Source organism: Centruroides vittatus, unplaced genomic scaffold, assembly GCF_030686945.1.
Source record: "Centruroides vittatus isolate TY-2023 unplaced genomic scaffold, ASM3068694v2 contig_854, whole genome shotgun sequence".
In the NCBI taxonomy this organism is placed as follows: Eukaryota; Metazoa; Arthropoda; class Arachnida; order Scorpiones; family Buthidae; genus Centruroides; species Centruroides vittatus.
This window is the reverse complement of record NW_027122558.1, coordinates 2,615,860-2,687,948: the sequence shown is the minus strand read 5'-3', so window position 1 is coordinate 2,687,948 and position 72,089 is coordinate 2,615,860. Positions and strand designations below refer to the sequence as shown.

The 72,089-nt window shown below is 32.0% G+C and overlaps 2 protein-coding genes and 1 long non-coding RNA gene across 6 annotated transcripts in view; 1 reads left to right on the top strand and 2 right to left on the bottom strand.

Moving 5' to 3' along the window:
* LOC136982585 (potassium channel subfamily K member 18-like) overlaps positions 1-14,982 on the bottom strand; it is a 21,595-nt gene extending 6,613 nt beyond the window's left edge. Inside the window, exon 1 of the mRNA XM_067279111.1 lies at positions 14,328-14,982. Within this exon, the coding sequence (XP_067135212.1) occupies positions 14,328-14,745 (418 nt within the window). The 5' untranslated portion in view covers positions 14,746-14,982. The remainder of the gene's footprint in view (positions 1-14,327) is intronic.
* A 9,049-nt stretch (positions 14,983-24,031) lies between these two features.
* LOC136982605 (uncharacterized) lies at positions 24,032-37,892 on the bottom strand. Its single transcript, XR_010881906.1, has 3 exons — positions 37,798-37,892; positions 35,026-35,140; positions 24,032-24,104 (listed from the first exon to the last, which is right to left on the bottom strand). It is a non-coding gene; the product is annotated as an uncharacterized lncRNA (long non-coding RNA).
* Positions 30,643-71,006, top strand: LOC136982593 (leupaxin-like). 4 transcript variants are annotated; one of them, XM_067279129.1, is made up of 9 exons: positions 30,643-30,937; positions 41,746-41,963; positions 55,347-55,536; positions 58,943-59,111; positions 61,082-61,241; positions 64,347-64,559; positions 68,732-68,905; positions 69,706-69,936; positions 70,088-71,006. In XM_067279129.1, the coding sequence occupies exons 1-9, from the start codon at positions 30,925-30,927 to the stop codon at positions 70,352-70,354; spliced, it is 1,635 nt and encodes a 544-aa protein (XP_067135230.1). In that variant the 5' UTR covers positions 30,643-30,924; the 3' UTR covers positions 70,355-71,006. The 4 variants fall into 4 exon arrangements, with proteins under 4 accessions (XP_067135230.1, XP_067135232.1, XP_067135229.1 ...); XM_067279131.1 differs by lacking the exon at positions 30,643-30,937 and adding an exon at positions 36,212-36,234; XM_067279128.1 differs by lacking the exon at positions 30,643-30,937 and adding an exon at positions 38,308-38,448.
* The last annotated feature ends 1,083 nt before the right edge of the window (positions 71,007-72,089 follow it).

Here is a 72,089-nt window from a genome sequence, read left to right as displayed (position 1 = left end):
AACTATGTTTACACAATAACGGTTAATGTGTCTGTTCTGCTAATTGTTACAGAATAGCAGTTATAAATTCTGACACTGGACGACGATACCATCGAACGTATCAGCATAATTTTCGAACAAACGACGTAAGCGGTCGGGTAATTAGCAACTTTTTATGGGATTCCGCCCGGTGTAAAACTGCAACACGAGCCGGCAAGGTGGAAAAAAACACCAGGCAACACGCAACATAATTTATGGAATTGTCGACTAATCCAATAACGACGTTGACCGTTCCATTAGTTTGCTATCCAGCCAGATGCATTAAATAATTATAGTTAACTTCTTATCTGTCGCCCCATCGAGATGCTTTAACTTACTTATAACACGTTAACATATTTTACGTAAAAAATATATAAATTTTCCCAATTTAATTCGATTTGTTTACCGAGTACATAAACTTCTCTTAAATATTTTAACGTACAAAAAAGTGGTATTTTAATTAAATCGAGTTTCTCTTCCAACAAAAGAAAATTTGATATATTTTATAAATCACTTACTAGATTAAAAAATGATAATAAAATTAAATTACCGAGTAAAACATTAAAATTATTTACGTATTTTTAACGCATTGCGAGTAAATCCGCGAGAATTTCGAAGAGATTCATATTAATAACGATAGAAAGAAAATAAAGATACGGTTTAATTTTGTAAAAATCTAGGAAAATGGAACAGCCGGAGAAATAATTTAAATGCATTGTTTGCCAGTTCTTCTCCAATAATTTATCTTTGCTTATTAACGGGGAGGGGGGAAAAATGAAAGAGAGTGGATGAAAGGAACGAGTCCAAATATATTATCGCAAGAATGAAGTGTTACTTTTCGCTGATGGAGTAATAATACCATTGTTGATAGTCACTTTGTGTAATTTTAATCTTGTACAAGAGAAAGGTATCGCTGTCATAATGATGTTAATCACGTCTGACATTCGATCGATTTGTAGATACAAAGCAGACTTTTCAAGTAAGCATTCTTCATTCCGACTCGCTGCAAAACGTTCTTCTTTCTTTACTCTCTTTCTCTCTCCTTTTTTATTCGTTCCTCCACACGCTCTGGCTTTCTCTTTACCTTGCTCGCTCCCCAACATAATTATAATATACACGAGACAATTATCCACATTAAATTATTAAATATAAGCGGAAAAATAAATATATTTTTAAGGTGGAAAAAGAAAAACTTAAAAAAAAAAAAAAAACAAACTTGTCTTCTCGAAAAGTGACTTTTAATATATTATTAGTCGCGATACAGTACATTAATTTAGGAAAACAATCGTTGTTTTGAAAGGCAGAAACCTTTACTTTTATAGAATTAATGGTTTTCTGTCAAATATAACTAAAGAAGTTAAGAATCTGTGGTGAAGTAGAGTAGAGAGAACGGTTAGTTTCGACTCTATTTTCGATGAAATGGCTGCCGAAAAATTAATGGTCTCGATGGGTTTCGGATTTTTCTAGTAAATAAATGGCGAAAAAACAGCGTATTCGAGTATTATCCGCACGAAATGTGTCGAGTTCGAAGTATAACATTACATTTAAGTGCGGAAAATAATTGATCTTCGCGTGGATAATTACGGGATCCTTATCATTCATCATCTTAGCGCTCGTTCGTCCGTTACGTAATCGAACGAGTATCATCGTGTCGCCGCAGGTGTATCTACGACCAAATCTGTTTTACTGGCGGCACCCGTAAAGACCAACACCCGTTTTACCGGGCGGAATTTGCCTCTTTTGTACTCGGGTTGGTTTTCGATCCGGGTGCCAACTTGTAAAATCTCTTGTTTTCTCGATTTACCGCCGGTGTGTTCGGTGTCGACGTACGAAAACACAGAAAAAAACAATTGCTGCAATAAAAGAGAAAAATGATTTTCTTCTCTATTGAAGTCCGAGCGCCACAACCGGTCGTACAATCAGATTTATTTAAAAAGCACGCGAAGAAAAGGTTCTTAAACAACTCGGAGTCGGTCGGTCTATTTATTATCCCCAACGTATTTATGTTTTATTTTCAATTTTATATTTTCCGTGATAAATAAATCATACATTAAAGATCGGAAGAGGATTTCTCCCGTTCCTTTTTAGCTTCTTTCTGCGGAGAACGGCTCCTTTCTAATTTATTCGTAAAAGTCGAAAGGATATAAATTGCCGGAGAAAAAATGTCTCGTGAGATATATTTAACTTTTCGATGATTAATTACGAAATGTTCTTCGTTTCTACCGATGGAAATTTCTATTTAGCATCTCTTCTTTGATTCGCCGCTTTATCGGAAGAATTTCTTTACTTATCACGTTCGTAATTACTACTTTTTCTTCGGTTTCTTTACATTTTCTCCTCTTCTTTTTTTTATTATCGTCATTATTTTTATAAGAACCTTTTCCAAAAGTTTACATAAAGTTCTCGTCCTTTCTACCCTATCTCTTTGTCCTACTTATTATACACATCCAGAAAAATCAACTTTACAAACGTTTCTTCCAGTTGCAACAAACATTTATATTTGTTTAATATAAATGAAAGTACTTCAAATACTTTAAACTGTTTCTAGTGGGCGAAAGCCTCGTTAGTAAATTATTTTAAGAGATAATTTATTGACTATTTCTCCTATTAAAAGTCTTTCTTATCGATTTTTGTTATTATTATTATTATTCTTTTTTATATTTTTCCATCAAGTTTCGTTTGAGCAGAAGACAATGCGAGTGTATAAATCCATCCTCGATATATATTATTTACGAAATCCATCGGATATGTCTATATTTTCAATACTTTTATAAATAGTCTTGCTTAAAGTTGACTGGAATTAATGGGTTTTCTTCTATCTAAGAAGGCAAAGAAATGATATTTCTTCCTTTTCTTCTTTATTAAATGATTACTGTATTAGATATTGAAGAAAACAACAGAGAAGAATGGATGCGAACCGAATTAACCCATATACTTTATCTCTTATCGAATGGAGTAACAAGTAAAGGAAAAAAAAAAGGGAGGGGAGAAACGAGCGATGCTATCATCAAAGTTGATAAAATAAATCAAAAATAGAAAAAATGGCAGAAGATAAAATTAAATTTGAACAAGATAAATGAACGTTAAATATACTAAAAATTCGTCACACCGCATCGGATTATATAAAATAATTACGAATTTCTACAACACCACCTTTATCATTCGATCCGTTAGAAATCTTCTTTAATGTGTCCGTAATTAAAATAGATCCACAAGAAATTTTTATAATAATAATAAAAAATATAACGTTGTAAACATTTTCAATTTAACTTTATGGCTGGTTGAAATAAAAAGAAAAACAGGATAATAAAAAAATGCTTCTCCTTGGATAACTAGCAATGTTTTTTTTTTTCCTTTTTTAATATGAAATTTGAACTTTTCGATCAAAGAAATATTATATGAAATTTATTTATTTTATATTTTACAATTATGATAATTTCATCTTTAGCCAAAATGGAAAAAAAAACAATTTTTTTAGATGGAAAAATGTATCATTATCACATAACGAAACATGAATTTGTATGAACGAAATGGAATTTTTTTTAGAGAAATCCACCAAAAATGTAAAGAATGAAAAGAAAGAAAAAAAATTTAAATATAAAAATGAAATTTTAACAGCTTTAACATCCTCTAAAACACGCAAATTATCATTAAACACGCTCCGCTACTCTCATAATTTATTTTATTTAAAAAACAAAACATTTAAAAATCTACAGGAATATTTACATTTAAATCTAATTAATAAAATAAATACTTATTTAAATATTTTTCATATTTTCCACCAGATAATTCTATTGTTTGATATGCCAAATTAAATATTTTTAAATCCCATCCGCATCTGTTTACCCGAAGATAAAAGGTAAATAATTTCGGCAATATTCAAGAAGGGAATTAAAAATATGTGGGTCGTTTTTTTCTTTCCTTTATATCTCGGTATGTATATTGAAGAAAAGTATAAAGAGATAAGTAGCTCGATAAGTCCAAATCCGTTTATATATATTTCAGGTTTCTTATTTCACTCCGGGGATTTATATATGGGTTATATATATTGGATATGCAAATTTAGACTGGCGTGGAGCAGGGACTAGAAAATGAATGCAAACCAATAAATTTCGAGGTTACGTGCGAAAGGGAAACTCGTGTCACCAAACAAATAACATACGAAAATATTCCAGAAAGAAAAATAAATATGACTGGTGCAATTCCTCACTTGAGAATAAATAAAATTTATCATTTAGAAATTCCCAAATGGAGAGAAACTCGTATACTAAATGATTTATTAACGTTAATATGCATATATTTATCCAGTCGATATTACTTTCGTGACTTCTTTAATACACAATTTTATCCAAATTACGTAATAAAAAACCACCACCCGCTACTTATTATATACATATATACTTATATCGAGAGTTATTATATATAATGGAAGAGTGAAATATGGTAAGGTCGGAGCGAGAGGAATTTACTAAAGTGAAAACGTATCCACAAATGATTTATGTGTTGGAAGCATTATTGGTTGAGGAGGAGAGATGTTGCATTACGGAGATTACTCATTCCGATTCCATTTAACAATCAAAAACTATAGAAAAATCACATACGTGACTCGATTGGTAAAGGGATTGCCGGCTTTTTCCCTATAAATCTTCCTTCCTACAACGATTAATTATTAATAATTGCCACTTTAATGGCTTGTTACGTATACAGTACACCGCGTGCGGGAGTGAAATTCTTTCGTGAATATGACATTAAATTAAAATTTCGTAGAATTTATAAAATAAGAAACAGGTTTGTGTACGATAAATATGTTCATTTTTTTTACATTTAAAGTTTCTCGTATGATAAATCCGATTGTTAAGAGGGGAGAAATACAGGAACATTTTAAAATTACTATTCTAAGTCGTTTTAAAGACGAAAAAAAGCGGTAAAATTTGAAAATAATTACTAACTTTTAATGGAAAAAATATCGTAACAAATTGAAGGAGTTCGAATTTTCTTCTGTGTTGTTGCCGGCGATTTTATAAGGCGCCATTACGGTAGATAATCTGCCAATTGAAAGAATTTAATTCCACGTCACGAGGAAAAGATGGGAAGAAAAAAGTTTTAGAATCGACTCGGAGATACTCGAACTAGCAAAATGGTAGGTATGTCGCGCTTCATATTGATCCCATTGTTCGATAGGATGACCAACGATGTCCACAATGTGCCGCGAGTGAATTTTCGATTATGGCTCGCAGCAGTCGGTTCGTAGGCACGTCTCGTTAGGATATTTCAACCATCAGACTACATTCTTTGGACCACTTCACAATGAAAAACGAACAAAGACCGGAATGAATCAATGGAAAAGACGTATAAAACATTATAACGAAACACAAATAATTCCCTGTCTGTGTTGGAATTCGTCGCGTAGACGACTGCTTACAGTACATCGATCGATGTTATTCGGAAAACTTTGAATACAATAACAAGCATGGGTTTTCTTTATTAAGAAATGATCACTCGAAAACGATATCTTTGAATAGATTGAAAAGAAGTTTGTTTTCCTCCAAGAGGATTTCGGCAAATACTTCTTAGGAGTAGTCGGGAAATGTGTAGTTTTCATCAAAATGAGTGCGAACAATTGAAGCAGTGTTTCATAAATAATACACGAATACGAATTATCCGATTTACAAATACGCAATGATGTAAATTTAAAAGTGTTTTTTGTTGTACGAATTTAACTCCAAGTCAATCCTTGTTATTAAGAGCACGAGCGAAAAGTGAGAAGTTTTTTTTTTATAGTATTAGTTCCTAGTTGTAAGTTATTTTGTAGAAGCGCGAGTGTAGCGGGATCCATAACAATTCGCCACGGGATATTGAGTTGACGCCACATCATTGGCAGCGCTAGAAAAATACCGATACCGTGCACTGTATCGACTTCGGAAACATCATTCGCTCTTAAAAAATTCCTCCAGGGTTGCAGACGACCTTAGCATATTTGTTTTATCGCATTCCTCGACTTTACATGCTAAGAAACCATCGTTCCACGTTGCGTATGACAAAAGATTTCCTTTTATAACCCTTTGGGAGAGACGTGTGACGTAGAAAAACTACACACCTTTTGTATCTAGATAATAGTTTCATGTATGTACGGAACTTTCATTTCAAAACAACATAATACTTTAACTGCTTGCTAGTTCACGTCTGTTTTATCGCCTTCTCTACGTGTCTACTTTCCCTTGACGAGCTTATCATCGGCACACTAGCACAATAAGGGAAGAAATTCGCTTTGACGTGTCCTTTTTACAATCAATTTTTTAAGTTTCATCGTGGATATGCCTAATTTAACATCGTATAATTGTATCGTTACCCGTTTCCGTCCGCATCTGCTTTAATTATGGCAAACTTACACGGTTTGACGAAGCCGAAAATGCGAAGATAATTTTAGAAAAAGTAAAGCAAAAAAAATAAGTTCTGAGACAAAAAGATGAAGATATTTTTACCTTGTAGCACTTACTTAAATGAAAGAATAAATCAATGTTAATAGAAAATAGGAGTTTCGTACTCCACTACGATACAACCATTAAAAATAAATAATTCTTATTACACCTGTTTACCATAAAAATCTACTCGAAAGAACTCCCTGGAACTCGAACTTAATACGATACAAAGGAACAGAAAAATCGATAGAATGCTTTGTAACTCCAAACGATATAGATTTAACTACGCTAAAATATCAGAGAGAGATAAGAATATAATTTTTTCATTTACATTTTTTATTTACTTGACGTTTCATCGTGTTGATAATATCTATTAACTTAATAACAGTGCCGTGTCGCGCTACAGAAATCACGAATATCGCTAAAATCCGCATGAAAATGCGCATTATGTACGAAACAAAGACTTCGTCGCCTTAGGCAATAGATGAGCATTTTCCTAAAGAAAAAACAGGCATTTAATTCCCTACGCGACAATATGTTCTCGTAACATCAATTAATTTTAACGTCGTTGTTTATCTCCTTTTATTGAATTTTCAGATTTTTTTTTTTACAAGAAAAAATAGAATCGATGGAAAAACGCATACCAAACCGGGATTATAAATGATCTTTTATATTTTATAAGCAACAAATAACGTTTGAGTCGATGGCAATAATGTCTCTTTCGACCAATCATCTGTCGTGTTTCTCTTCACTCTACTCCTTCCACCCTCTCCGAAATTCGTCCAAATGCTATTTTTTTTGTTGATTTTTTTATTATATGATGATGCACGTTGCTAAATTTATTATCTTTGGCGAATAAAATCGGTTTTCTCGATCATTATGGTATCATCGAACGACTTTTTAGGGTGAGATTAATGGGATTTAATCTCGTTTTTCTCTTCTTTAAACTTGTTACATCGTCTCATATTGCATAAATATTAAATTTATTTGATCAAATGATAGAACTCGGTTCGAAATTTTAATCGAAAATGAAACCAAATAAATATTTACCAAATTTATGTTTATCGTCGTTGCGATATGCAATGGCTTCTTAGTAAGTAAGTTGATACAAGAAGAAATTTTAAATTAATTCGATAACCTTAGTAAACGAGATAAAATTAATTAAAAGTTTCAATTAATGTAATTGGATAGTACGTCAGCTATGCACGATAAGATAACAAGAGTTTTTAACGATTATTGGTTGAGTTTATGGTTAGCTCAACGACGATTGGTTGAAAAACGGATATAGATCTATTTTCGTCTAATTTTAAATTTCTTCATACTTCATACAATCTTTGAAATATGTATTTGAAAAAAAGGAACTTTTTATCCACGTGAAGTTTTACTTATTTAATCTTATTTCTCTTGCCAATATTTTTGTATTTATGTACGATTCGTATTATATATAATGCCATTTTTCTAGAAGATAGTTTATTCTTTTAAATTTTAAATTTTGTCATTTTGGCCACTAACTTTCTTACCAGACGTATTGACCTATATTTACATGGTAGAAGAATCCAAAATATAAATTTCAGTTGATTAAATTTAGCTGCACGAGATCGTAAACACGTATTACTTTACGGAAAAGAAAATCCCAGAAGCAGCTATATTGTTTCTATTCTTAGTAACGATCCCTATATAATTTTTAAAGCTGCGACATAGAATCAGAAGTCGATATTAATTTTCTAACATTGTATTTCGGTTAGAAACGGCAATTAATGCGCTCCAGAATCAAGATATGATATTTATATTATATTATTTAATAAAGTTTATCGTTTAATTTCCTTGAAGATAACTTAATTGTAAAGGAAAACTTAATTCGATAATAAATGTTCATTCGAAGATTAAACAGAAAAATGCTCGTACAATTGGAACAATTAATGACAAATTAAAGAACTAATTGGCAATTTAACAATTCTTGCTGGACCATGTCAACAGCGTTATCGAGAATTCTCTTATTTTTATCGGGAGCAATCAACCCATTCACTCTACTTACAGTTGTAATCGTGGGTTGTCTCTTGACAGTTGTCTGTAAAAATCAATAACTATTCCAATCTCTCACTGTCAACTACATCCTCACGAATTCTATCCGGGAATAGATGTCAGATGCCTTCTATCCCGTCTAAGCCCTCTTAGAAGAATGCCTCCAGATATTTTCCAATGAGACAGTTTGTTACCGAAGGAGTGTATCGATTCATATTACCACCAAATTCATCACAATTCTGGATTTAAATATCAAATACATCTACCGAAATCCAGAATCCAGATGGAGAAAACGATTTTGCTCTCGAGGCACTCGGGAGGAAACCACATTAATTACGTGTTTGATCTAAAATACAATCGATAAAAGAGGAAAAATATGTCTTAAATTCATTCCTTCGTGTATAAAATTCTAGCATTGTCAGCTCGAAGTGCCTCTATCACGCTTCCATTCTGCAGATTATTGGTTTATGGCCACCAATAAAAATTTCATCCGAAGATAATATTCCGTAGTTATCTTCATATATCTTGTCCGTTGTGATGATAAATAAAATAAAGAAGCGATGGAACATCGAAACACGATATATTCTAACATTAGAATTCTCCAGTCGCTCGGGTATTATATCAACAAAGTGAAAGTTGTGACCGGATTTGAGTGGAATGAAGAATTGAGAGTAAACATGGCGTACACATCTATTTACTTGTGAACGTAAACAACGAAGTTTGTTTGTACAGTTAACTTTCTATCAATAACTCGACTTCCTATTCTTGTATGTTTTAATGTTTATTTTAGAACCAGATTCGAATCACTCCGTGAGAACTGATGTTTTTGCTTCCTTCTTTCATTTCGATGATGATTCTCGCAATGATCCGTACGCAATTAGCCCGAAAATTTCATAGAAATCGTTACTAAATCTAATAATAACCATTCTTTCTTGTTGTAAAAGCTAATATAAACTCTAATAAAGTGGTTTCCTGCTCGTCGTCGCCAAATAAAATTCTTCTCATTTCATACGGAAAAAGTCGGGAAAACGAAAGATTTCAAATATTAAAAATAGAATAAAATAATAAATAATTTAAATAATGAAATTTCATAAGTATTTTAAAATTAGATAAAAATTCCGACGTCTTAAAATTTAAAAACAAAAACCTCTTCTCGACGAATAAATTTTTTGTATAAATGCGTTGCGGTAAACGTCCCAGAGGAGGCGCTATATTTTTTAGCGCAAAGCATGTCGGGAGCGTTACAGACAGAAATATTTAATGAGAAAATGGCGGAATGTTCGTATTAAATATTTCAATCGCACTCGATGCAGTTTCCGTGGGGGGAAAAAAGAAATCGATAATAAAAATTCGAATAAATCTAAAAACCTGGCAAAAACGAAATTTACAGCGCATTAAAGAATGTAATAAATTTTTAGAGGAAGTTAAACTTCTATAAAATTTTTATTCCATTCTACTCTTTATTATCAAATATTCAAATTAATAACCTAAGGCCTTCAAATCCTATTAATTAATTTAAATTGTAGAGTCAAATGCGTATCTGCGCAGTTACATAAAATATAACTGCGCATCCTTCTTTTTATTTATAAAAATGAAAAAAAAAATACAGAAAAGATTTTTAAATTGTAAAATAAGAGAAATGTCGAAGAAGAATTTCGCTTGTCGACAAATCCCGGTATTGGTGTATAGAAGTAGAAGAAATTGGCGGAGTGTCGATAGGTATGACACATTTACTTTTACTGTTTAATAGGATATTTTTGTCAAAATAACAAACAAAACAATTTCAAATAAAAGATATTTTTGTTCTTGTTTATTTATTTAAAGCGCAGCATTCCTCCTTTACCAAGGGGGGAATCGATAACATTCCGAATATTCCCTCTCGACCCAACTCCGTTTCCTAAGAAATAATTATTTATTAAATCGATTTTTTTTATTGCCGGATTTAAAACAAATCTTTTATGTTCTTTGATTCATTAAACATGAAATTTTATTGGAAATTCTCCTTTATTACTTCTTTTCTTATTGTTTTCTCTACTCGTAGACCGGGTCGAAAAGTAAACGTTGGTTCGGATCATTATGGATTTTTCAACCTTTCGATTTTATTATTATTATTATTATTTTAATATAAAAAAATAACAAAACTGAAGGAATTGTTTAAAATTAAAATCATTTTAAACTAGTAAAAATAAGAATTTGTAGAAATTTAAGAAGGTTGAAGACCGAAAGAAACGTATTGTTTCGAGATACCTGTACGGAAACGATGTTAATCTCCACTAGGAAAAGAAAAAAAACAAAGAAGAATAACGTATTTTGTTATTTTTAAAAGCTTTACAAATTGGTTAAAAATAAAAATAAAAAAAACCACACAAAACTCTTGATGGAAATAAGAAACGAACTGTTTTAAAAAAAACACTTTAACTTACACATTTTCTGATTCTACAAACGAAGAATAAGTCGAGAAAACAATAAAAACGTCATGAATTCGGTTGTATTTTCTTCCTTTTTTTTTGGAAAACGAATCCATCGTTTGGACTACTGCATTAGTAATAAACAGATGTTTAAAATGGTCGACGTCGAAAAGTTATATGTTTGCATTTTATAGAATAGCATTCTTAGTTATCTCAGAAATCGAAGTTTGCTGTCTGTCAGTTTAGAAAGAACCTTGTCAGTTTTTGATGGGATGGGGGAAGAAGCGAAAGTATGGAAAATATTCGAATTTCCGACTTTATTTTATTTTTTTTAAACACAAAAAAAATTGAATTCTAGAGGGACTGTTTCGCGATATTGTTATTAAAAGATTGACGTTTATCTTTATCGACACGCAAAATATGAAATGGAATACGTAAAAGGAAACCGATTCGATCCTTTCTTATCAAAAAAATTTCCAGAAATACTGCATAAAGAGAACTTTTAAAGACTTAAAGCGAAGCGCGTAATGTCAAAAATTCGATAACATCTTTGGTTTTTTTTTTTTTTTTTCTACTTCAAGCTTCCCGATTCTTTTCTAAACTTTTAATACTTTTAATGAACCAAATTCAAACAAAAATATAGAACATAAACTTAAATAAAAGCCGGAGTAAAAAAAAAAAATTTGAAAAAATTCTACCAATTTAAGAGTCCATAAAAGATTTTTTTACATGCAGCAGTTCAAAAAGTGCATACGTAACAAATATAAGCTTACGTCTAGTTTTAAATTATTGATTTTCGTAGGGATTTTCGAACCGATGCCGAGAAAAAATAGTGTAGTCACGTGAGAGTATCCGAAAATCGAGCTCGAAATCCGATTTTTCGTGTTTCTTTCCTATAAATTCGATGCTATAAAACATACGGAAAAGCCCATTATAAAATATACACGCGAAAATTTGAAAAACTTAAAACACCGAAATGCTTTCCGATGTTGATATTTTATACATCGTAGAGAAAATTCGAAGGTAAACGTTAGCCGCTGTTGATTTTTAACACCGGCTAAATCATTTTTTCTGACACTTTCGGGATTTACGAGGCTTTTGGACGATCCTAAGCGCGCTGGAGAGCGAAGAAGACCTCTTAAAATATTAACAAAGTTCCACTTTGGCTAATAAATCAATGGTGTCAAATGCTCGACACTTCACACATCATTTTCCAATATTTTCGGTATTAAAGTAATTTCGTTATCGCTAACGGAATTGATATCCTTGTAAAACTTAAAACAAACTTGGCATCAGATAAAACAGCAGAGGGAGAAAAAAGAAATGATCGGGAATCGAGACCGGGTAACGATCAAATTCGAAAGATCATGAAGGAAATCGATTTATCACAACTTTCATCATGGCTCTACCTCGTGATGTACGACCATTAAATTGTTCCCCCTTTTTTTGGCCTTAGCTAATTAAGGGTTCGTTCGTCCAAACGATGCCAATATGTTTGGCAGAAATGTCAAAATGATCAATCCTGCCGGTTTATTACCGACCGTCACGTCTTAATGACGTTTTTCCATCTGGAGTAAGGTTATCGGAACCGCAGAAAACCTTCCTACGACGAATACGTAAGGCAAACGACGTCATAACCATTCAATCAAATCTGACTTAATGAACTTCTAAAGGATCGCATACATCACGCTAAACGTTCATTAGAATCTCTCTCTCTCTCATTTTTTAATTATCGGAAATTACGTGGAAATCTATTTCTCGAATTTTCTCTTCCGCTTTAATTACTACTTGCTTTAATTAAAATTTTCTCGGGGAACTTTTCGTTCCGAATGTGTTTCGTCGGCCGATACCAGAAAAAATCAAAGGACTTCTCTCTGCGTTAATTAATTGGGATTTAGTGCGACGACGGTGTTTCCTTACCGGCTTCCGGTCGGATTAAGTTATCGAAAACCGTTATTCGGCGAATAAAGGAGAATAAACCTTGGAATATTTATCATTTGCATCTCCATTAAAGCTACAATTGTCCTTATTGAGAGGAATCTTGGTATTTTCTACACGATGCCATTCCTTTGGGGAAGTCTTAAAAGGTGAAAGAGCCGGATAAGAGTGGAAAGTTTCTATGCCGTCGCTCCTCTTCCATCCTCTTACAGAACTTTCTATAACACCAACAATAAATATCGTTAAGGTTCTCGCCGAGGCCGAAACTCCCGCTCTAATTCAGAGGGATTGTCGAGTACTGCGAATGTTAAGCCGCTGCGAGTTACACCCCGGAGCCAAATTGACCGGGCAACAAACACCGGATAAAGATTTTATCCGCCGGCGGCGAGTAAAGAAAGAAAGGGAAATTCTTTGGCTTGGTGACTCGAACTTTGCACCGCGACGTAAGGAGAGTACCTTATCAACTCGACCGCCATCTCTCTCTCGAGAGCATTCGATCCTTTCAGAGGAACGGCTAAAGAATTCCACCATTTTTACACTTCCTTGGTGTGAAAAGGAATCTCTTCCTTTATTCGCTCCAACATATTTCCAACGTAATATAACAAAATCTTTATGCCAAAGTCTGAAAATATGCCGTCGACGATTCTCCTCGGGCATTAAAATCGATTTACAAAATAGACTTTTGCAAAATTCGTAAATTTTTTAAAGCCGCTTTTAAAACGCGTAAAAATGGCCGAATCTTTCGACTTTCGCAACGTTCTAAAACCAAAATTTCGGACAATTCCAATAATTTTAAGGCAAGGAAACGTTTCTTATCGACTGAAAAAATTCTTCGCTCCTCTTTTTTTAAACGTCGACGTGGAATAGTCTATGAGAAATGATTCCAATAAACTTTCCTGTCGAGTTTCAGATAAATCTTTTTATATCTTGTATAGGGAAAAACATTAAAAAATCATTTCTGTTCGCGCTGCACGTTTCCGGAAGTGATTTCGAACATATCTCGTGTACGATTATAATTTTTCGTCATTAAATTTTATCTTTATTAAACTACGATTAACGGTCGTTTATTTTATTACGCTTTATCACACGTGTTTGTGTCGGAAACTGATTATGAGTCCGAGTTCGTAGCCGATGCTCTTGGTTTCATCTTTGTTCGGGCAAAACGTTAAAAAGGGAACATTAAATTCTTCGAGAGAAATCAAAGAATAGCCGGAAGCACCTCTGGCATCGATTTTTTTCCCGGTTGATAATTACATAAACTGGGGTAGAACGTGTTACGGAGATGTGGATTGGCAACAGAAGCATCTTTAATCCGGAAACCGGTGGCCCGCCTATCGGTTTCCGTATGTACTGGCGCACTAATTCCGCACCCCTCTAAGCCGAAACGGTGGCCTAACTTTAAATTCGAACGGCAACGGCCTGTGTCGAATGAGATCCGAAGGAACCGCGTTCGAGTGGAAGCCATCGATTATAAAGAATATCAACGCGTAGGACCGGTAGTGTTTGCCGTATAGGCACTTACCTATTGTAGATATGACGGTAACCGAATATAACAGCGAACTGGAAAACGTCCATAAGTAATTGGGATCCTCTGTTTCCTTACCGTCGAAGCCAGACTTCTTGACCGCTCTGACCAGATCTTTTTCGAATTCTTTCAATCTGTCCACCACCATTCTGGTCCAGTTTCTCTCGTACAGAACGTCCGAGCTGTCGGTGATATCCCACAAGTCACGTAGGCACGAGTCGCGAAACTGTCGCACCTTCCCCCTCTGATCTTTCTCGTGGCTACTCTCCAGAGCGGCAAACACTAACGCGCCCAAAATGCAGTAGCATAACACCAGACAACACAAGCCGAAATGAGAAAAGAGCTGTCCCGCCAACAATTGGATGGTGTGCCTACACTTGGAACATATCGTGTCCGCCGTCCACGTTGTCGACATAGCGACGTCACGTGCTGGTACAGAGCACGCGTTGTCACCCAAACCACACGTGCACCTCTTCAACTTCGCCACTTCTTACGTTTTAAAATGCCTACGGGGAGAGAAAATAACCGACTTAGGTCTCGTCCGACCACGGGGTCAGCCGGTCATAACTGCAACGTACGGTTGCGACTGCACAAACCCACACCTGACGTTACCAATGGTGACGGAATCACAACACTACCTCGGTTTCTTAAACTCGATACCAGATGGCGACACCGAAACTTTGAAGGATGCCTCCCTGTAACGTTTCTTTTTTATTATTATTATCGTATTGCCATCTTTCCCTTTTTCTAGTTACTTATAAATCGTTTTCGAAAGGAACATAATCGATCAACCAAGTTTTTTGAAAATTCCTCAAAAACTTGACAGTCGTATTACGTTGTATACGAGTTTTGTACCTGGAAGATTTAAAATATATCTATTTATTTTTCATCACTCTGCCTTTACGGACGATTGAAGGTACATCGGCGATAACCAAAGACCACGAAGAGTGTGTTGGACGGATGCCAGTGGCATTATAGAAGAAGATTGCCGAAAATGACGTTTAAACAAATCTGTTGTTACCGCAGAAATTGTAAAATTTATCAGCTTTCTGCAGATCTCTATTGATATTTCCATTTACGGAATTTATTCACTTATTAATATTCTATAGCAGTTTGCACGAATAGAAATTGTATAATGCAAGATATAACGGCATTAATTCAATTCCTAGTTCCCTCCTTCATATTGTATTCGCAGAAGCATTTAGAGTCGTATCAATAAATGACATTTACTCGCAACTTATTATGCTGATGCATTTCGACTTTTATTGACTAATTAATAATACATTTACACGATCCTTTTGTGTATAAATATAATAAATTTACTCCAAAAGGAAAATTTAATAATTCCACTTTTCTATTTTCGTTTGTTTTCGTTAAAAAAAACAAAAAAAAATTAATATAAAAATAATAATAAACTCGGCTTTTGTCGCGTATACTGTCGCCGTCGTAACGTTCGTATGACAGTTACCGCCATCTGTGGATCGAAAATCATATTAAAATGCTTTAAATTCTAGAATTTTTTTCTAGAATATGACGTAACAAAGGATTTGAAATTGAAATGAATTAATTTAACACAACTTTCTTAAGAAGAGAGCGACAAGTTTTACGTAATCGCTTTCGTCGAAACACAAAACAAGCGTACATTTCAACAATGCCAAACTTCAAATATTTATTCTAGAAAAGCTAATTAAAGTCTGTTTTCTAGAAAAAAAAACGCTATCTACAGTCTTTTCCAAACTAAAAGATTAATTTAGAATTAATTCATTAAGAGGATTTAAAAGCTTAAATCAAACAGTAACAACGTCGATCGGTATCTACAATTAAACAAGAGATAAAACAATAGTTTAAATAATTGAATCGATTTGTTTTGGGTGTGAGAAAATCTCCCCAAATAGCAATAAAATTAACTTTGCGACTTGTCATAACATTGTGTTCGACATCAAACCTATAATCTGACCACACGAAAATTTAATTACTATCTAAATGATAGATTAATATGCTTCACTGTGTCAAATTTAGATAAGAATATTTAATTGAAATTTGAATAACTTTCCATGTTCTTCTCTTTATTTCTTAAACATCGTCTTATATAAAATTATAGAAGAGAAACTTACGGGTGTCCTACGACTTTATCAATTAACAACTGTCAAATTTGCCTACTTTTTCTTTTTAGCGTGTGGAAGAGAGCGATTTTAATCGAACGTTAAATACATTTTTAAATATTTGAATATTTTAACATTAATTAAAATAATAAAGGTTTTTATTTGTTAAAGTTTCTGCCCGTAGTTAATGCAGTTAATTGTAGATAAACAGGGTAATTACCTGTTGGAAACGGATCGCGCTTTAAATACAGTTAATTCTAAAATGATATATTTATCTTTAAAACATATCATTCGAAACAAGTTAATGTTCTTGTCTGATCAGATTTCGAGTAGGACATTTTGCATGTTTCCTTAATTAACGGGTTCATTATTCAATCGATCCGATGCCAACTATTCAAATGGATCCGATTCGTGTCAGGAAGGCGATATTAGTTTTCTCCAAAAGGGGGGAATTATTCCAAATATTTAATACGAAATTTAATATCCTCCATGGCGTAATGAGAATTTTCGTCTTGCCCCGTTAATTTTATAGATTTTAATATTATACTCTTTATTTATATATTTTATAAAGACGACAAAACTGCGATCTCGTTAAAGCGGAATAATAAATGCAAATACAATATCCGCTCTACTAATTGTCTGGTTTAAATTACACGCTGCCATTCATCATCCGAGATGTTTACCATTTTGTTTTACTCCTCGTATAAATATCCTCGGAGATGTGTTGCTCGACCGAATTTATGACGCAAAATCTGTTGTAAAAATATGACATTTTTCAAATTTAAGTCTGTAAATGCGCTCCTCCTCTTTATTTCTTCCGGCACGTTTATGCAAGATTCTTTCCTTTTTATTATTATTATTATTATAATACAACTAGATGAATTATATTCTAGACTATAGAAAACAACAATGACTTGTAGCTAGCGGCAAAAGTAATATTTTATCATCATCATCATCACTTATTAATTTGGCTTCGCTTCCATGTGTAAATTTAATAAAATTAATCAAGAAATAAATCAAAAATTTATACTGATATTTAATATTATATATATAGAAAAACAATGTATTTTTACATCTGTTTTTGTAGATCGTTTCCTATTTTGTTCGACGCGCCAGTGTATTTTGGTGTAAATTGTCTGCGAAAAGGCCCGACTTCCCGTTAAAATTACAGATTCTAGTTTACGTGTTTATAATTTTAAATTCTGTTATTACTTGTAATTAATGGGTAAATGTTAAAAATTGTCGATGTGCCAAAGACAATAGCCAGGAGCGGGATTGTTCGAGAGACAGATGCCACCGAATTAACTAATTGCCCGAAGGAAAGCAAGCAAAGAGAATAGTTAGACAGACATGTTTCCGATTTTATTCTCTGTTTTCTTATTGAAATTAACTCAAATTACATAAACAAATAAGAAAAATTGCATTTTAAACGAGCTCAAATAAATATTTTTCGAATTTTTAAGTCATTATCGCGCTTGGAATATTTACTTTATTTTACCGAACGATAAAAAGCATTTTTAAACAATTTTCGAATTATAAAATAACATTTTAAAATTAATTTTTAAGAATAATGAAGAATTGTGACGTTCTTTTCGGAGTTTAATTACGAGCAAACAGCGCGCATTCTATGTAAATGAATTGCATCGTCCTTGAATAAAACGCATTCTTTATTCTTCATCGAAGATCATTAATTCTATTCGACTTTCCTGTCAGATGATATCGTTATAATTAAAGCAATTTCGGACGTTTTGATTTCTACTTTCGAATACTTTTTGATTGAAACCGATAAAGAGAAATTCTTCTATGAGAATTCGTCCTCGAATAAAAGAAATCCAGAAGAAGAAAAAAAAATTAAAGTCTTTCGGTTCAATAAGTTTTTCCTTTATCAAAAAAAGAAATTACCGGCTTGGATACATTCTATACTCACTAGAGACGACAATGTGTAAATTTTTTCTCAATTTCCAGCTAAATATCAAAGGTGAAAGGTCACGAAAAAGCGTGGTTAAATTTTCCCCCCTATTCACCAACTCCCGCCAGTCGGAGAATATAAAAAACTTACTTATTTTACTGTATTAATCCTATGACAGAAAAGAGTAATTAAGACATTTATTAAATTGCTTTTTTCTTTTGTTAAAGTTTTATTTTCTGTAATCTGGTATTGCAAAAATAAGCCAGAAGTTTACGCTGTAGTTGTTATCCTTTCAGGTTTATTAGGGTCATTTTCTTGCATCGAAGATTCGCAACGAAACAAGAGATTGTGGATCTCGGATTCTTAATCCAATAACAAAACTCTGCTTGGTTATTGGATTAAGAAAACAGACGTTTCCAAGCAGTTTTTGTGTCTTAATATGATTATCTTAAAACGCTCGTTAATCACTTTGTAACGTATCCATCGGAAGAAAAGAATTGGCATTACAGATTTTTCTTCGATAGATATCGAGAATTTATCGATTTTCTGATGATACGCGCCATTAATTAATTTCGTGTATAACTGTTCATAATGGAATTTCTTAATTTAATTGATGCGTAATAATTGCTAAAAGTATTAACTATTTATTTTCCAACGTTTAATGAGCATTAATCTGAAAATTCTTGTGCTACTAAATCAATTTTGTGTAATTTTCTTCTTTTTCTTCTTCTGGGCTTCCGAAGAATTTCAGTAAAGTGTTGCAGTACCGAATCAAAACTCAGAATTAAAAAAAAATCAATACGGTTTATCTACAATTTATCACCCTTCCTATATTTTTATACTATTACTAGTCTGTGTACTATTGGTTTTCGAGATATTTTCATTTATATATATATATATATATATATATATATATATATATATATATATATATACATAACTTAAATCAAAATAATTTTATAAATTGTGTAGATAAGATACTTCCTCTACTATAAAATCATTTGGAAACACGTGAAATGAAGAAACTGATTGATTTTAATACATGTGGCCAGCCACAGTTACGCTCATTTAGGGTGAGCGTGACCCACAATAGGGTCGATCCGAGAGATGGGAGTGTTTTGACCCGCAATATAGCGATTTGGACCGGGTTTCGAACCGAATTCCTCTGGGTATTAGGCATAATTCTATCTCGCAGCCATCCGGTCAAAAAAAACGAAGAAACGGTTCCTCTGTTTTAGTATTCGATCGTTCACGCTGTAATATTTTCATTTCGAATCTCGATTTACCGCGGTGATTGGTTAACTCGCTTCCATTCGAAAATTTTGGAATATTACAGTGAATGGTGACGTCACAATTCATTACACTGTGGTACCCCATTCTAAAACGAAAATAAGGGGAAAATACAATTGTGCCAAACTCTCATTCATAAGAATTAGAAACCACTCGGAAAGGCGGCCGGATGGCCGAGAGGTCAAGGTGGGTAACCTTCCGCTCTGGGTGACCGGGATCGAATCCGAACGGGTCGAAAACTCCCCAGGAATTTTTGGGGGTGTCCGGATATGTCGTTTCCCCGTCCTTCGCCACCCGGCCGCCCCATTGTGGGCCTGGCCGTATCCATAATGAGCTTGCTAAAAGAGATCCTCTTAGTGCCCACAGGGCGAAAAGCGTTTTTAAAAAATACCACTCGGAAATTTGCTACTAGCAATAAATCCGGCGATAAGATCAGTAAGGACAGATAAACCGAAACCGCAAGTAATTTTTTAATCGCATTAAAAAAATATATAATTACGGTTAATTATATATAATTAAGATTTGAAGAAACTAACTTTAAGTTGTTTAAACAAGGTTCCTTTTTATAGAATCTCTATCACAATAGCAGAAAAGAAAAAAAAATCGACTGCAAGATGTAAATGCGATTTACAAAACTATTCTTTATTGCAGCTATTAACGGCGCTTGATAATTACAAAACTCGTTTGTCTACATCCCGTGACAATAGAAACGTCAAAATCAATAAAGGTACAACACTTCCTTCATAAAAATATTTCGAAATTAAGAATGCTTTCCTTTTGCAACGAAATGTCTAAATGAAAAATCCAGCTTTTAAAAATTATTTTATAACCTTTGAAAATGAATTTTAAGAATCCGAGTATTACAGGCTACAAAGACGTACATTTGTTCTTTCACAATTTTCTAATGTATTTTAAACCTAGATTGAATTTTGAAAATTAAGTTCTCGTTAATGCGCTTTCGCCACACAACACGTGTCTAACGCCTACCGTATTTCCGCGTATGTAAGAGCATACGTGCGCTCGTAAATGGGGCAAAATTGGCGCTTTATTGTCCAAAGTATCCCAAAAACAATAAATGTTCATGGTATAGGAAGCATTTCTTTATATTTTTAATAATGGTTACCACAGCGATGCGGCTGAATGTACTTGTACCTAACTTACGGTAACGAAGTACCAAAACAGAGTAGTGGCACAGGTAAGAGCATTCCCTTATAAGCCAAGCTGAACACGTGTTTCAAAAACGCGAAAACAAACGATTTTCTCATATAAGAGCGTGTAAATACGGTAAATAGGAAGACGATCTTCCCGGAAGACATCCTTCTGGACCAACGTATTGTTTACGGTACGATATGAGAACTGTACAAGTTGCTCCACGTTCTTGAACAACTACAGGTGTGTTTTGTTATGTCTACCCCTTTTATGTTTAGCCGAAACAATTTCCGTTATAGAGTTTTCTCGCCCTCGTGTCTTCCGGTTTTGTCGTCTTTACCGTAAACGATTTTTGAAGCCGATTAGCACCTCGGTCAAAGAACTAAAAAGTTGTTAACGACGTCGTTTACCGACGGATACCACAAAGCGTTCTTGCAGAAACAATATAAACCGGAAGTGATGACGTAAGACAATGGTTTGACGGGGTGACCCGAAATATGTAGTGCCGTAACACTTCTCGCGTTTCGCTAAACGTATGCGAGGCGCAGTAAATCTACTTTGATACAGAAGTATGGGTGTCCCTAGAAAAAATTACCGAGTAGGAGTGCCACTATTACAGAAAGATTGAAAAACACCGACGTAAGGTATAGCCGAACCACCATATTAAATATTAATATGTTGGGCATTATTTAGTAAAGTAAACTTTAATTTCCTTTTCCGATTTCAAAATCCGTATTTGGAACATCTGGATTTAACGTCACTGTAATATAACGAAGGGTTAATGTTACCTATGGTTCCAAAATGGCGGCTCGTCTTTGATTCCAGCAAATAGAAAAAATGGAGACACACGTTGTAACATAACCTAACCTATTCTAATAAATTACCATAATTATTACCAACAAAATTACTAGAATAGGTTAGATTAGGTTAGAACGTGCGTCCCCACTGTTTTCTTTCTTCTATTTGCTGGAATCAGAGACGAGCCGCCATTTTGGAACCATAGGTAACATTAACCTAACGAAGATATAATTTCTATTCTTATTTTTAACCGTTAATCTTTATTCTAACATCAATTTTTACTTTTCCGGCTGTTACATATAACATAGGAAAAGTACGGCCATCGGTCAAAAAATGACCCCCGAGATATTTTACATTTTTGGACTCGGGACGTCTTTAAACGTTGAGAAATGCAAAAAATTCGTGGGTAATTTCTGTATGTATGGAGTATGGATGCTTATTTATGTGGCACGATTTTGTTCACCCTGTTTGAAGCTTAATAATTTCCGAGCTTTTTATCGAAAATTTCTGAAATTTTGCAGGGAAGTTTGGGTATTAGGAGAATCGATGCTATTAAATTTTGATGATTAAAGATCGACGGGGAGTGGTGTAAAGGGGGTGGTGTATGATCAGACTTAATGACGATTTTACTCGTTACTAGCATTTACAATATTTTATAACACCCAGCTTTACCCTGAAAATTAAGCTTTTTGTCATTTTACAATACAGTAGTTAAGATACAAAAAGTTGTTAATAAAATATGATAACAGATGGCGCCACCAAATGTCGCCGGGAAAGTTAAGCAACCGTTACTGGAATTTTAGTACTTTAATTTCTTTTTCCTTTTCTTAGTATTGTATTTTTACGGCGGTTTATTATTAAGGTGACCGTTATTGCTTTACAAACATCGCCGGCGTAATACGAATAAATAAATAAAACAAATATTTTAAAAGAAAATAGAATTTTTAAGTGAATTGGAATCGGAAGGCAAAGCTAAAATATAACATTAAATAATCCTGTAAAATAAATTATTTCATATTATATTTCTTTAATTCAATTATTTATTAAATTATTTTCTCGAATTACCTGGATTAAAAAAATATATACGAGGTATAAAATATTTTTTCGTCTCTTTATTTATGTTCAAGTAAACAAAATTAATTTAAAATGTCTCTTAAAATTAATGAAGTAAAACTTTTGAATAATATATCTATTTTTGTGCCAATTAACAAATTATTTTTAATATAATTTGTTTTATTATAAAATGCGATACGTTCTTTTGTTAAAAATAATACGTTTGATACGTTATACAAATCATATAATTGTATATATCTGAGTCATTTTACTATAAAACGTGGAAAATCTCTATCGATTTAAGTTACTTTAGAGAATTTTACAAAATTAAAGACACAATTTTTTTATTTCCGGATTGAAAAATTACACGTAAAACTAATCTATAATTCATTTTCGACAGTTTACAACTTGAATTTTAAGTAAATCGTTTTATTTTTGATGAATTTCTCAATTTATTTTTTATTAATTGAAGCTCGGATACTATACAGTATTAAATCTTAATCGATCTTCCGCTCAAATGGCGCTTTATTATCTTAAACAAATAGGAATTATAATTACAAAATAAGAATCTGCGATAGTGAATTCGTCTTTAGACGTTTGTCGTTTGAGCAACGTTATTGTTTCTTCACGAAAAAGCAATTTTTTTAAAGCAATATTCATAAAAGAATTCATAGTTTTTGGGTTGCAATTTGAAAAAAATTCTACTGTCTATCCTCCCTTAATCTCAATAATGGTGTTAGATAGACAAAAGACAAGACCAGATATGGAAACCTTGGGGGTAAGAGGCCCCGATTAACTATATACGAATTTCCGATACAAACCGGAAATCACGTTATTTCAATTCAAAAATTTTTCCCAGAACCGAGTAAGATACATGACTAACACGACTTCGGTGTTAACACCATCTTAGTGTGTTTTTAGTGTCAATTCCAAGAATGCGATTTTTACTTTAAAGAAATGCCCCTTTTAATTTTTTAAATAAAACAAACTGTTCGAACTGAAGTATTATTCCTGTTATTTTAACTCATTCCTAAAATAGTCAAACCTGTAACGTTACAGACTGCGTACACAAATCTTGCAATATTTGATACACAAACGAGCAATTATTTATTGTGACAACATCAAAACGCCGGGCTGCAATTTTTCGTTCTACTGCAGTTAAGTACAGTAGTGTCTTGCCCTTGTACAGTACGTCGTACTTTTCCTGTTGACTTTTCTTGAGTATGGAAAAGGAATAAGGGAATCTTGATACATGCGGATCATCTGTCAAAGGGATGAGTGTCTCTGGGAAGGATTTCTATGAGAAAGCGAAGAAAGACGTTCCTCGGGAGGATTTCTATGAGAATTTGGCTTCCGTTTAGGCGTTAAACACGCGAGGAAAATCCAGAAAATTCCCTTTGGTTAGACACGAATTCGCCACGGTTCGTGTCTTGATCAGATTTACGTTTTTCTCCGAATAATTCAAATTTCTTTCTAAAAACAAATTAATCCCAAATTAGTTACAATAAAAACTGCTATTTGTTCTCTAAACGAATAAAATATTCAGATTTAAAAATTATTTTTAAATTAATAGCAGATTTTTCTACAAAAAAAAAAACAAAATGCATTTAAAATATCGACTTCGATCGATATGTTAAGTGGAATCGATGGAAATTTCATGAATAAAATTAAAGATTTTTTAATTATTATTTAACTAAAATATTTAAATAATTAATCGATATTTTTTCTTAATATTTTAAAATTGCAGATAGATAAATTTATCAATATTACTAATCCAAATTTTTCTTAATGTAAGACATTAGACGGCCGGCTGGCCGAGCAGTTAAGATTGCAGCCTACCGTTCTGGGGGACCGGGATCGAATCCGAACTGGTCGAAAAGCCCCAGGAATTTTCTGGAGAATGCTCGGTTTCGATGTATCGCCTCATGTCCCTCAATAGCTATTGTGTACTTAGCCGAATCCATAATGGGCATATTAAAAAGGTTTTCTTAAAGGCCGAGATTAAAGTAAAACGTAAATAATTTATTATTATATATATAACACTATATACAATCTGTTTTTTATTAAGAAAAGTTTTTTAGAAAAAACTCTTAGGAATTTAAGATATTTTCGAAACAATCGATCATTTGATTCCTACGCGCGCAGCATTATTTAATTAAATACATATTTAAATTTGTATTGTACTTTGTGTAATATCGATTTAAATTAACATCGTGTATAGTATTATGTGGTAGAGCGATGGAAAGAAAGAGCAGCCGCAGTAGATTCTGAATATACATTAATTTGTATTACAATAAATGTGCATAAATTATTAAAATTATTCTGAAATAAATATAATGTGTGCAATTAACGATAATATACGTTGTTAAATTAGCATCGCATGCAACAAAGCGTGCAGTTCAGCTACCAAATATGTCATTAAATTTGTTTGTTTGATGAATTAACTTTATAAATAATCAATGTTTACACAAAATAAAAATCTTTTGTTTCTCTTCGATCTCTTTCTTACAGGCAGGGACGACCAGAAAGAGAAAAACAAGAGAATTGCCCCGGGGCCCCATAAAATATTTTTTCGTTTACTTTCTTACTGTAATATAGTAATGGAATTTCATTTGCTATAAGAGTCCCAATATGTATTTTGCCCCAGTCTTCTTTACTATCCGGGCGTCTTTGCTTATAGGAAAATTGACATGCATTAATATAATTACAACAAGAGGTCGAAATGATGTCGGAATTTCTTATCGTTGCGTAATCTGTTTCTTATGCATTTATAATTAACCCGTAATCGAATATTCCTAGTTAAGAAATTAACTGAACCTCTTACGTTACAGATAAACCTCGCCATTTTTCGGAGTCGAATATCCTCGTATCCGATTACAGTAACCGTCGGTCGTAAATATTATAACTTTACACTACGTAATACAGATGAACGCTGAGGGAAAATCGTTCGCAATTTACGTACATCTTTACGCGTTAGTATTTCAGAAACAGAAATAAGAATGGTTAAAACCTCTCTCCATTCGCGCAATCGTATCCGAACTCTATTTGAATGGTTTAGAAAATAAGTTGCAGAAGCGAAAGATTACATTGTTTCCGTAAGCTCTCGTAAATTTTTCCTACGATAATTCTTTTATGACGATGCCTACTGTATATTATCAAAACCACCCAGTTATGGCTTTTATTTTCCTCAGTTTCTGCTGGAGAAAGTACGATACATTTTGCTTTATAACCAAACATAGAATAATGTAGTTAATACAACACAACATTTATAATTACGGACAGCTAAACAGAATTCCTATTTTCTTAAATAACAAAAAGTTTGATGTGACAATACCTGTGTAATACGTATTAAATTTCAACGCGGTTGTCAGAATTGCATTTGTCTTTGTTGATTATACTATGATCTGTCATCGTGTTTTTCCTCGTCCAGTCCGATATAGGCGTCTTACCTTTCTGATTCTAGCAACTGCCTCCTTTTTTCCTGCCCTCACCACGTAAACAAACAATAATATCGTTTTTACTGTGGCCGAGGGCATTTTTTAACTTTTTCCGCCCTGTAGGCACTAAGAGAATCTCTTTTTTTAACAAGCCCATTATGAGTTCGGTCAGGCCCGCAATGGGGTGGCCGGGTGCTGAGGGACGGGGCCCGACGTATTTTTTCGACCCGTTCGGATGCGACCCCGGGTCTCCCAGAGCGGCAGCCTGTTACTTGACCGCTCGGCCATCCGGCCGTCAAGGCCGAGGACATTAGACAGTCCACGGTGTAAAAGAAGTCTTTGATTTGATGTTCGGGAATTTTCACCCGGACATCTCGAATCCATTTCACAATTTTTACTAGAGGAGAAACATTCTTCATTTTTTCTTGGCTCTGCCAAAAGAGAGAGGAGGAGAAGAAAGGATCGGTTGAAGGAAATTTGGATAGAGATCTAAACGATTTAAGACGAACTTTCTAATAATTGTCAAAGTAATAACGTAACTGTCGAAACAAGATGGCGACAAAAGTCAGTGTAGTTTGACGGATGCGCCATGTGCATTTATGAGCCTACAGACTAACTACTTTCTTAAACATTAGTTTCATGTCTCACAGTGAATCGTTGATTGACTCTCTAATTCTGTGGTCTAGAATTGTTTGATATAGACTGATACAAAGTGGAGAACTTTCCGCTGAATGTGTGCAAGTATATAGACGAAGTATTTGACAGCCGGATGTCCGAAAGGTCAAGGTGGTAGCCAACCGCTCTGGGGGATTTGGGATCGAATCCGAACGAATCGGAAAAATCTCCAGGAGTTTTTCGGGGGGTGGTCCGACCGGATATGTCGGCACCCGGCAGCCCATTGTGGGCCTGGCCGAACCCATAATGAGTTTACTAAATAAGGCCCTCTTAGTGCCCACAGGGCGGAAAGAGTAAAAAGAAAGTATACAGACAGATCTAAGACTAAGAAGTAAAGTACATCTAGTAGTTTACAGTTTAAAACAATTTCGAAATTATCTTTGTTACATATTCATTGTTGATGCAATTGTTGAAATTTCGCCGTAATATTGTAAAACATTTTCCTGTGAGTAACGAAACATTTGTTTGTTTAGTTATGGCAACGAAACACTCGGGGATCTGCCTAGGGTTCCGGAATGCCTGTTCAAGGAAAACTGGCCCCTAATTAAACGTTGTAGACACGGAGAAAACCCAGAAAATTCCACGTGGCCAGCCCGTCCGAGCGAGGTGCGAACCCACAATAGAACTCCCAGTATTCAGGGAACGAAGACCGGTTGGCCACTGGTGTGATTAACGAAACATTTTCAGGAAAACCTTTGGAAGAATACAAAGAAATATATTTAAATTAAATAACAAGCTTCGAATTATTTTAAATGTGCATAAATTAAGCTTACAATTATCTACGCGTTATCCATTTTGGTATTATTCAATTAATTTTAAAATTTGAAATAATCTTGAAAATTTTTACGTCGTCATTAAAGTTAAGTATGTTTAATTAAGTATGGTTAAGTATGGAATCAACCTGAAAAATGATATTTTTTATCTTTTGTTCCAGATTGCTCATTGGGTACTTGAAGCACATGCCTAAATACTGTACCGCGAGTCTCGGGGACTCAAAATTGAAAAAAGTAAAGCAATTTTACCGTTTAAATTGTATATCATAATTTATAAATAATTTTATAGCTACAATTAGATGTTATTAGTTTATCATGTCGGAAAAAATATATACAGAGGGCAACAGTGGCGTGCCGTGACATTTGATGATAGGGAAGCTGGGTTTCTGTAAGAAGCCGACTTCCAGGGGCAATCAGTTAATTGCGTGTCAGTGATGGTCTAGGGTCCATTCGTACGTGCGTGGTGGCGGAGGAGAAAAAGACGATAAGTATCTGATAAAAACCGTTTATTTTAACATAAAATAAACATACACTATGTACAAAATAGTTTGTTTTAGGACAATCAGCTGGTCCGACGTCCTGGGCGTCGATGTGGTTCTTTGATGGTCGATCGAAGGTGGCCTCGGAACAGTGGCGTTGACAAGTATGTAGGGCACGGGAAAACTTCGTCTTTTGGCGTCGGAGACACGGTCTAAGTCCGAAATGGCACGGGTTACAGGTTAGCACAATAGATGAGAAACTGCTTATTTTTTTTTTTTTTTTGCGCGTTGATACACGGCGTTTTGGTTATTCGGAACGTTAACCGAGTGCGAGGTGTCCTCGATTGTCGGGGATTATATCAATCTCCGTTCTTTCTTTCGTCCATTTTGATTGGTCGTTCTTCCTCAATCATGCTTCCCGAGTGACTGGTCCCTCGATACTAAGCGTAACGAGACCTTGACCTGGAGCGCGAGAAAGGTCAAAATCGAAGACGAATTCGATCTTCCACCGATCAAATCCTTCTGCGATTTATAATTTCTGTCTCGCAGTTCGATATATCTAAACATTGGGTGTCCGACTACAAATGATTTTTTTCTGTTTTTTTTAACTAATAAATTTTTTTCTAAATTAACCGATTTTTCGCATCTTTCGTGACGGTTTGGACCTGTCCGGAACCTCACATTTCCATAAAAAATTTTAACAAATACTGTACTGGAAATGACAAAAATAAACAATTTATGTATTTTAGTTCTAAAATACAAATAATACATACATAATACGAATTAATACGATACAAACAATGATAGAAAAACTTGCTTTTTTAATTTTTTATAAACTAACTGTATTCGGCGATTTTTTCCGCAACGTCGTTAATTACTATATCATAAAATTCGCTGGTCTTCGACTCCGTCAACGTATTTGAAAGCTCTTTTTTCTGTCGAAAGCAACGCTAGCGACGCTTTCGCCCTGGAAGCTGTCCCGTATTCGAAGATACAGCGCTTCCATTGGGAATAGTCATACACGAATTTAGATTCGAATATATAATAGCCATCTTATCGTTGTTTTTCACATATAATTTATTACAGATTTTTATATGAAATCTGTAATAGAATACATAATGCAGTTATACTAAAATATTAATTTTAAGTAATTCAAAGTACGTTCAAATATGAAAATAATCGCGCAATATGTATTTATATTTTAGAAAATACAAGGGAAGCGGCGCTTCCACAGCTTCCAATGACGGCACGCCACTGGAGGGCACGAAGCTTCTGTGTCTAGAAGCCCCAGAAGACTTTAATCTACCTGGACTCCTGTAAATTGTATTTTAGATGGTGTGATCCAAATGTAATAGGACCGACTAGCACGAGTAGAGAGCGGGATCGTAACTTTGATACTTATGAGATTTGTGACGAGTGGTATAACTGCATACTAAAATAAAGTAAAATCTTATAATTAACAAGTACTTTCCTTTTAATACAAGACTTTTTCAAATGAACATTATAGAATATATCTTTGAATATTTCAGTCTATTCCTACAAGTATTCAAGGATGGATCATCCATGAAATATGCCGCTAGAGAAAAAATTATTTAAATGTATTCCATAAATCTTATTTTTTAAATAAAACATAAAAATCCTTTTGAAAATGAAACATTGTATGATAAATTATACACTAAACAAGTTTTTAAATGAATGTATTTATAATTTCTATTTAATTTATAATTATTCAAGATATAATTTACAAACTATCGCTCGTGTGTTGGTATGGCATATTGTAAGACCAGCAGCAGGAGTCGGGTTCGATTCCCGTCGTCATTTTTTTTCTCTTGATCAAGTCGTTACTCTTTGTAAGCGTGAGAAAATTATGGACGGAAAATTCAAGGAATTTTTTTCAAAATTAATAATATTAGTTTTATTACGTGGCATTCGGTGAAGTATGTATTCATTCATTTGATTCATATATAAAGCTAAAATTTATATATATAAGTTACAGATTTTTACATTTATCAGCAGATAGATATGTAAATCAATAAACAACAAATATACAGGTTTGTTAAGTATATTCAAATTAAAGATAATAATAATAAATAAAAACTAGTTAAAATCGTGTAGTATAAAATGTGGCAATCATAATTTTAATTGTATTTTTGATAATAATATTACCATCTGGATTGAATGTAGACGTCGATTTTGTTTTAATTAACAACAATAGTTTCCTAGAAAGAAAAAAAAAATTATTTATGTATAAATTCATGGAATTTTGCCAATGTTAAATATTATACATCCGAGTTTTGATAAGTATATAGGCGGACGGTGGCTTTATTTCTTTATTTTAAGCCTATTTATGCGTTAAATTAAGCCCACACTCCCATGACATCATTGTTTTTAATTTTAAAAAATTAAAAATCGTTTGTCAAAAAATTTGAAGAGGAAAGAAACGTCTGTGGCATCAAATTCATTTTAGGTTCAATTAGGATATTTGAATTTAAGTTAAACAGATTCCGAAACAATTAAATTATAAATTATATTTTAAATTAATTCAAAATTATTATATTAAAATTTATAAAGCAAAAAAATATATTATAAAATATTTAATAAAATTAGAATATTTGAATTAAGATTTTATTCACTAGAGGTCGCTGTGGGACGGCCGATGAGTCAACAACAGGATTTACGAAGATATGAATGCAGTGAGGTAATATCCTCAAAATAAATATGTGAATCGTTCCGTACCGAACCATAAAATCTGCCAAAACGACATTCGGATCGTTTTGGAACTTGTCAAATTTGAAATCCGAAGAGGTTTAGGGCGTTTCTCGTCCGATACGGCGGCGGTGAATCTCCACAAGACGGTACAAGGAACCGGTTCCAATCAATCCGAACTTTCGGACCGATTAATTGACATCTGTCGAAATTATCAAGAAAGATGGAAGATTTAGGTAAAATATAGCTTATTTATCTCTTAAATACCTTAAAATACGATTACTTTCTTAATATTTATTACACGGGAATGTCGATGTGAACATTCCACGTGTAATTCCCGCTTTTCTTGTAATAAATTTGCAGCGAATACTCGAAAATATTAAGAAAATGGATTTCTATCATTTATACACCCACGTGTTTATAAACGAGATCTTAACGTTTGTCTATCACAATTAAAAATTGAAAAATATAATGATTAAATGAATTATTTTTGCTAAAATAAGAGTCGGCGGTGTTTAATTTGTCGAGAGACGAGAGGCCCAAAGTTACTGTAAACTGTTGACGGTACCTCCCTAGAGGTTGCTGCCAACCTATTTATCTTAGCATTTAGTATTTGCAGTAGGTGGAAAGAAAGAATTTGGTCTGGCTCAAAGGAATCTAAAGGTGAATAATTGTGATACTGTATGATATATAGCAGTCTTTCCAAACATAAAAACTTGAATGCAGTCTAATAATAATTTATAATTTATGTTGACTTAGAATAACTTAAGATTATTTTGCAAGTTGTAACCACTTTTAAAAAACACCATGAATTGAATATATTTATATTATTTTTAAATCTAGTTTGCTGGTAAATTTTATCCGTTTATTTTTAATTGTATTTAATAATGTATTTTTATTTTTTAAAAGTTATGCATATTTATTAATGGAAATAATATTAAGTATTGTTTAGATCGACTTATTGGTAAGAGTTTATTTTTGATTTGCTCGAAAGTTACGTCTGCGTACCCACGCCGGAAGAAAAGTTTCGAAATTATATATTAATAACTGCTTTCTTTCGTATTACCGAATAAATGATTAAATGTCTGAATATTTTATGTGAAACAAATATTGTTTCGAACTTTTGTAATTTGGTTCGGTTAGAGGAATAAAACATTTAACCTCGTGTAATTTATTTCCTACAAATATTAAAAAAATGGTAATACAGAAGTAATTTACATTTCTATATTTGTGTATTTGCTTTAAATTATCGACGTGTTTTTAATTTATACTTAGAAGATACCGAGTCGTATTTTTATTGAGATTTACTCGTCATTCTTGTTTTCGGGTTATATTTGCATTTCTAAATTCTTTAAATGTGATTAAATCGCATAAAATATCGATCAAAAGGAAATTGTACAAGTCGACAAATAATTATTAATTTGTTATAACTTCTATCAAAGATTTAAAAAATATTTTAACTTTATAATATATATTTAGCAATTCGAAGTAACTTTATTCTTTTTCCCTTACACATGTATATTAAGATTATTTTTAGAAAGAATTTCAAATCAATAAAAGTTCTATATTTAAGTGTTTATAAGTTGTAATAATGAATAAGTATTATAATTATATGATGCACATAAAATTTTGGATTTATTTTCAAGTGAGTTTAAATAATATATTTATTATTTTATCTAAAATTGAAGTTTAGTTTTGAATTTAAAATTTATCTTGTATACTAGTACTTTTTTATCAATTAACAGGACTTATACTGGAATTACGGATGCAGATATTTAGTCTTACAGATCAGAAAAAAAAAATACTAGTATACAAGATAAATTTTAAATGACGATAGAGGACACAAAGGCATAATAATGTAGTTTTGAATGCTTAAGATATTGAATGATATGTAGAGCTTTTTCCATTTAAATAAACTTTGTGTTATTTGGGCTATTCTATTATATATAGCAAACTCGGATAATAAATTCAAAATGCAACATGTACTCTATTATTAATTGTGTAAAGCGGTTAGTGTAAACTTGCATGAAGAAAAATTCTTTTATTAATTTATATTGTCTTGACTTAAATTGTTAGAATTTTACCATTATATTAATTGTTTAAATAAAATAATACTAATAAATAAATGTGATATAAATGCTGTATTCACCTCTGTCATGTTTAACTTGCTCAGTTATATTTTAGCTATTTGTTTAGGTTATTAAGAACCTAAACAAATAGCTAAAATATACCACTAATTAATTGTCCTAAATGCCAAAAACACTTGTGATTTGTAATAAATTTTGTATTCGATTGAAAAAGTTGTTGGACCGCGCACGCTTTTTTTTTAAATACGAATGTTATCTGTTTGTTATTCGCCAAAGACGACTTGGTGATGAATTATGCAATCTTTGTCTTTATTAATGAATATGTAACAAGATAGATCTGTTCTTGTCGTGATAAAATTCAAACTTTGAATTTTTTTTTGTGCGTATAAAATTAACTTATAATATTTCAGATTTTATCACTTAAAACTTTGAGTGTGAAAGTCTACTAATAATTTTTATGGCCGCGATGTCGATCGGTATCCCGTAACACTTCAAAGTGTATATTTAGCAATAAAAACGAGAGTTTTATATTTAAAAGCAATATATTAATTTGGTTAAGTAATATCGATAGCAATCTGTTTAGTGTCGGATGTTGTAGAAATGAAAGAATGCTTCAAATTAGATTGCAAATTATGTCCAAAAAAAGTAATCAAGGTTGATTATTGATATAAATTAATTAAAAAAAATGTATCAAATTTAGAAAATTATTCTTGTTTGCGTTAAATTTTAGATGATTTATAACTACCATCAAAAATATTTTAAAAGTGTAGTCATTTACAGTCAAGTGCAATTATAGTATCAATTGCTTAGTTATGTAATTTAATTTGATATTAATATCAACTAAAAAATGTCATTTCTTTTGTAAATATTTCTAAATGTACCACATTTATCAGACTTTTAATGTTTCTTTTAATAGTACATACAAAATTACTTTCTTTTTTATCCTTGCTCTATATATGTTATATCGAGTCAACTGTAATTTCGAGCGCACGGCTTATTAAGGAACTTAATAACGATATCGAGAAACTTTATTATCTAGGCCACCGAATGACCAAAGGAACTCTAATTAGAATAGAATAACAATGTAAAAGGGTAACATTTTTACATGGTAATTAAATTTCTGCCTAGTGAGCTGATGTTATCATTATTTTTAAACTATAAAGTGATAAAAATGTGTTGTTATTATGTGTAAAAATACAAGAGAGATAACAAGAATCTGCATAAATTTAAAAAAAATATGTAATAGCATCCATAAATTACATTGAAATTTTACAGTTTACTATATTTACTTAACTTTACACCAATAATGAATTTGATATTACATTATTGTAAAGTATATAACTTCTGTATGCACAAATGAACATTTTAAGGCAGCATAGGAAGTTGCAATATAAAATTAAAATGGAATCAATAAATTGATATATCTAAGTATAGTTATTAGCATCTTTACCATAACTTTACAAGTGTCTTACACTATGAGGCATTGTTAAAAAAGACAAAGATATATTTTAAAGAGTAAATCATAGATAATTTTTCTAAAATTACATAAATTTAATTAGAATTTCGAAAGTAAGAACAGAAATAAGTCATTTAAATTAAAGAATTATTATTCCGAATACCGTTTTGTGTGCCGAGATTTTCATCACAAACTATCGTTATACCATTCCGATTATACGGTATTATATAACTTAAATTTTAAACACACGTTTGATGGATGTCATGTAAATACATAACGACCAGAATTTCATTAGGAACGAATCAAGAAGAGGTAGACAATGTATAAAATTGGGAAAACCCCATATTTAGTAAAATCTCTTTTTTTATCTACTATATGAAATTGTTATCTTCTGATATTTTTATAATACAAGCAAGATAAAAAAAAATGTAATTGCAATAATATTTCATTTAAGAAATAGAAGAAAAAAAATTCATAAAATTATTTTATCTCAAAAAATAAAAAAATAATATTTTTATACATTTCGTATGTGGAAATTACAAGTTTTATAAAATTGGATTTTAATGTAGATGCAGAAGTAGAAAATAAAAATTTCATGTAGTTAGAATTTCCTGTCTGTAATGAAGTGTTAATTACTTTTCCTGCTTATTTAAAAATGGGTTGCATCCCTGTCTAAATTAATGTTTATATAATCAAAATTTAGTTCAGAGCAACAATAGATGCATCAACGTTTTTCTTTTTTTTTTTATATATTATAAAGAATATTTTTAATAATACTTACTTGAGTTTTGTTTTCTAGTTTCTTGTAAAAATAAAATATTCTTTTAGATACGAAAACAAGATGCCTTTTTTTGCATTCATTATTTCGTTAATATTTCATTTTCTCGAGAGCAAATCTGATTAAAATTTTAAAAGATAATAAATTTAACGTCGAAAATCTTATTTTTTTTCTTTTATACTTAAAATGTTAAAAAGTTTTATTTGTTTTAAAGAATAAATTACCGGATAAAACACCTAAGCAGGTTAAATAATGAATAAATGACGAGACTCCAAACATTATAAAATAGGAGAAGCTTATAAATAATTTTTTGCTGCTAAATTTAAAACGTTAAACCAATTTTTATTGGTAGCTTAGTCTGCTTCAGTTATAGGATTTTGTATTTTTTATATGTATGTATCTTATTGTTGGTAGTGGTCCAACATTTTCTCCACTCTCCCCTTCCCAATAAAACAAAAAAAAAGTGTAAAGGAAACAAACATTAAAAAAGTAAGTTATTTCCTTCTAATTTATAAAATTTCTAGAGGGGAAACAATTGTATTATTTTTAAGGAGGAGAAAATTGATAGTGTTCTGACATTTTAGTTAATAAATATCTCTACAAAATGGTTGCTGTGTTTACAGAGGCGCACTATTCCTATATCTGATTTCTTATCAGTAAGACAACTTTTTTTTATAGATTAAACGGCAGAGAATGTAATTCTTAAAATATTATTTTGTTAATTTACGATTTAAACTTTTTAAATCTGTTTTCAAAGAATTTGCAACCAGATGTTCATTTTTTCTAACGCATTGCAAATTCAATTTTTTTGGTTATACATTGGAAATAAAAGAAAAAACGTGATCTTAATTAATTATTCAACGTAGAACTTCAGTTCGAAGCCGTTTTGTTACTCAATTTAATCGTTTAAGCGATTCGAATCTCGCGTGTTTAGTTCCACTCGCGCATAACATAAGCCATGTTTAACCTTTTCAGAGATCAATTTTATCGCCTTGCACTCGCGAATACTTACTTCATTAGTCATAACAGTTTTACGAGTATTTAATATAACAAATTACGCAGATAACGGGCCATAAAGTCGCTTTTTATCACCGTCCGACATTGTCTCTTAAATGAAATCTAATGCTTGAAATGTGGTGACGTATCGGTTTCGCCATCGATACTAAAGTCCGTGCAGATGGGAAGATCCGTATTTGTTATTTTTAAAATTGCGTAAGCTATTTTTAATAATAATTCGTGTCGTACGAGGTTATCTTTGTTTCCGATGTATTTTGGCTCTTGTGCTTTGCCAAAAATCCAATTAACTAAATTGCGTTAATTGCGTAATGTAGTTTTCGTTGGGGATTTTTTTCGTTTTGTGTGTTTGTTTTTGGTGTGTTTTTTAACGCAAATTCCCATAAAATTTTACGAATTTTAAGTATGGAAAGTAGAAGAATTCGGTGTCATATTTGGATTTATTGACTGTGAGAGTGGAGTGTTTGTTTATAACTGTATTTCAGATTGGGAAATGCTTACTCATACCCTAAAAATAACTGCGTTGGTGTAATGCCACCTGGAATTTTATTTAGATTTGTCGTAATTGTTAACTATGTAATTTTTCTATATACCAGTAATTTAAAAAAAAAACCAGCTCTTCCACGTTGCGCAAATTACTCGAACGTCCTATTTAAGCGCGGGTAACTAACGCAACTCATTTAGTAAAATGCCTGCCGTGTTTTCCGGATTCGATTGTAATTCGTTTCATAAGCGATAAAGTTTTAAATTGCATCTTTAAAATATTTGCTACATGTTGCACAAGCGACGACGACTTTGAACTTTTGCTAAATGCTAAATAGGATAATGATATCGGCGACCTTGCGCAGCGTTTAGATTATTTTATGTAAAGAGAAATCGGCGTGTCAACGAGTGTTTATATGCTTTATTTACAACGGTTCTGTGAATTTACGACCGAGCAAATTGATACGGCCTACACGTCGTTCTAGAAAACGGTTTCGAGGAATACCCGCTGCTGGTTTTCTGTATTATGTCGTCTATACGGTCGAGGAGGTTAACGCTTGCATTTCTATGACGTAGTCGCGAACGGGACATCGACGAACGTAATAACTACTTTGGTAGAATTAAAGTAATTCCGATGCGTAGTATTAAGTTTCGTGTTTTTATACTGTTCCGTTAAGGAAAGCGCATAGTCGTTCGTTTCTCTTCTACGCTCCCGTGTAGAAAGGACCGAGCTCGAAACCCAGCGATGTGTTGTATATATTATAAAAAATTTAAAACACTCGAGCTACTTCGTTACCAACTTCAAACACGATTCGAAGAATCTCTTCGAGATGCTCTCGAAACCTTTATGTATTTAAGCTATGGCGCCAACCTTTCCAGTTCTAATTTTACTCGGCGGAAAGTATTAAACGATTCATAATAATACTTTACGAGCAATATAAACATGTCACAAATTGCAATAGGAGTATATTTTGTGAATCGTAAATGTTTTTTTTTTTTTTAAATCTCATTCGGGCTTCCGATCGGGTCTTGTACTTCACGGACGATTCCACTGGAGTAAGATTAGTTTTGAGTTTTGGCACGCCCGCTTGTTAAACTCTGCGGCTACCCACGTGGACGCTTATCCCGGTTTTCCCACGCTCCAACCTGTTACCTTAACATTGAGCACTTAGCCCATACACATTCTCCAACCTACGGTGGAAAAGTTACTAGGCCGTTATTGTTCGGAAATTTTGTTCTGGGCTAAAACTAATTTTAAAATAAAGTCAAATCACTTACGTTGTTTCGGGTGGTGCCGAATTTCGACGAATTAACTTTTAAATCGTACGTATTGATTCGAGTTGGGTTGCGATTATGCGATAACCTGCGCGGAGAGAGAGGTCACTGGGATGAGTACGGGACACGGAAGATAACCATCGCGTCCGATAGGACGATGCCAGAAATCGTAATGTAGGAGGGTAGAGGGAGGCAGAAGAGCCGAATGCACTCCGATAAACACGTTGCTGCGGTAGAAAGTTTCGAACTGTAGCGGTTCGGATCCTGCGGTGGAGCGTATTAAACCGAGGTCTTTAGTGTTTTCGACATCTGGCTTGTGTTTAGAAACATCCGGCGAGCATTTTCGCGTTTTTCACCCACTTGGTCGCGATCTAAGCCGGCGAGTGTGGGCGGCATTAGATTAAATTACCATCCCAGCCATGCCGTCTACACTCCACCCCCTTTCTCACTCCTCGAATCTCGATGACCGTCCCGGACCACCATTATGTAACTACCGGACCCAACTAATCAGGAAATATTGAGCGATGTGGAAAGAAGCCAAGAGCGATTCCACGTCCACATCGTTTGCAGGTGTCTCGTTTGTCGACGGCATGACTTCGTCTCGTCCCTATCAACCCTTTCGTTCTTACGGAAAGAACGTTCCTCCTCCGGCATGTAAGTTAACTTTTCTAGTTATTACGGGTGGGAGCGGGTTTGGCTGTAGCGCGTGCGAAGGTCGTCCGCGAGTTTAGGATGCACCGGGATCGAGTCTTAAATCAATACGCGCCAAAAACGGAACGTTTGTTTACCTTAACGTATTTAAATTCTCGGAGGACTTTTTCCTCTATCGCTCCCACGCGTATCTCGGGGTGAATGATAAGTATGAGCATTTCATCAAATTGCGTAGTTTCGCCATTGTGTATTATGAAACGGTGTTGCGCTTTTAGAAAAATCGGAGGAAAAAAAAAAATGCGTAGTTCCTTTCTGTGCCAACTTTGACGACGTGCAACCACCGAACTTACCTGGCACAATACCCATTCTCTTACGTAGTAAAACGGGAGTTTGCTAACGTACGAATGCAGAAACGTCATTATTTATTTTTTTAATTAGGGTGTAGTTAGGAATTGTAACGTTATGGGACATCCTCGCCCACGACCTCGTTTGGTACTCCAGAAGCGTGTACACGTACACCCAGAGATGTAAATTCGAACGGGAATTGCCGTTCGAACGTCGTTTAAAAAACCCCAAAAACTGGTTCCTTTTTATTTTTTCTTTTATTAACAGTCGTATCGCATTCGGATAAATTCCCGTTTCGCAAAATATTTGCATTAAAATTTATTATTATTTTGCAAACTTAATTATAAATCTGGTTGTCTGTCGTAAACCACCCACTCGTATATATCAATGAATGTTGTTTCAATTAAACGTACTTGGCCTTATTCCAAAAATTCCACTTAATAAAAATTTCGAGAAAAGTAGAAAATGAATTTATGAAAAAATTATTTTTTGTTAGAAAATATCGTCTACGTATTTAAAAAAGTCAGCCAGTTTGCTGTATAGAATTACTTTTGATGTCTATTTATCAAACGGGTTAGCCTCTATTTTAAAAAGTCGGTTTATAAAAAAGCGGATCAAAAACATAAATGGGTGAAGTGTACTATTTCCTTATTTACACGTGTTGACGGTCTGTGGACGTGGCAAAAACCTTCCCCACTCGCCCTTTTTCTCTGTTTAGGAACACTCCCGCTCGTCCGGGATTAATTTTAAATCCCACGATTATCGCAGGAACAAGAAGTGTTCCTCTTCTGCCCACTCCCATTCGATATCCCCGGTTTGTCCGATTAGACCAATGGTGTTCGAGGTCCGGGAACTGACGTACCGAGTGCAGAGGTGTCGAGTTCGGTCAATGCCAAATAAGGAGAAGGTACACCGTCTACTGTCGCTCCCTTCTTCCTGTCGAGATCGCGTCTTGCCTTACTTTCTTCGTGTTTTTAAAGGCAACAGGTGTCTTTTTCTTCTATTGGTAAGTTACACTTAAGTATAGGATGTCGTCCGTGTCGTGTTTTTTCTTGTGTTTTTCTTATTGTCTTTCCGGGAATTCGGCGCGGGATCGGTGGTAGGTGGCGAGGATTCCGCTTTACCAGACACGTGCGTGGACTTTAATCGTTTCTCCGTGTGACGTTGAGGATGACACTCGAATCCGAACGAGCGTCACGTTCTAATTTTTCACCCTTTGTTATATTTTTAACCTATTTTTTGCTTTTTTTCCCGCACGAATCGGTTCGTAAGTCGAGTTGGGTGTGACTTCGTGGGATAACAGGAAGTGGTTTTTTTGAAATAGTGCACTGTTTGTTTTCTGTGACGTTATGGACAGACTGACGAGCGTCTAAGCCGCAGTCTGTTTTTGAAGTTCTTTAAAAAAGGATATCTTTAATTGTTGATGGTTTATAAATATAGTGGATGAAATTGATATTTCAATGAATATCATAATTTGATACTTTAAAATAAACTAACTCCAGAATTTTCTGTCTTCATTTGTAACTTGCAATGTGTTTCTATATTTATTAAGTAAATAATGGGAGCGAATTAAAGAATCTTGAAATATTCCAGATTTTTTCCCCCTCTTCTATTTCCTTGTTTTTTTATCTCCAACCTCTGTCTGCAATTGATAGAAACCATATCTTTCAATATAGATCTGACCATATCTTTCAATATAATTAAGTTCATCTTAATTATGTTTAAACAAGATTCATTTTAGCTATAATTTAGAATCATTAATTAATAATTTGAAAGAATTATCTAAACTTTTTCCAACAGTTCACGTTTTATATAGGTCACTTTGTGTTATTTATAATAATATAAACAATTGGTAACTAGACTTTGCAGATTAAATTTCTTTTCTCTCTCTCTTTTTTTTTTTTTTAATGGACTTAAATTGCATTTTAAATTTATAATGATTGCTTGAGATATTGTGTTTTTAGTATTCTGTCACATGAAGAATAACACTCCTTACAGTAAATATTTTGATTTTTTTCCTGTACCGGGCATCCTTCAAAACTTCGTGTATCAAATTTTCATTCATAGAAGACGGTTTGATTCAAAATATTAGATTTTTTCACGTCAATGTTAGTTAACAGCGTATGTAAGATAATTATCTACTTTGTGTTTTGTTCTGTGTATTTTTATTATGTATTACTCTAATATAATAAATTCCAACAATTCTTATCTTTATTGAATATTTGATGCATATATACTTACATCATTATTGTGTTATAAGTGGAAATTATGTACTGTAAGTCACGTTAATATTTGTGTTTTTTTAAATTAATAAATTTCAAACTATTAAATTAATTTTTGTAATCATTAATAATGTGTATTTTTGAAATTAGCTTATATTCTTTTCTTTTTTTATAAAAAAGGGAAAGAATTTAAGATAGATTTATATAAATCTATTTAAAGCAGATAGTCATTCTATGCAATTTCTGATTACTTAGAAACAGTTTGAGAAGTTGCAGACTACATTTTTATATAATGCCTTTTTCTGTCCTGCTGAAGAGAATTTATTGATCAGAAACAGGTCAGGAAATGATAGAATAATGATTGATTCCTTGTGTCATTAATGGATTCTTTAGCTGATATCATTTTTGTGTAACAGTTGATTTTGTTGGGTTTATTGAAGGGCGGTTGTTATGTTTAAACTTTCCTAGGTGCAGAAATATTTATTAAATTAATTGTTTTAGAGTATATTGTTAAAACTCGGACATTGTAATCTCTGAATTAATCACTTTAAATATCTTTAAATTTATTCCTTGTCAAAACTAAAATTTGTATTAACTGATTTTAACTGAGTTTAAAATTAAATTTTTCTAGATCTTATTTTAAAACTTAAAATGTATTATTTTACAGATAAAAGTTTAGTTTTTGAATTTTAAATTGTACGTTGGGATCTTATAACCGATGTTTATTTTTCAGACGCCCTGCTGGCCGATCTTCAAAAGACCACGTCCCATCTGAACACCAGTCCTACCTACAAATCTCCCTCGAGTCCCGACAACGCCAGCTACGGCTCTCTCGGAAGCCCCCGGAGCCCCCACCACTTCCAGTACAACATGGCGTACAGCCCGGCGGCCCACGCGACCGCCCACTCTGCCACGGACAGACACGAATATTGTCAGGGAGAAAAAAATTCGGTGAGTTTAAATTTGATTTGTTTGGAGTTTATAGAGTTATATACACACCGATGCATTAATCGTTCGAAATTGATATACTCGATTACAGTTTTTAGTTAAAAATATAGTTATAAGATTATAATTTGGCAGTTTTTTTTTATTAATACAGCTAATAATTATTTAATTTTTAATTACAAAATTTAAGTCCTTAGCAAAGCTGAGGGATGATTTTATTTGTATAGTTAATGCTATGTCCAAATTGCTTTTGATTATAAAAACATTATGCTTTTGGGGAAAAATCAATATATTTTTCAAACATCATAATTATTGTTTATAAAAATATATAGGATATATGAAGGTCAAAAATTTTCAGTTTTACATCTTTTATAGTATTTTCTGGTTAAATTTCCTAGTAATCTCTTATTAAAATTTATATGAATTGATATTTTTATTAAAAAATACTACGAAATAAAAAATTCTATACTTCTACAATAACAATATCTACATAATTAGATAAATATTTCTGATAACTTCATCCTCTCAACTTATATTCTGTAAGTTTTTTTATTACGAGCCTTGTCTATAAAATACTTAAGTCATGCTATCTAACAGAATAATGCAATTTCCTTAGAAATAAATTACACAATAATAACTGTTGTGTACATAAAGAAATAAAAGTTGGACAGCATTGTGGTGACAGGATTAAAACAGAATTTTAATTTTCTACATTTAAAAAATTAATAATAATTATACATAATTTTGTTTTTAATGTAAATAGTTTTATGTTCTTGGTTGTTATTTTATAACAGCCAGGAACACAGGAAGCCAGTTATCTTATAATACAGGAAAGTATTGTAATCGTGTCAAATTTCGCCCTTTGAATTTTTTGCAAATCTTGACTTTTTGAGACCCCCTTGAACTCAAAAAAGTAAAAATAAAAATAATAATTCCGAGAGTGTGTGTGTTTTGGCATCTATTTCATTTATTATCTCAGAATCGGGAAAAAATTAAAAAACAAAATTTGACACGATAACTTGTATGTAAAGGGAATTGATGCTACTAAGTTTTGCTGGCTAAAGGTCGAGGAGGTGGAGAGATAATGGGGGGGTTGTGCGTATCTCCGGTAGGGTCGGACTTAATGTCCGACAATTTTACGATTTTACTCATTAGCATTTACAATTTTTTATAAAACCCATCCCTACCCTCAAAGTTAAGCTTTTGCCATTTTATAATGGAAATATAACAGGTTTTTTATAGTAAAATATTATAACAGATGGTGCCACCGAAATTTTAAATGTTGCCAGAAAATTGAACAACTCATTGCTGGTTTATTTATTATTATAATTTTTACCAAATGGTAATTGCATTAGCATCAAAATGCAGTATTAATTTGATTTGTTAGTTTGTTTTCATTGACTTTGATCTAAAAATATAATTTTTACTCTTAAAACATTAAATTTAGTTTAATGTCAAATGTATTGCATCATGAAATGAAATAATAACTACTTTTTTAAATGATTTTTGGTCTCACAAACGTGTCACTTTTCATAATTTTGAATCATTTGCTATTTACCAATCCTTAATATAATAAGAAAAATATAAAATTTATTAAAATTATGTATTTGAGAGATTATTTAAACAAACACTTTTGAAAGTTTTGTATATAGTTATATAATTCTTATAATCAACAGACAATAACTCAGACAATAAGGAACAAAAGTAATTGTCTTCATACATATATATATGTGGGCAATATATGAAAATTCTTTAAAAATCCATTCTATATGTATAGTTTATGTAAAATATATTTTTACAAAAATGATATATGTAAAATGAATTTTTAAGGTTTGACATCCAACAAGGAACAAAGAATTAGAGCATATTCACGGTAAATTTATTTCTAGATGAATTAAATTGTTCGTGTGTTCTCTTTACTTATAAAACAACAGAAAGAAACAAACAACAGTTATTATCAATTAGAAAGGAAGTGAATGTGATGGCGTAAAAAAAAAAGTGATTGTTGCTGTCTTACAGCTACATTTGTTCAATTAGTTTTTATATTTTGATTTAAGTTTAAAATAAATATATAGTTTTAAATCCAAATTTAGGTTAAATATTATTCAAATAATTCATTAATTATTTTAAAGGTTTTGTCTGAAAATTTTTTCTTTTAAGTCAAATTTTGGGTAAATTTATTTAAATAAACTTATACATATACGTACAGTACATTAATAAATACTGAATAAATTTGTTTTTTCTTTGTAGTAATAGTGATAAGTTATGATTTAATATTAGTTAAATTGTAATTCTTACAATTCTAGAAAATAATTTGATGGAAAATTTCAATTTTTTTTTAAAGTTGTAATAGCGAGACACAATTCTAGCATTGGTAATGCCTTTTTATTAGTTCCATTATGCTTTATTTATGTTTTTTATGTTCTATTACATATATAATATAGTTGAATTTAGCTTTAATGATCCCATTATATTCTAGGCTTAAAAACATTTTTGGATATTTTGTCCTAAACCTACGTCTGCGGTTATAAAATGCCGCGTGGGATTTTTTTTTATAGATTTCGCGTGGGCAGTAGACAAGGGCGTATTTTAAACAAAGTATTGGCCAACTCGGAAAGTTTGTTCATAAACACAATTATCACCGAAATGTAACTCAACAATTCACATTATTAATGCAGTGAAAATTATCACTGTTAATGAGATTGTCTTGTAAATTAACAATACATATAATATATTGTAAATACTATTGTTAAAAATAATAGTAAAAATCTACATACATCAAGGAACACCGGGGATGTAAACAACATTTTCTGGAACCTTTTATTGGTGTTAGACGCAAAACGACGCAAAAAATAATAGTGTAGGTAACAAAATTTTAAAAATGTTTTCAATCTTTTATTGAATCAACAACAACTTAAAATTTAAATTATACAATAATAACTTTACAATTTGATAGAGTAGAATCAGATTTATCTTTTTCTATGTTGTGTTGTCTTCAATTTGAAGATTAAGCAATGTAAGGATTTTTTTAAATCATCTTTTATTGACCAATGAACAAACTCTAGTTATCTATTTATGTGCAAGACATGTTTCAAGCTTTTTACTGCTTTTCAGTTGCCTTGTTAAACTTTGATAGATGTTTTAAAAAATTATTTGTAATTTTAAATATATTTAAAAAATTTTTATAATAATATATAAAACAAGAAGTACTATCAATAAGAAGTAAAAATAAAATCCAGACATACATATCTGTTTCTGAAACTGTAACCATTGCTTTCATTTATAATAATATCAATTTGACTATAAATAAACATGTATAAATTTGCTTTAAAATCATAGCTGGTGTGTTTTTGGACATAAATAATTCAGAAATATAGCAGCTGCTTTTGAATCGAATTTTTCTTAAACTAAAATTCAAGTGCTTTCAAATTTACTTCAGCTAATCTTCAAAGAAACATCTTCTAAACATTTACTTCTTTAGAATAGTTTGTGAAAATTTTAAAAAATATTTAATTTAAGTACAAGGTTTTAGAGAGATAAATGTTTGGAAAATGTTTTCCTTGAAGATGAACTGAAGTAAACCTGAAAGTACTTGAGACTCTGTTTAAGAAAAGCAGTTTCAAAGCAAATTTAATTTAAAAGTTGTAATCTAGCTCCTGAATAATTTACACTTTAAGTATTATTCTGTTTAATTATCATATTTTTATTTTAAAAAGAGAGAGCCCTTATAGCCATTTACTAACAGGAATATGTTAAATATCTAGAGCAGTATTTTAGTGTAATTCTAATGTTAGAATTTTGATACACGCTTCTTGTCCTTCGTTACTTATATATTATGCCTTTGTCCATTTTGGACTTTCTTCTGGACTAGGACTTGTTATACCAAGGAAAGAGAATCACACAATTTTAAATTAAAACACTTTAATGTAACATGTGATTCTCTTCCCTTATTACATTAAAGGTGTTTTAATTTGAAGTTATTGTCTGTTTTTTTCTTTTTGAAATATTTTCCAAGTTTAAGACAATATTTTCAACACTTCTAAATAATAGAAAATGACCACCAACTATTTTTCATTTACAGAAATGTCACTAATTTTGGAACATTTTTAAACGTGTTACCTAAGCCGGAATGTTACAATTAATTTTGTTACTTGTTCTGTCAGATATGATCATGTTAAAACTTGTATCTATTGTAAAACTCCAACTTCTGTAATTGTCTACAATAAAAGATATTTAGGAGTTAGTCAATTTTTTGTGAGGTGTGACCACCAAACTTCTTTTGTATTACATGTGTTTGTTTTAGAACATGTTTCAAAAACTTTCAAAATTTTTAATAATAATCTACTGTTACCACTTTATTTTACAATGTGTTAATTTGCTGTTTGAATAGAAGAATAAGAATATAATATTCATATGATTATAAGATTCTGTTTAGAAATATTTAAAATTGATTTCTCGTAGTATGAATACAACTACTTATCATAGGACAATTAATAGGACATTTTTACATTTTTAGATATTATAATTGCACTGTTAATAAAAACTGCAATTAAACTTATTAAAGTCATTAAATTATAAAATTAGAGAAAAAATCCATACTACTTTATTAAAAATATACAATTATCTCTTAATTTTTATTTAAAATATTCTTATACCACACTTCATCAGATGTCTAAAATCTGGTAAGTTTTATTTCAGATTATTTGATTTGTAATATATATTTGCTGCATTTAATGAATTTTATATAAAACTTTAATGCTAAAATTAAGTAAAATTTCAAAAATTATATCTAAGTAATTGAAATGATTTTTGTTCATTATCTGTGAAGTCAATGTGCATTAACTGATTGTTAATAGAGAATCCGTAAGGCCGGAGTTTAGCGGAAAAACAAATTTCCATTAAAACACTAAAAAAAGTAATAAGATTTGGCTTAAAAACTCTTTAAAAAAAGATCTCAGGTGGTTTTTTTTTGTAAATAAGTCAGAAAAGAAGTTTGTATATTAACCTTTTTCAGATATTTAAAACAAATTTCCATTTCAATGACATAATTCTGCAATTTATTTATTTACTTATTACTCAGCCACAAAAGACTTAATTTGTGAATTGCAATTGTAAAAGTATGAAATGTTAATTTTATAATCACCGTGTTTAATAACAGAAAACATGTATTATAATTTTATTAGCTTTATTTCTACGTTTTCTATAATTGTTTTTTTATAATACAATATAAATTTAGTAATTAATTCAACAGATTCTTATGATAAAAATCTGACCTCGAGGAAACGGCTAAACTATTAAAATTAGCACGATAACTTTGCCAGAACAGAAGAAAAGTAAAATCTGATTAACAGAAAGATACTCATTAAATAAATTAAGATCCAGTAAAATTTTATTTATATTATAGAATGTGCTAATATAAATCATTTCTTGCCATTTTAATTTGATTAAATGAGAGAGATAATAGAGTTGTGTGTGTAATCTATATGGTGAGTGAACCTCTGAATTGTAAATAGATGAGAGAGAAAATATCTTATAGATAGAGACAAACTGAGATTTTTAAAGTTTTGATTGAACAAGTTTATTAATATATCTAAATTTTTTTGCAATTATTATAGAATTGGAATTAGAGATTTTGGTCATCTGTATCAAATCAAATGGAGCTTCAAGTGAAAAAAGTATAACTAGGTGTAGATTAAAATTAAAGGCCACAGTAGGATAATAATGATGAATGGGACCAACCAGATAATAGTAATATCATAATAGAAAATTAGCCCAAACAAGGTATTTGTGAATGCTTAATTGCTGCCCAATGTCGGATCAAATTTTTCATAAATTTTCAGGTTATGTACAAAAATGTTATTTTTGGATTTTTCAAAATATTTTTATTACTTTGCAAAAAAAATAGTGATTTTCTTATGGGAAAAATAAGGCACACAAGATGGCATATAGTAGAAAATTTCTTGGTACAAAATCAAAATGAAAAAACGTTTTTAAAAAGTTATTTCACTAATTTAGAACAGGGTGACAATTTCAAAAAGTTGTATGAATCTTTATATTACTCTAAATTATACTATAAAAAATTGCCGGCTTAATTTGCCAAATGTAGTTTGTTAATCGATAAAAATGGAAATAAATGATAAGTTAAATCATGTAAAATATTACAAGAACAATTGGCTTGACTTATCTAAGATGTTATGATATGAAGATTACAAAATAAATTCAGTAGTATAAATTTTTAAATGTTATCAAAGTCAAATAGTATTGCAGAAATGACATGAACTATGCATACACTACATGGTGCTTTGTGTAGCCTGTATTCCTGACCAGATTTTCTACTTGTTTGCTCTGATAGAATTCCTGTATGCCTACTTTTCACAACTAGCTTTTTCACAAATTTGAAACTCCGCGTGCAACAAAATAATGCTACTTGAATGCAGCTAGCAATTGTTTATAGAATGTATTCGTATTAATTACGTAATGCGGTAGCCTCTCATTATATGTTGGGATACAAGCAATAAATATCAGATTGCACAATATAACTGATGTGTCTATCCATCTGTTTTGTCTATTTTTGATCTCTATGTCATCTTCCTTTTTTTGTGGATTGTATTTCATACAATGGTAGGTAGTTTCAATGCTAATATTAGAATAAGGTAATATTTCTGTGCTGGTAAAAATCATTAGTTAAAACACTTTTATATTTGAAACACAAATAAAGAAAAATCTGGCAATGAGTTGCTTAACTTTCCCGGCAACATTTAAGACTGTGTGTGGTGCCATCTTTTACAATATTTTATTATTAAAAACTTTTTATATTATTAATTATTATAAAAGGACAAAAAGCTCAATTTACAGGATAGGATGGGGTATTATAAAAAAATATACTGTATATCTCGGCGGATAAGATGATAGTTGAATCATAAAAAAAAGGCTCCGAAAATCCGGGGTTGTCTTATAGGACAGATACAAAAAATTAGATTGAAATTTATATAAATTAAAACCATTATAAAAAAACGGACAAACCGTAATTATTTACTAGTAGAGAGTAGGGTATGTGCACAAAATAGAATAGCCCATACGACGTTTTTGTGAATAGTCAACGTCGTTACCCGAATGCCGAATCAGTGCGAATGCTTGCAACAATCGCAAGGCAGTGCTTCCAGATGCAAGAAAATAAATTTGTTCATTTGAAAAATTACAAATACTGTAGGACATAATTCCGTATACGCTGTACAGTATTGTTATTCAGATGATGATCGCCGATCGCCGATCTAAACTAAATTCATAGGCCGTTGATAGTTTGGGGGTCGTCTTATAGGACAGATATAAGCTAAAACTATAAAACTTCAACAAAAATTTATATCTCGTCTTATCTGAAGGTCGTCTTATCTGTTGAGATATACTGTAAATGCTAATGAGGAAAATTGTCGCTAAGTTCGACCCTACTTGCGATGATATGACACTTGATCGCCTTTATCTTCCCACCCCGTCGATCTTTAACCGCCAAAATTTAATAGCACCAACCCCTTAATATGCAAACCACCCTGGAAAATTTCAGAAATTTTCAACAAAAAGCAGAGGAGTTATTAAGTTTCAAAGAGAGTGAACAAAATTATGCTTCCCCCCACACACACACCCTAACATCAATACAAACAGAAAATCTCCTAAAATTTTTCGCATTTCTCAACATTTCAAGGTCCCAAGTTTAAAAACGTAAAAGTCTTGGGGGTCTTTCTTGACCGATTGCCATAATTTTCCTGTTACATATAACAAAGCCAGGAAAGTAAAAACACAACTTATCTGAATGAGCAATATAACGAGGACTATTGTACAGATATTTCCAAAAATATTGGTATTTGTTTCCTATGTTTGATCTACTTAAATATTGTAAAATATTATTATTACGTTATTTACACATTTGAATTTTTCTGAATAGCACTGAAGAATTTTCAAAGAGTCCACAGATTAATTATGAATTAAACATTTTTTGGTATATTAGCTCCCCTCGTCAGATTTCACCATTTATACAAATTAGAACAGCACATATATATCAACATCCCAAAACCCGACGTATTGATACAAAGCCAAACGATTGCTATAATTAATATTTAGAAACTAAATAATAATTATTAATATAGATAAGAGATTGTGTCGAACATCTACCTCTAGTACCAAATTAATTACTTAGAACGTCATTTTTCTAAAACTTTTTTTAAAAATTTATGTTGGATAGTCAGAGTGACTTTTCGAATTAAATAAAATGAGTGATACATTTTTTTAAATCTTAAACATTAGAAAATAAAATAAGATTAAATATACAGTTCAAAATTTTCCCCCTTGATTTTATTGTACACTATAATTTCAATAATATGCAGAATACTCATATTAACTGTGTTGTGCTGAAACTTTGGGATGTCCTCTACCAGGTAGTACCTAAGAATGAAACATGTCTTACTACTATTACCAGGTAGTGTCATTATTTGTTTGTAGGTGTTGAAATTCCAGTACATTGTAATTATGAAATAATAATGTACTGTGCATTACTGTATTTAGATTCAGATAGTGCTGTAGTTCAGTATTTGAATCACAGCACTTAGAATAAATTTTTTTCCCAGATACAATTAGACATTTTCTATTGATTTGAGAACTTTCATGTAGATAGATTGACATATATTTCAGTACAATTATCTACATGAATTCATGAAATGTCATTCATAGATTGACATATATTTCAGTACAATTATGAATGAAAACATTAGGTTATTTACTTAGAAAATTGGATGAGTATTACCTGGACTGTAAAACTCATTAATATTGATCTAATAGTTTTATGAAGTTCTTTTCCAATAATTGAAAATGATTCGCTCATTACTTTATTGCTTCATAATATCTAATACTGGAAGAAACTTAGTTTTAATTTATAAGTTAACATAGGAAAAAGTTAAGTTTTCTAACTTGGTAAATATTGACATGTGAATGTAAGATCTGATCTGAGGAAAATTTTCTAGATGTTATATTGTCTGAAAAAATTTTTAATGTATTAAATAGGGTGTTTAACACAAATTTTGACTATATTTGGTGATGATTCTGACTTTTGAAATGGTAACTACCAAAGCGAAGGACGGTCAAGCGCTTCCTACCGCTGTAGACACTTTAGTTCAAATTTCCGGCTAGAGGTTTCTTATATCAAAACGTTTAAAATTTCATCCTCTATAATCCCCCAAATTTTTAAAACGTCATTCTGATACACCCTGTATATTAATATGCTTATCAAAATTTGAAAACTTTTTTGAATAACAATTTAAATATAATACTACTTTTATATAATACAAAAATGTATTATCATCATCATCATATAACAAGTGTAAGTGTTGTTTTTACTTTATATTTAATTAATGCGTATAAATAGAATTTATATTCTGTACGAAATAGATAATCAAATTAATGATTATATATCTAAATATGCTATTAAGCATTAATAAATGATAAAGACGATATTTTGAAAATTTTAAAATAATAAATATTCAGTTATTTGTTGACTTATTCTGACTTAATTTGTAGATAAATGCATGTAATTATTTGAACAAAATAAATTCACACTTTGAGCACAAAAATCTAGAATAAAAAAACTGCAATTCTAAAATACCGATATACTAATACTAGTTATCAGTTTTAAAGGTTGCTTTTTTTTAATCTAATTTATATCTGTATTATTGATAATTGGAAATATATCGACATGTTTACTTTCCTAATTCATAAGTGGAAGTAAACAATTTTTTTGTTTTGTTTTAAAACATTCCAAATAACTTATAAAACATAATCTGATGTAATATAAGTTATTTTTCTTATTACTACCAGAGAAATAATGACAAACTTTACTGCTGTCAAATGTCATGATATCAATTAGTTTAATTTATAACTATTACAGATCAAGGGTTTTTTTATATATTAAAGATTACAATCAAATTGAGAAAGAATAAATGTTGCAAATCTCCAATATTCAGAAGGGAGTTTCTTAATATTTGCTATACTGCCAACATCACATTCAAATAATGTAATTAGCATATTGTTTTACTAATTAATGAAAAAAAATTTCACATTTATAAATAATGGAGTGATTAATGAAGACTTGTCATCTGTTTCCTGTCTAATATACTATTCAATAGCATTTTCCTATGATCTGTAATAATCATACAAATACTGTACAATACAACATCTACTTGCATCACTTTAACTTGACCCTTGCTGTTAAAGCTGTGTGACTCATAATACTTGTTACTATAATTTGTTCCATCAAAATGAACTAAATGCACTCTATTATATTTTGTCGTTATTCATTTATTACGGCTTACTTTACGTAAAGAGTATTGTCGGAATTGTTTAATTCCTTAAATTGGTCAGTAATTACAAGTTTAAAATATTTTTTTGTTCTATATGCGATTGTTTGCAGTCAAAGTATCCGAAAACTTTATTCAAACTTACGCCAACGCTTTCCGAACTACATTCTTGATTTTTCTTTCGTCGTAAACGTAGTCGATCTTTTAAAAATGTGTTGCTTAATTATTTTACAAAAAAGTTTATGGAAAATACCCAAACAGAGGAATTTATGTGAAAAGTAAATAAGTTTACATGGTAGAAAAGATTATTTTAAGTAACTAAACTTTTAATTTCTGATATTTAATTTCAACACAATCATTTTCAGCTAATTTAATTAGTCGTCATTAGGCTCTAATTACTTGAACTGATTAAAAATTATTCGAAACATCTAGAATTTTAGTACAAACGTTGCATGTATTTCATTCCAGTACTTAATTAATTTTTAAATCTCGCATTGCAAAAGTAAATGCTAGAAATTAAAGATTTAGTTTTCTCAAGTTAATAGAATTAATGTAGACAACAACTGAATGAAATTATATAACATTAACTTTATTTTAGGATTTTTTTTACTATTGAAAAAAAATTACTAGAAATGCAAATTGCTTTTAAATTTACTCCATATAATAATATAGCTGATCTAACTGGAGTTGGAGAGTCAGCTTAACTGATTCTATATTCTATAATAACTGGGAAAGCAAAAATAATTATGAAATATATTGTAGGGAAATGTAGTAATTGGTAAAATTTTTACTCTCCCTCCTAGTGTTACCACCCACCCGGTTTTCACCCGGACAGTCCGGGAATTGACTCACTGTCCTGGTGAACTATTAATTTTGTCCGGGAATTTTGTAGAAATTGTGAAATTACGATGAAGCAAAGTTCTTGCAAATATTTTTATAAATTTACACCATTTGAACAGCAAAAGACCTCACACTCACTAAAACTCGTCTGCCATTTCGCTATGTTACTCTGTTTACACCGACATGTGATGCGCAACCTGCCTCTCGACTTTTTTTTTTTGCTTGTACGTCCGTACACATCTTCTATGGAGCTAAATTATCTGCTTTTCTTAATTTAGGTTACACACGTTACTCCTACGCAAGTCCCTAGTCCCTAACTGTAACTGATTTAGAACCAGCGTGCACGTTATTCTTCGCATTGTAAAATGACATTGCGCATGCGTCAGGAACAAACCTGACCTGCCGTCCGAGTCAGCGATTTTGTAAAGGTGGCAACACTACTCCCTCCAAATTTTTTTGCATTTTTTGACATTTTGATACTCCATGAGCCCAAAACTGTAAAAAAAAATTCCTTAGAAAATTGTAATGATATTGAAACTACTCCTTCCCAGACTATCTTGTCACCCCATATCCAACCTCTTTACAAGCAGTCGTGAAAATAATAAACAAGGGTAGACAAAGGGTTGAAAAAAGGAAGAAAATAGTAAACAAGGTAGACAGAGTCATAAAAAAGGGGAGAAAAATCTAGAAAAACATGGAGGGAGGACTAGAGTAGAAGAAGGAAGGACAGACAGAGTAGATGTAGGAGGATGGTAGAGTTAGTGAAGAGAGGAAAAGTGATGGTGTTCAAAAGTGGGCAAGGAAGGATAAAAAGAATCTTGTTAACTTCATAGGATTGAGTTTCTACTGTACACATTCAAGTGTGATTAAAGTTTGGTTTTTGCTAAGAGATTTGACTGTTTCAATTCAGTACGACAAACTGGCGGGAGGGAATCCATGCATGCAGGCTGGATTCTCTGTGTTTGTGTATGTCTGTCTGTGTTTATTTTGTGTTATATCTCAGGACTGGATTAACCTAAACTTTTGAAACTTGGCAGGGTTGTTTCTTTATGCAGAGAATTGTAAATTTTTCTAATTTTTTTTTTTTTTTTTTTTTTGAATAAAGTAAAAGTCCATAGCTATTATTCTCTAATTAAGTTTAGATCACCACTGCATTGTTAATTAGTAAATTAGCCTAATGAAATGGTGTTTAACATATATAAATAAATACTAAGGAGTCAGAATTGGCAAAAAAAAAAGAAGTCAACTCAACAACCCTAGTTAAAAATACAATCTTTAAAAAAGTCTCTTTATATCAGTTTTACTATTTTAAAATTAAATAATTTCGAATTCAAAGAAATCTTGGTCATGATTGAGAAAAATAGAAGAAAATAAAATCTGATTAGTGTAATACAATTTAATAGATAACTTTGTTTTATTTACAGTAAAATAATTACAATTTATATTATACAAATATCTTATACAGTATAGTTCTGAAACTATTTGTTAACTGGACTAATAAAACTTTGATTGTTAGACCAATCAAATTATAATACAGTAGTATTTTTAGATACTATGACAAGGATCTATGTTTAGGTAGAATTAGTAAATTGACATTGCAACATATAGTGAAATATTTAGGCTTTAATTTTATTAGAACAAAGCAACGAAATATTATATGAAGACGAAAATAGCCAAAGATATTAAAGCAATAAAGAAGCAAGAAAATCCATTTCGATACAAAGTCTTACTAAATTCAGTCAATAGCATATTTTATCCTTAAACCTTAAAAATATATGAACGTATGACCAGATTAATAAGCTTCTGAAACTGGAGTAAAGCATAAATCTGAATAGCTATAGCCTGTGAATAAATTGTTGCTGAAATGGGCTAGAACTCTTTATGTCTAAATTAGTTTAATCATTAAAATCAATTTTCAGAAATATGTGATTATCTGCTGTTCTAGTTTACAAATTAGTTAAATTAATGTAAACTTACATAGCACACGTTTTATATTATTTGTAATGTTATGTTTTGCATTTACGAATTATAAATTATGAGTACAGGAAGTAATTTCATCTCATTGTTATTTATTATAAAAATTTCATTTGTAATAAATATAAACTTAATAGTCTACACTTTTAACATGCCGCTTTATAATCTTTGTGTAAAGATAAGATTGAAAACAAATATTAATGAATTCAGTTAATAAGAAAAATTTTTTTTTTTATAGCCAATATATCAAAATCAGCAAGTAATCAAGGAAGTTACAACTACTACTACAATTGCGAACAACACAACTACGCCAAATTCGAGAACTCACCAACCTTGCAATCCCAATCTGAGCAGTAATTTGTCGGAACTCGACACACTATTAGAAGATCTCAATTCTGCACGATTTATGAATTATGCAGACAAGAAAGGTATCGTAAGAAAATTTAAGTTTTTAGAAATAAACAGATTTGCATGTGATTTATTTTGAGTTATCATAATTATATGCTTTAAAACAAATATCTATCAAGGATGTAACTAGAAATTTCTGAGTGTGGGTCACTTACATCTCTTTTATCTTGCGTAGACATATAGGTAGGTAGATTATGTAAAAAAAAAAGTAGGTCCAATATCACTAACAACATATTATTGTGTAAGGAGTTGTCATATTGGTAAGGCAGTTTCTTGCATGTCATGTGCAAACCAGTAACATGTACACAATGCTCAATAAAAAAATAAACAAACAGCAGACCAAGAACAGGTATTAAATTTTATTCTTCTTTACCTCATGGCTGTTCAGGTAGCCTAGTATTTGAGTCTGATATGCCTGTTTTGTTTCATCCAGTGGTCAACTGCTTTATGACTTTTTCCATGTTTACTTTTAAACTTGTATGAGGGCAGCAGGTGGGGACTGGCAGAGAGTGAGGGGTGAAAGAGTGTTAATGTGGGAAATGCCATCACTTGTCACTCCATGTGGCTATATTCCTGAACTATGTGTGATGTTTGAAACAGCATAATGCTCAGTAATTTTACTCTGTTTTGTCAAGAAATATGCTTCTTTATTATGCTTCTTAGTGTGTACTATTTTTGGTACATAAAATTAGGGCTACCTGTTTTTACAAAATTCTCTACTTATTCTTCCTGGCTTTAAAAATTAAAACAGGCTAAACAATAAAACAAATATGGATACAGAAACAAATGCACTACATATTATTCCATCTTGTTTATGGGGACAACATAAATGCTATGCACTTACACAAACACAGCTAAATCACCTATTTAAAAATACACAAACTCCATTGAGATACAAATGAAGTTTGGCCTAGGGGTCGGCAAACATTTTTAGGAAAGGACCAGATTGTAAAAAACAAAATCAAGTTCAGCATGCCAGGTTGCAAACTCAAATAGGTATATATTTTTAATAGGTACTTTACTCATAAAGCAAAAACCAAAAAAAAAGTTATTTTTTTTTATTAGGAAGGGATATTTTTACATACATAATATTTATACACATTATTGCTGATACTTAAAAACAAATAAAAAAAACATTTTTAATGAACTTATTGTAGAATGGTGAAAATTTGTGCTAATGTGAAGAATGAAATTGTTTCTTCTGAGACAATATTTCATCATACTGGTTAGTAATCCCTATCGTTCCCATGGGTCTGATTGAAAACAGGCAGCGGGCCATAATTTCCCAACCCCTGGCACAGACAAATGCAAAACACTTCACATAGAAAAGGCAATCCCGAAAGAAGTGCAATTTTGCACTTGAAAATACTCGGCTATGCCTTGCGGAACCGAGGATATATATCCAATTTATGTTCAATTTACTTGAAAATACTGACGGTACTGAATTTGTTGGTGAGTTTCAGCTCTACAAATATTTAGGATTCCAGCAGGACAAACTTGCAGAACATGCACAAATAAAACACTCACAAAAGAACGTAACAATAAATTACAGGTATCCCTTGATTAATGAGATTAATTTGTTCCTTGATGCTATCGCATTAATCAAAAACAGTAATGACTCTGTATTTGACCAAATAATCATCAACCTCTGGAACAAATTTTTGGTTAATAACAGAATGTTTATTTATAGATGACAAAATTTAAAATAAAAATGAATAATTAATTTAAAAATAAAATGAAACTTAAAATGGACACCAGACTACTCTATACTTTTTATCTGCAGACATTTCAGTCTGATTTTATGCAAACAAAATGTAAATCAAAGTTTTAAAATAAGCTCCTAAACAAAGAATACAATACCTTATTAGCAGTTTCACAACTATCGTAATTAAACTGCAGATCTATATCGGAAATCATCTCAGTACGAATATAACAAATTCACCAGCATCTTACTTGCCAAGAAAAACATACCAATGTTAAGTAAAGACAGCTGTTAAAGTTGCATTAAGTGAGGGATACCTGTAAATTCAATTCTAACAACAATGCTTGGTACAAAACACACCCTTAAAGCAATAAACACGTCATCCCAATACTCGCATATTAATCGTTGGGTGCACACAAGTAGTTTTTAATTATTAAAATTTAACACCTGATAGCTGCTTAACTGCCTATGTCTAGTAAATATTGCTTGATATCTTATTAATTAATTAGCCATATTATAGCCTTATAAATATTTGGCTGTATCATTGGATTAATAACATTCATTGGATTTGATTTGATTTTAAATGCAAGAATAAAAGTCAATATCACAGGCAGTTACTTTTATTATGGAAATGAAAAGAAAAACACAACAGGATTATCTGCAAGCAGTTTGTCATTTCTCAACAAAATTACCAAGCTTATTTAGCATTGTAATATGTTGAGCTTGTTCATCCTGTTCTCAAAACATTCGTCTTTATTGTTGCAGTTTCACTTTCACTTCAATAGTGAAACAGCAAACATGTATGTGTTCCTTCAAATGTAAGAACATGTGAACAGGGCAACAATGATGATATCTTTATTTGCCCTGTTCTGAAAGCCAGAACAGGGCAAATAAAAATATCATCATTGTTTGTAATGGCTTACATTAATTATTTTTCTGTAAAAGTTTTTCCGTGAAGAAACCAGTGGATAAAGAAAACAAAACTTAGACTTTACAATTAATCCCTCAAGTTATCTTAAAATTTTTGGCTGAATTTTTTTTGTATAACTAGATGTGATGTATTGTTTAAAAAATCCAACGAGTTGCTTAACTTTCCTGACAACATTTATTGTGCACGTGGTCCCATCTGTTATGATATTTTATTATCAAAAACTTTTTATATTTTTAACTATTATAAAATGGCAGAAAGCGTAATTTTGAGGCTAGGGATGGGTTATATAAAAAAAAAGATTATAAATGCTAATAATGAGTAAAATCGTCATTATGTCTGACCGTACTGGAGATATGATACACAACCCCTTTTATCTCCCCACCCCATCAACCTTTAATAGCGTTGATCCCCCCCTAATACACAAACCTCCCTGCAAAATTTCAGAAATTTTTGACAAAAAACACAGGAATTGTTAAGCTTCAAAGAGGGTAAACAAACTCGTGTCCCCCCTCACAGAAAAAACACTCTGAATTTTTTTGGCATTTCTTAATGTTTCAGGTCTCAAATCAAAAATGTAAAAATCTGGAGGATCTTTTTTGATCAATTGCCATACTTTCTCTTTGTTATATATAAGAGATGGGAAAGTAATAAAAGGAATTAATGAAAACATCAAGAAAAAATAAATTTTTATCAGAAGTCAAATCTTGTTAATTTTGCAATAATTTAAATCATTGTAGGTGTGTCTGAACAATAGACATTTTAATTTGAATTGCCAAATGGTTTCTGTTTACAGCTCAGAATCAAATACACAGCAATGGACCGAGCACAATACCGCAATATAACGAAAGAGAGAGCCCACAAAAACCCAGCACCGCCAACAGTTATAGTATGCAGGACGGGAGACCTTCCGTGGAGAGTCTGCTGGATGAACTGCAGAGTGCCGTTCCAAAACACAGTAGTTAGTAAGTACGATCGTATCATTTGAGTCTATAAATTTTGCAGAATTAGATCACCAATTTTCGATAAATATTGCTTAAAGATTTATGAAATAAAAAAAAAATTCATCTGTGTTGTTTGACGAATCAAATTTAAAAATTTCATTTATAATAAAACACTCACAAATTTATGCTATAACAATAAAATTTATCATTTTTAATGGAAAACTCAGTTTCATTTTACAAAAATATTCTAAAACAGCATTGTGTTATGTAAAAATACCATGAACAAATTACCTTCTGTTATATTATTTCACAAATTTTGCCTCTTGCCAAAGTATGATTATTCTAACAATAACTTCAGTTGCTGCTGTTCAAACAAATATTTAATACAATTATTTTTATTTTATTAATTAAATTTTCTTTCAGATGCTTATTGAAGTGAACAATAATTTTAAAACATTTTATTACATAAAAATTTATTGATTTTCTCTATGCTTGATTTCTGACAAAACATAATTTTTGCAATCAAATTGTTTTGAGACTTTTTATGTTGTCTGTTGGCAAGGAGGACACGTACATTTAAGGCATAGAAGGTTGTACGGTGACGACCAAAATATCTGTCTCTAGAAATGCATAGTTATGGTAAAAAATATTTCTAGGTGTTTTGGTTATAAACTGTAATTTATGTGCCATCTTACAATCGATCCATTGCAGGCCCTAATATACTGATTGTATTTTATTTTTATGAAGAAAGAGTATTGTTCTCTCTACATGCAAAATTTCATGAGCAAAAACCAATTCATATAGGAGTTACAATCAATCAAAAATCACAATCTGTATCAATATATATTTGTTTGTATAATTTCTTCAGATATTACTAATAAATCACTAACAAATATATAGCTCATCAAAAAGAGTGAAACAGAGAAATTTTATACCATGAGCATGTAATGAACACATGATTAGTGCAGTTAGCACAATCATTTTGATTTGAACCTGAAATTGAGAAAAAATAAGTTCACTAATGGGCTCATTTGTGTCTTTTTCAAAATAATCAGATTTTTGCCATGCACACAAAATCAAATCTTTACATTGTGGCAAGGAGAATTGATTATGAATCAATGATGGTCCATTAGGATAAAGTCTCTACTAACATATCCAATATGAATGGGCCTTTGCCAATGAAAGTTTGCATATAGAGAGAACAATAACTCGTCTTTATAAAAACAAAATAAAATCAATAGATTAGGACCTGCACTGAGTACTGGGTCATGATTTTGATTGTTAAAAGAGTTATGAACAACTTTACCACAATTACAATAAGAAGTTATTTCTAATTGGTTTAAAATCATTGTATTAAAATGTAATTATCAAGAAACATTTTAATATTTTCATCTTATGTATTGCTTATTAACAATGATTTATTTAGGAAAACAATGGAAATTACTTTATTTCTATTTAATACTAACAAGGAGAATGTTGCTATATGCAAATTGTGTAATATTTAGTAATAACATTTATTTGGTTGTTAAACACATGCTATATATACCTACCTAAGAGGCTATTCTCTGTGGTCAACAGAGAAATAGCCTCTTAGGTAAGAAAGTAAAACATGGACTGTTTGACAAGTGGAATGAAGATGTAAACCTGATCAGTAGTGATGTGATCGTCACTAATGATCAAATCATTGCCTTGCAATAAAACGTTTCATCTTAATGATGTCACTGCTAATCAGGTTTACATCTTCGTTCTGCTTATCAAATAGTCCATGTTTTACTTTCTCATGAAAAAATAGAAATATTGACCCTAGAGAAATCTTCTTAGGTAGGTAAACAGCATGTGTTTAACTACCAAATACATGTTAGTACTAAGTATTACATGACTTGCATGTAGTGACATTTTCCTTGTAAGTTCAACTAAATTATAATTAATGTTTATCACAATTATGTATTATTTAACACTGCAAACATTTTACTTAAATACTTTTGTTACAGTGGCAAGATGACCCAACCCGCGCAGTGTAACCAGGTCGTGACTTTCGTAAATCACGATTCCCGTCTTCATCCGCAAAACCAGACTTCCAGTCCCGTGCCGACCGCTTCTTCCGCCACAAAGGAATTGGACGATTTGATGGCTTCCCTGTCTGACTTTAAGGTACCTTGGTTAAAAATTTGACATTTAAAATTTTTGATGAGTTTATGATAATTTGGACTTTATTTATCAAATGGAATGTTTAATCAAAATGGTTTTTACCTGTCATATTGCTTAAATCTTAAATTTTCTTATACTTTAGTAATTACATACATAAACACAACTCTTTCAAATAAATTTTCTTATATTTTTATATTACCTTACTCTTACACATTATCTATTTTTAGATTTAAATTAACTAAAATTAGTTTGGAGAAAGTTTCTTAGACTTTTGTTATTAACTGAATCATTAGTTTTAACTTCCAAAAATTTAATATATTTTATTTTTACAAAATTGATTAAGATTTACCTAATCGAGAGTTATTTAGTTATTAAAACAGCATAGTAATTGTCATCCTTTGTCAAGATTTCCCAAGTTTTGTAGACAGTTCACTTTTCCATTGCCAGAACCTGAAGGTGATCCACTTCCAGTCTTTCTGTAATTAATTTTATATGAAATGTTAGTAATTGACATCAACAAAGTACTTGTTTCTTACAAACATATTTAGTATGAAACGTCTTATAACACCTTTTAAAATTGCAAACAAGTTCTTCACATACAAATTAAATTCATTTTTGATTTAAATAAGTCTTACTTTGCTGGAATTCAAAAGTTATATTCCTGACTTTTGAAATGTTTTCAATCAAAAATAGCTTAACAATTGTAATCACTTAAACTTTTGGATTTTAATATTAGATAAATTATTGTAAACTGTATATAAAAAAAAAACTTCTGTTAGTATTTTCACTTCATGTAAAAATCCAAATAGCTACAAGAATGCTACAAAATATTAATCTTATTGCCAAGATCTTCCAACTATATAATTAATACATTATTAAATAAAATAGCTTGCTTTTACACATTTTATGAATCAAGTCATGAAACATTACTGTGATTATGTATAATTAAGTGATTACAATTTCACATCAAATGGATAATTAACTATGGAACAATGCACTATTTAAAACAGTCTTTAGGACTTTGTATTGGGTTGTTCGGAAAGTTCGTAGCGATTTTTAAGAGAAATAAAAGAAATTGTTTTAATATTAAAAATATACTTTTATTCCATTATGTATGCGCCATTGTTTTTAATGACGTGTTGCCATCTATGGGGCAGCTTCATGATACCCTCTTCGTAGAACTTTCCAGTTTTTTCCGCGAAAAACTGATCCACGTGGTTTTTGCAAGCTTCCAAAGTATCAAAGTTTTTATCATGAAGGGAATTTTGTAGAGAACGGAACAAATGGTAGTCTGACGGGGCAAGGTCGGGTGAGTAAGGGGGGTGGGGTAAAACATCCCAGCCTAGTTCCAATAATTTTTGGCGTGTTCGTAAAGACGTGTGAGGTCTGGCATTATCTTGGTGAAACACAATGCCTTTTCTATTGGCCAGTTCCGGACGTTTTTCTTTAATTGCCATGTTAAGTATTGTTCCCAATTGGATAAGCTGATCAGAATCAATTGTTTGATTCTGTGGAAGCAGCTCATAGTACAGGATTCCTATCCAATCCCACCAGACAGTGAGCATGACCTTCTTTGGATGAAGACCGGCCTTTGGAGTTTTTAATGGTGATTCATTTTTCTTACCCCACGATCGTTTTCGGCTGATGTTGTTATAAATGATCCACTTTTCATCACCTGTCACTAAACGCTTCAGAAAAGGGTCATTTTCATTTCGTCTTTCAAGAGAATCACAAATGGAGATGCGATCCAGTAAGTTTTTTTCCGTTAAGTCGTGAGGTATCCAAATGTCATAACGATTCACGTATCCGAGCTTCTTTAGATGTTGAAATACAGTACTGTTTGATGACTTCACTATGTCTGCAATCTCTCGAGTTGTGTAATGAGGGTTTTCATCCAATAATGCTTTGATCTGGTCCTCTTCAATAACAGGAGGTCTTCCTGAGCGAGGAGCATCTTCAAGGCTGAAATTACCAGTTTTAAATTTTGCAAACCACTTTCGAACAGTTGATTCTGATACAGCACTCCCACCATAAACATCACATATCATTTTTGCTGTTTGTACAGCATTTTTGCGTTTACGAAAAAAGAAAAGAAACAAGTGTCGATAATGCACGTTGTTCGCATCCATTTTTGCAATGAGCCAAATTAAACGCTATTTGAATAATCTTAACGGTTTTTTTGTAACGGACGTGTCTCAAGGTCATTTATCGTAATATTCATTGGTTTGTACAATTCTAATCATTTTTGCGTCAATCGGTGTCTCAACTGTCGGCTATCAAAAATCGCTACGAACTTTCCGAACAACCCAATAGAATCTCCCCTTACCTGGATATATGTGGTGATATGATTGTGCATAGAGGCACCATGAGCTATGCTGCAATATATTTGTCCACAGACATTGCAACTTCCTTTACAGTCTCTCATGCTCACAGATGACCAAAACTAATCCCAAAAATGCTTGATGGATGATGACAAATCCAGACAGCAGGCAGATCAAGAAAGTGTAGCAATGTGACAGACATTTCTGGGAAACCCTAGTTAATGCAGCCAAGCATTATCTTGCTGTAAAGTGGTTGTTTGCAGCCCTGCCACAAAAAGCAACATGAGGACATGGGATTTCCCAAACACACTGCCATCATTGTTTCTTATACCACCACCATGGATGACCAACAGTTATACAGCACTTTGCAGTAATTGTACGTGGGTGTATAATTTATTTGTTGACGATCGTACATCACATTAATGTTATATAATGCACTTTCATTACATTTAATACACAAACTGTTTGAGAGAGAGAGAATTTTTTTAAAACTGTTACATTAAAAGAACTCTGAGATCTTGGTATATGTTTACACTAAGTGGTATTTATATTTTTCAAAAAATTATTAACACCGAGTGATTACAAAAGGTCCAATAGAATTAATATTTTACTCAGATGATTATTTCTTTGGTTCATAAACTGCCGTCTCTGATAATTCATCAAGTATAGATAGATGATGTGAGAGAATAGTGAAATATTTTGAATAAAAATGGCCAGTTTAAAGTATTGAAAAATTTTATTAAAATCAGTATTTAATCATTTGATTCATGTAAATTTTTTTTTATAGCTGAATACTAACACTACTCCAAACCATGCGGGAACAAATGATCCAGCTTATGCCAAACCTCAGAAATCCAATAAGTCTCCTTCATCTACAAACAATAGAAGCAACCAGTTAGATTCCATGTTGGGCACTCTTCGATCGGACATGAGTAGACAAGGAGTTACAACAACCGCAAAGGGACACTGCGCCGCCTGCCACAAACCGATCGTCGGACAGGTAAGAAAAATTTAAGTCACATCCACTGTATTTAATTTTATAGATTTGACTAGAATCTAATGTTCACAAGAATAAAAAGCAATTTTTCATTAAAAAAAGCAGTGTTGCCATCTTATAGGAAATTTAATGATCTCAGAAGGATTTGGAAAAATTGAACTGGGACAGAATTTACTGCCATATTCATATAAGCTGCAGGATTTAATTACTCTATTTAGAAAAAAAGATTGAATAGAGTGTAACCTCTATTATGAAGTTCAGGAGACAAAAAATGCAGACTTCGTAATAATGAGGTTCATATTAATCAAACTCAATTGAAACATGATGTTTTGCCATTCAACACATATTGATGAGCTGCATTGCATTCCAAGGCTCAAATAAGCAATGCTTATTTGAGCCTTGAGCCAGAGCAATAACTTAGCTCTGATTTATGTTTTATTCAAGAGGGCATGGCACTATGCTAAAAACTATTAGGGTATGTGGTTTCAATATGCATTGGCACTATTTTTGTCTTGTGTGTGTTTATTTAAAGATCATATAACACAAACACATTTTCTGGCACTGCCAGAGTATTCTTAGCATTTACTTTTGGCAGTAAGTTATAACCTGATTCTTCTACACCATCTATTGCTCCATTTCCTTTTCTCCTTCACTATTAATGTCTTTTCTGACTAATTCTTCTTATAAGAATCTTGCTGGTTGCCATCTCATTATCAGATTGAAGAGTTAATGATTCCTGTATTAATTGTCCATTTTTCTTTAGGATGTGTTTTCTCTTGCTTGTACTGTACCATCCTTGGCTGCTTTTTTCCAATTGCTGTAGATCATTGAAATAATATTCTATGACTATAGCTATTTACTTTTTACTTTTCCTCCCATTTTGATTTCTTCTAAGATTTTAAGTTTTTTGTCTCTAGTGATAAGTTCTTGCACTTACATTTTGCCATTTCCAATCATTCACAAAGACCAGCATTCTTGTCTAGTCTTTCTCCAAAGTGAAGAAAGAATGTGTGACTTACTATCTGCAGGCCATGTACGTGAGTCCCCACAATGACATAAAAGTTACATTCAGTCTTCGTCCAGTTCAGGCTCACAATATCCTAAAAATTACGGTATGTATGATCTTCATATTAACCAATCCAAATACCACAACTTCCATATTCTGTAGTAACTGAACAGTTTTACATTAAAATTTCTATCTTTGCTCACAGGACTTCATAATAATAACCTCCTTTATCCAATTGTATATTAAGTTAGTGAATAATATACTGTAATACTAAATATCACTGTCTTGTAGAAACTTAATATCATAATGAATAATGACAATTTTGTAAGGTTGCTGACTGGGTGCGATTTTTGAGATGGTCAAGGGTCAAGACAATTGTATGTGGGTGTGATTTAGACATTGAGACAGGCTTACCATTTAATAAAAAAAAAATTCTTACAAAATTTAGCTATATTCATCTCAATCTGACTAACAGATTGACTAAATCCATGACAACATTCTTCTCAAACGGTTCCTTGGTGATTGTCATCCAAAGGATTGATGGCTCAAGACTTGCTGGAAGTTTTGGATCAGATAAGTACCTGAGGTCAACTATAGCATTCTTCTGCAGTTGGCCACTCGATTGCCTATCACAGGGAACTTGGATTTTGTTAAGCAGTGGGAGCATATCCCGGTGGATCATGGATTGGCAAGAAAAAGACCGATCTTGAGAAAAAACATTGTGTCCTTGAAACATGAGTTTTTAAAGGGTTTCCCTCTTTGAGTTTGCATTCTGATTGAACAATGATCTCTCTCTCATTACTTAGTCTTCCCTTGTCTCCAGGTGAGAATTCAAAACCTTTCGGGGCATGGGAGAGGTCGATGTCAATGTTCAACACAATACCCAATTGGCTAGAGTTCCTTTGAAACGCTCCCTCGTAATTCCAGCTATTTTTTTTTTTTTACCTTTTTGATGAACTTTTTAATATCATTTTTGTGAGAAGTTTTGTATTGGTTTTTATTTTGGAAAGGTGAGAGTTAAAATGTTAACTAATATCCAGTGGAACAGTTAAACAATAAATCAGAACTTCTTCTGGAACTTGTTACCGGTGTGCTTCATGAAAATACAGACTTATCACAAATGATCAGCACACCGGTAACAGGTTCCAGAAGAAGTGCTGATTTCACCCTGGTGTTTAGGTGATGTTGAACTTTGTATTGTAAAACATTAAATTTTGGAGTCCATCTGGGACTTCACAATTTGATAGTTTGATTTATATATGTTATGGACTAAGTGATTAATATGGGCATTATTCATAATGACAAACAAAATTGGGCACTAATAAATTTCAGGTTTTTTTTTATCATACGTTGCATTGACCGGTCACTATGAATACTGACTGCTATCACCTAGTCAGGCAAAGTGATGATCATTTGACATAGCCAATCACTAGCCAATCAGCACTTGTATCTGAGTTGTGCATGCATATTACATTTAGTATCAAATTTTAAATTCCTGTGACCAGTAGTTAATCTTGTGCCTCTTAAAATACTTTTTTCAAAAAAGATAACACTAACAATTATGGAGCAATCATTAAGTGATATGAATAACTTCTTCAACAATCAATTAAATGAGTTAATGGTATCAAAAAGTGAGTGTCAAAAATCAAAGTGACTTTGAATTTACCAGAAGAATATGCATGTACTTACAAAACTGTATCTATTGGAGAAACAGATAAATTAATTGTGCTTGTAAAAGAACGTAATGTGATTAAATATTTCAGACATTGCATAATGTCCATATTGCTATTGTCCATGGTGGCAGAAACTGTATGGAAAAAGAATTAAATTTGAAATATAAAAATATTACAAGGGAGATGATCACAATTTACTTATGTGAAATCTGTCAGAAAAAACAGAATGTTCCTTTCATATGTAAAAGATCTAACTGTGCTGATTTCCAAACAATCAGGATGTTATTGGTACTGCAGAGTTGGTGAATGATGAAGAAAAAAACAGTTGATTCAAAAATAGAAGAAAAAATAAGAAGTGTGTCTAAAACAAGGAAAATGGTGTTGTCTAATCTTAAAAAGCAAGAACAGCTAATGTTGGTGACATAGTAAGGATTTGTGTTCCAGACATAGATGGACCTGCAGCAATAGAAAAAATATTTCAGATGTTGTTGCAGTTGAAGATAAAAACCTTCACGTACTGGGTACCAAACATGGAATATTAAGTCTATTGTATTTCAGAAGCCAATTTACTGTTTATAAAGAAAACTTCATTTCTGTTAGAGAATGTGCAAGAATGTCACTACTTTCTGGAGTCCAAGGCTATAGTTGATGCTGTTGCAAAATTGGTTGCAAATCTAATAGATACAAATGCTATAAAGAAAAAAAATTATGTAATTACAAACCTCATTCCATCAAAATCCTAATTGCTCGAATAAATAAATTTAAAAAATATTTTTTATATAATTTATACCAAAAACTGACATTCCAGAAGTTTCCTTTAAGTTGGTTTTTTGATTGAAGTATAGTTTAACAAAAAGTATTATTAATTGATACAGTTAATAGAATGTTGTTTTTAAAACATAAGTATTATCTTTTAAAAGTGTTGAAATAAACCACAAAAAATAAATAATTCTTAATGAAAAAAGTGGAGTTCTTTTTAAAATCAAATTGTCCAAAGGAAATTCTTAAATATTGATTAATTTATTAAATTGACCCGACATTATCAGGTTTGCAGTCATTTTAGTCATTATTCATAATGGCTGGGCATTATAAATAATGCCCTGTTAATCACTTTGTCCATAACATATACACTATGGTTTCTCATTTCCCAGTCCCAGGATTTAGAGAAAAAAGCGATCTTTTTCCCAGGATCCTGGGATATAATTAAAAAATGAAAAATAATTAAGTCCTGCAACTTCCAAAATAATAATATTAATAAAATAATGCTGTGTAAAATATGTATTAAAAATTACCTTTGAATTACTTAGAAATTGTGTCTTGGCTCTGCTTAAGACACAACGTTGACCTCTAGATGGCGATATGGATTATTTTTAAAGTACCCAATGGTGTATTTTTGATTTAAACTAAAAAATGATTATTTTTCAGTTTATAAAAAAAAAATATACCCAATGATAAGATGATTTTGATGGCAAGCCAACTTTTTGTTGTTTTTTTAGGTGGTGACTGCACTAGGCAAAACTTGGCATCCGGAACACTTCACCTGCACGCACTGCAATTTGGAACTTGGCACAAAAAATTTCTTCGAGCGTGACGGTGAGCCTTACTGTGAAAAAGACTATCACAACATATTTTCTCCCAGATGTGCTTACTGTAATGGACCAATTCTGGATGTGAGTAAAACTTAATTTTATCTTGCAATAAATTACAATTGAATTATAAATGAAAAATATACAGAAAGGTTTTTAACTTATTAATTCTTTAGAAGTGTTTAAATAGTGATTTTAAACATTAGATTAAATTAAAGAAAAACGAAATCCAAAGACAATTAATTATTGGCACAAATTTAGACAGTTGAATTAATGACATCACATTAAAAGTAGACTACTTTCATGCAAAGCCAACCAAATTATTTTCTGGATGGTCTACAAATATTGTATTGTACATAATCCAGTAAAAGAATATTGTTAAACCTTTGTTTTATTGACTTAAATATTTATGATTAATGACAAAGATTGAATGAAAATTCTATTCAAAATATTTATGTTCTAGTCTTATGTTCTAGAGGAAGGCTCCAATTCTTTTCGTTTATGGTCGTATTTGGTCTCCCGTTCCTAATCTCCACAAGGGAGCATTTGGATAAAGTCACTCGGCTTACAACTAGTTTACGTGGCATCTCGATACTTCTGTCGATCGTAAAGTCTATACGAGCGTGAAGAAGTCCACAAAGGACGTTTGGAACAGTTGGCACAGCATAAATAAATAATTTAACATCCAACATAGAGCTTGGACGGCATAATTGCCCTGTATTCAGAAATTGCAAATTCAAATTGTTTTCTATCATTGCATTTAAGAAATACAAATTTATTCAAAATCATTTTAAACGTTTTAAATTTATGTAATGAAATGAATTGTTAATCGAGACCACTTTACCGGACCGTGGGATTAAGTAATTGGATTTTGTTTTGTTTAGAAATGCGTGACGGCCCTGGATAAAACTTGGCACCCGGAACACTTCTTCTGCACGCAGTGCGGTCGACAGTTTGGCGAGGACGGATTTCACGAAAAGGACGGGAAACCCTACTGTCGAGAGGACTACTTCGACATGTTCGCACCCAAGTGCGGCGGATGCAACCGACCCATTACGGAAAATTACATTTCCGCACTGAATAGTCAGTGGCATCCGGAATGCTTCGTATGTAGGGTGAGTGCCAAACTTTATTAAAATTCGGTAATCCTTATAAAAAATGCGGTTACGAAAAACGATTCGCTGATTTTGTGGTAAAAATAACCTCGGGGAGATTGTTTATTTTATTAAATTGTACAAACGGCTGACGAGGATTAATTCGTTGCAGGACTGTAGGCAACCGTTCAACGGAGGAAGCTTCTACGACCACGATGGTCAGCCTTACTGCGAGACGCACTACCACGCCAAGAGGGGATCGCTGTGCGCCGGATGTCACAAACCCATCACCGGCCGGTGCGTCACCGCCATGTTCCGAAAGTTCCACCCTGAACACTTCGTCTGTTCCTTCTGCCTGAAGCAACTGAACAAGGGCACTTTCAAGGAACAGAACGACAAGCCTTATTGCCACGCCTGCTTCGAAAAGCTCTTCGGTTGACCCCGCCCCGCCGCCCCTCCTCTCTTCCGACCGCCTTCTTTCGCTAAACGTTAACCGCAGTTTTTAGTTACTATAATTAAATTTTAGAAATGGCCGACCACCCGTTTCTATAGTAATTGGCGGCCACCCACTTTGTATACGCCCCTCCGTACGAAACGGTGTATTGTATATCTGGGTGAAAGGCATTTTATTCCGGTGTTTGCCACGTCGTGCCAAATGGTGTGCCGACGGACCTAAATAAAGCTTGGACGCGTCGTTACGCTAATCGTTTACGTATCGTTATGGCAGTGGAAATTCTCTTATTACGTAAAAGCCAAACCGGCAACCGGAATTCTTCGTATACGCGGGCACCGGATAATGCTGCCGACCACGTGGCCCCCCATCTAGGTTTTCGTACGTGGCCGGTTGGGTTATCCGGAATCCGTCTTAGTGCATTCCTAAGCGTGACGTTTTTTGGAAGATTTTTATTTATATCGAGAATTGGGAAAAGATTAACAAAAAGCGCTTTTTTCTTTACTTAAAATAGTCGGACCGTTTCTAGGAAACAAGGTGAAGGCGCGTCTTTGTACGAAATTTGTTCCAATTTGTTAAGATTTCTTAAACTGTGAAAGATCTTCGTTTCTCGATGCATCAATAAAGCATTTTAAAACAACTTTCGTCTCCCGATATTTGCCACATTCAAAAATTCTTGTGTTTCCGTGGCTGGTCTTAAAAATACCTACAAAATCGAGAGTGGCTCCGAAAAATTCGCCGCTTCAAATTGTTTATCGTCACCAGCTTTACTTACTAATTAACGAGGGTGCCGGTAGCCTTATCGGAAAGCAAAAGTAACGCCTTAAGCCAGGAGAGGATCGGACGTTCGGGTCTCCGATTCGAACCAAACGGGACCGGCTTCTCAAAAACTTCTGGAATTTTAGTTTAGCTTTGTTACGCGTAACACTATTATTTTACCGCATTGTTACTATTGTCGTTATTCCTCGGGTTTTAAAGCTTTGAGATTTTGAAAATTGTGACGTCTGTAGATTAATTAACTCTTCCACATATTTTACATACTACGTCCTGTCAAGCAAGTTTCGGACATTACTGTACGCGGACGACATAGCGGCAGTGTTTTATTTCTTTAACAGTGGAAAATTTCAACAAAGAAATCCAGTTCCCGGAACTGGCGCTGTTCGCCGTAGCGGCATAATTTAGAACTAAGACTCTAGAGTCTAGACGTTTGTGAACTCTGCAAGGATAAAGTATGCAGAAAGGCTCAATACTCAAAATTAAAGTTGAAAACTGCACAATTACTGAAAACCTTTAGAATTTCCATCATTTCTAGTGCTTCGCGCCGGTTTCTTAAACGTGAGATCGCTATCAATATGGTTTTTTTCAAATATAAAACTATAATTCTCCCTTAATTCCTAGTGTTAAAAAACAATAATTTCCAAAAAATTATAAAAATTCCTTAAAAGTAAACGAGTTAAAATCACTCTTCTTTGTCCGATTTCAAATGAATTAAAACAAGAGTGATTTTAACTCGTTTATTTTTAAGGAATTTTTATAATTTTTTGGAAAATATTGTTTTTTTAACATAATAATAATAACCGATCCCATTGTTTTTAATATTTATTTATTAATTCCCAGTATTTTGAAATTATATTTACTGTATTTATAATTTACTTGGGAAGACGATAAGATAAAAAAATTATCGTTGTTCGAGACTAATTTTGTTAAAAGGATAATAATTGCG

Excerpts from the sequence above, each read along its gene's own strand:
- LOC136982593 (XM_067279128.1), top strand. The coding sequence starts at position 38,319 with ATGTGGAAAGAAGCCAAGAGCGATTCCACGTCCACATCGTTTGCAGGT. Across the intron at positions 38,449-41,745 it reads GAACGTTCCTCCTCCGGCAT|ACGCCCTGCTGGCCGATCTT; the intron begins GTAAGTTAACTT and ends TTTATTTTTCAG. Across the intron at positions 59,112-61,081 it reads GTTCCAAAACACAGTAGTTA|TGGCAAGATGACCCAACCCG; the intron begins GTAAGTACGATC and ends CTTTTGTTACAG.